Source organism: Coregonus lavaretus (assembly GCF_964263955.1).
Source record: "Coregonus lavaretus genome assembly, chromosome: 3".
Taxonomy (NCBI): Eukaryota; Metazoa; Chordata; class Actinopteri; order Salmoniformes; family Salmonidae; genus Coregonus; species Coregonus lavaretus.
In genome coordinates this window covers 26,825,996-26,898,084 of record NC_139990.1, presented here as the reverse complement: position 1 = coordinate 26,898,084, position 72,089 = coordinate 26,825,996, and the positions used below count along the sequence as shown (strand labels likewise).

Below are 72,089 nucleotides of genomic sequence, written 5' to 3'. Positions count from 1 at the left end.
ATTTTCAACATGTCCCTGACTGAGTCTGTAATACCAACATGTTTCAAGCAGACCACCATAGTCCCCGTGCCCAAGAACTCTAAGATAACCTGCCTAAATGACTACCGACCCGTGGCACTGACGTCTGTAGCCATGAAGTGCTTTGAAAGACTGGTCATGGCTCACATCAACAGCATAAACCCAGAAACCCTAGACCCACTCCAATTTGCATACCGCCCCAACAGATCCACAGATGATGCAATCTCTATCGCACTCCACACTGCCCTTTCCCACCTGGACAAGAGGAACACCTACGTGAGAATGCTATTCATTGACTACAGCTCAGCATTCAACACCATAGTGCCCTCAAAGCTCATCACTAAGCTAAGGATCCTGGGACTAAACACCTCCCTCTGCAACTGGATCCTGGACTTCCTGACGGGCCGCCCCTGTCGTAGAAACATTTGACTAGATAATCAACTCAAAAAATATCTCTCAAGACATCAGAGCCTGTGAATTTAAGAATTTAGACTTTATTAAAGAACAAAGCCGAGCCTTTCTCCAGGGAGAAAAGACTGTCTCTCTCTGGCTTAGAGATCTCTTATATACACACAAATGAACAAACATGCGTACATTCCTAACTTATTTTAGTTCTGCACCACCCTTCTTTTTCAACGTCCAGCTGTCACACAATGTCCACTCCAAAAGGTCATGAATGCTTTTTTCTATATGAAGCCTCTCATTCTATCATTCTATTGGCTGCGTGGCTTAAGCCCCTTCTTAAAAAAAACTACAGTAATGCATACCATGTGTCTATAACAAGCCCATGGGCCACAGTTTGGAAGGCCCTGCGACAGAGCACATACATTCATTCAAACCTAATCATGTCTATTACCAATATCATCACCTTACCTTTGACATCTCCCTACATGTGCCATAATGATACATAAAATACTACCATATATCCCCCCTATGGGACATTCCAATATTGTCCCAAATAATACAAAGATTAATCACTCATATCACAAGTATTATAACAATCAAAATAATCAATATCCATATCTAATCAAGTAATTGCCATGTCAACATCACTAAATATTAATATTAATAAGTTATTCAGATCAGTCCACTTATAATTTATAATCATAATCAAATTAATTACCCAAAACAACTTTAGAATGACAATTCTTAATTAGTCACCTTTGTTCCATCATTCAAAGTAAAACTCTCACCTTGGCACATATCGATACTGGCCGAATGTACATTTATATTATAATAATTCTAGCATTAACTCCCTCATAACAAGAATTACATCAGATCAGTACCCTAATGCATTGTTCAAATTACTATAAATTTAGTAGTGTATAATACCTCCTTAATCAACATACTACCTCAACTAATACTCCCTTCCTCTACCGGCACTCAATCTTCTGGCGTCTTCATTATGTTCTTCATTATGTTCTTCATAGTTCATCTTGGATTACCCATAGCAATGTCCAAATTCCAATGTCACACCTGAACCACCACACCTCCACCATCATCCTGTTTTGTCCATGTGCAAACCAGTATACCCAAACTAGGAAGAACGTTGCATTTGCATATACCTCTTTCCTCACATTCTTGAAAGAAAAAACACAAAAGAGAAGGCATTTGATTGCTTTGATTTGATGCTGGATTCAGGGCAGAGGTGGGTCAGACAGGAACCTCTTCAACGCCTTTGTTGTTCCTCTTCAGCCGAGTAGAGGATTTTTGGTTTTTATTGAGGTTTACACCGTTCTGAGCCAATTGATCTCTGCAATGCATTACGACACCATCCGTAGTAACCTCAGGAAAGGACAGATCATAACAATTCAGTTGAGTTAATTTCCAATCCAAAACATCCCTATTAACATTGTCTACATGACAAATCATTATGTTTCACATTCTCCCTTGAATTCTTCCAAATTATATAACCCAATTGTTTTATTGTAACATTCCTATATTTTTGCTCATACTCTATTTGACATTACTCTGGTGTTTCCCTTTCCTTGTTCCTATTCTAACAATTGCTTACACTTCTCTCTTCTAATAACACTCTCCCCTGAAAATCTAACACCAAATACTACATCAAATTGTTTATCTAAGTATTGGACTGTTTTCCTTATGTCTATGATTCACCTGTCTCTTTCTTTCATTACCTTAAGGTCACACTACCCCATGTGACTTCCCCATACTCTTTGTGCTGGTTTCTCACACACCAATACTATTTAACCCTTGTATTTTAATAGTGATCCCTTCCTGTATTTTTAGTTATGGTTCCTGCCTGTGCAAGAATCTACATTCTACTCCTGTCTATATCCCTTCTATGTCTTGTTCTTCTGCTCTTTATTGTTATTATCAGTACTCCAGGGCACAGAAAATACTCAGATTATCCTACTCAGTTGGGCATAGTTATCTTCACCCATGAAAAGAAAATCTTAAGAACATTGTTAGGTTAGGTGAGACACAGTATGCTACTCATGTCCTCTCATCCGTCAAGAGAAGCCTTGAGATTATGAAGCACACCTGCTTCCAGCTTGTTGTAGTCCACTTATTTCATAGACAGACCACCTCTACACCATGCCTCCTATCACAAAAACAAAAATGATTTAACCTAACCCATAACACATTATTACTACTGCTCACATCCTTAATACACCTTGCATACTTCCCCACAAAACCATAATAAACCATTAAAACCCATTAAAACCTCTGTAATCCCAACTTCCCCCCTTGGACACATACATCACATCGTGATTCATGTGTACAAAAAACAAAACAAAACAATGTTGCCTATCAAACCTAACATAATAACTAACCTTAAAATGACAACCCTTGAGCATATCTTTACTTAACTGTATTCCATAACACTATTCAAGGAATACTTCTCCTTCAGGACTAACTCTCTTACTACATCCTTGTCCTGTTTAGACTAATTTATATATAGGATTTTTCCAATTTGTAAACTTCTTCACAATTACCCTTATTTTATCTAACCCCTTAATTCAGCATGCCTCTAGAATTCACAGTGCGGGTGATCAGGTCACACTATAAAGTCAGGACAGATTTCAGAGGTCATTGAAATCATTCAATGAATTGTTTCATCCTATAGTATACTACTTCTAACAACCATCAAAACCTTTCATAAATGTTGTAATTCCTTAGTACAGCTCTTTTCAAAATAAATCACACATATTTACTTATCCCTCAGTAAATAACCCAAATTACATGTGTATGCCCCTTTAAGATATTTCACTTCCATCCCATCAAAAAACAAAACAAATAGAAATAAAAATCCTATACAACTAACATTTCATACTAAGTAGTTTGTTTGTGGTTATTTGAACACCATATAGTAAAACAATAAACAAACAAAAATGGCCAGGCCTTATTTATTTTTGTAACTCCCTATGACAACCTAAAAATAAAACTACTTAATTTTACTATCTAGTTCCACCCTAGCCTACAGACTTTTTAAACCTCCCACTAAAGAAATCCCCATGTTCCTGGAAGAGAAAGTATACATGTCGTTAACATATAATCAACAATCCAAAGATAGTAATTACACAAAAAACATCATACATATATCCCCAGTCCTATCTCATCAACAATCATTAACCCCAGCATCCATTTAAAATTGTTTGATACGTCGCCCTACTTTACCCCTAACCTAATAATATAGGAGACTCCCATCAATCCTTAAAAGAAAACTCCCACTTAGAAGACACTAGATAATAACCCATTTTATTAAGTTAACTACACCTTCCACTATTGTCATTTGTTTAATCTAGCAAAACCTTATTCAATGACTACCACGTACTCTCCTCTCCATACCCGTTAACATTTTAGCAGATGCTCTTTTTCCAAACGACACTCAATTCGTGAACTCATACATTTCTATACTTATACTAGCCCCCCTTGGGAATCAAACACCCAACCCTGGCGTTGCAAGCACCGTGCTCTACCAACTGAACTACAGCGGACCACAGATGAGCGTATAGTGCCTTTTTCTGATAATGTTATAATTGTAGCCTATTGCATTACTTTAGTTCAAAACATAAGTTTGTTTAGTCAACAAATCTAGAACCCACTATAAATGGGTGCTTATTCACTCAGCATAATAGCCAAAGCTCCTTGCATCCCCTAGTTCACGTAATGAAAATACATTATCATTCTAAAATTCACCAAATATTCGCATACACCACTGGTGACGCAAACCATAGAATAAAGTAATAACAATTAGAATTTTGTCAAATAGATGTTTTCCATCCAACTATTCAAACTTTCTTTAAATAACTCTTTCAGCTCGATACAGTCAAACAAGTATGACTCTCTTTTAACAGGAAACTAATTCATGGCATTAGTACAATCTATTCACATCCCAACAATAACTAATAATATATGTATATTAATATTATTAAAATACCTTACTTTCATACCAGTCTACCTAAACAATTAAAATGATGGCCATAACTTTATCGCAATTGACATTACGCTTATTTAGACTATAGTCACTCCTCACTCCTTCCCGTTGAATAAGTGAGTCCTTCAGTCCGAAAAGACGCAGGCTACTAGATCTTCCAATCTTATCCTGACTGTTCCTTCAATCTAAACAACCCACAACTATAGCTAAACTATACTTAGAAACCCTAGACTCTGTTCCGCGATGCAGAATCTATGCTTTATCGAAATGACAAGTTAATCCTCTTTTATTCCAATGATAATGGTCAGTAATTTTAGTATCTGGCACATACTACACTTTATCAGAAAATAGCTTTGAAGGACACAGATCTCACACGCTCAACGTAATCAACTTAGCAGTCAACAAGTCAAACCCCACATTCATTGATTTGGAAACAGATCTAACAACCTAACCAAATGAATTATATATCTGCTTCTGAAATAATAGATAGTTTATTACAATGCTTAATTCTACCACATGTCCTATGTACTCTCTCCCATTTCCACGTCTGTCTACGTGTTTGAGCAAGTCAACACCTATATTTTTATCCAATCCCTCGTATTTACCACACTCACATAAACTTCATTATATTCCAATTTATTCATATCTATGGCCTATATTTTTTAACTTCCTTTTTATTCTATTCTAGTTTTCTTCCTATTTATTTATTCTTATATTAGTATTTGTTTTTATTGTTAGACTATTTGTGCTTCTTTGATTATTGTTTGGTTAGAACTTATTTATTATTCATGGGCATTTGACAGTCTCCTTATATCATAATAATATTTCCTGATGTCCACTTTTGTGTGGACACCTCATAAATCTTTCTCTTCCTAGTGTTTTTCCTTAGCTTTAAATCACTCAGCTATATTCTTTATGCAATAATAAAATGACTTATCCTGATGTCCACTTTTCCTTTGTGTGGACAACCTATAAATCCTTCCCCTCCTAGTACAGAGATTTTCACACTAAATTTCACTCTCACTCTTTCACTCTTCCTCTCCTGGTGTGAGACCGGGTGCGTCCTTCCTACCAGGTTACACTCAAGTAACGGTCCAGGAAAGGTGCGCAAACCTTTCTCCACCCAACACAGAGATTTTCACACGACCTCAAACACAGCTTCTCTCCTCAACGCAGAAATTGAGCTGTTATCTGCAGGATTTTCTTAATATTCTCATTCATATAGATGAGCAGCCACCTGTGCCAAATTGAATCAGACAGTTGAATGACTCACAGCCACCAAAGTAAACCACTCACTCACATAAGATGAGCAGACCTAGTCTTGGTTTACACTTTATCAAAAAGTTTGAGCCCCTGTGATTATTTAACCCGTTCACCTACTCAGGATGACCCAACTTTTTTTTACCTGTCCCACCCTACCTAATTTTGGCATCACCACACACAGGATGATGACCTGCCCGTTCAGTCCTCTGGAATTTTAGCTTTCCAAAGCGTTTATCCACAGGATTTATATTTATTAGCCCCCTAGGTCTTACGCTTTCTCAACACCTAATTTTGGCATCACCACACACAGGATGATTCCCTACTTACCTATGCAGACCTCCAACAAAGAATTTCTCATCAGAGCGGTATCCGTAAGTAGTCACTTGTCTGTTCAGTCCAATGGAATGCTAATTATAGCTCTCCAAAGCGGTATCCACAAGATTTCTATTTATAGCCCCCTAGGTATTACACTTCCTCAACACCTAATTTTGGCATCACCACACACAGGATGATGACCTGCCCGTTCAGTCCTCTTTTTTTCTGTTACACTTCCTCAACACAGAAAAAGAAGCGGTATTACCCAGGATTTCTGCCTACCTAAGCAGTCCTCAAGACGATTCACGTCTAAAGCGGTATCTGCAGGACTTAACATGTTATTATCTGATTGCTCAACCAGCCGTACAACCACCCGTGTCGAAATGACCCAGACAGAGCAATCAGCAAGATGAATCAACTGAATCAAATGAATCAAATGAATCAAATGAATCAAATCAATTGAACAGACGGTTCAGACAAACAACAGCGACATGTATTCTTAAATTCAAAAGCTCCTAGTGTCTAACTTTCTGGTTCTTAACTTTGGAGAGACCTACTTGGTATTTCTTTGGATGTTGCCGAGCCCCGGATCGGACCACACAAACGTTTATACTATATTAGTAAGAACTTGGCTTACCTTTTAAAAGCGGCCGCTTTTGTTTGTATGGTCCGTCCAAGCCGTTTCACAACTGCAACTGTATACCGTCACTGATCCCTATCAGGTCCCATCTGGGGTGCCAAATATGTCGTAGAAACATTTGACTAGATAATCAACTCAAAAAATATCTCTCAAGACATCAGAGCCTGTGAATTTAAGAATTTAGACTTTATTAAAGAACAAAGCCGAGCCTTTCTCCAGGGAGAAAAGACTGTCTCTCTCTGGCTTAGAGATCTCTTATATACACACAAATGAACAAACATGCGTACATTCCTAACTTATTTTAGTTCTGCACCACCCTTCTTTTTCAACGTCCAGCTGTCACACAATGTCCACTCCAAAAGGTCATGAATGCTTTTTTCTATATGAAGCCTCTCATTCTATCATTCTATTGGCTGCGTGGCTTAAGCCCCTTCTTAAAAAAAACTACAGTAATGCATACCATGTGTCTATAACAAGCCCATGGGCCACAGTTTGGAAGGCCCTGCGACAGAGCACATACATTCATTCAAACCTAATCATGTCTATTACCAATATCATCACCTTACCTTTGACATCTCCCTACATGTGCCATAATGATACATAAAATACTACCATACCCCCAGGTGGTAAGGGTAGGTAACAACACATCTGCCACACTGATCCTCAACACGGGGGCCCCTCAGGGGTGCGTGCTCAGTCCCCTCCTGTACTCTCTGTTCACCCATGACTGCATGGCCAGGCACGACTCCAACACCATCATTAAGTTTGCCGACGACACAACAGTGGTAGGCCTGATCACCGACAACGATGAGACAGCCTATAGGGAGGAGGTCAGAGATCTGGCCGTGTGGTGCCAGGACAACAACCTCTCCCTCAACGTGACCAAGACAAAGGAGATGATTGTGGACTACAGGAAAAAAAAGAGGACTGAGCACGCCCCCATTCTCATCGACGGGGCTGTAGTGGAACAGGTTGAGAGCTTCAAGTTCCTTGGTGTCCACATCACCAACGAACTATCATGGTCCAAACACACCAAGACAGTCGTGAAGAGGGCACGACAAAGCCTATTCCCCCTCAGGAGACTAAAAAGATTTGGCATGGGTCCTCAGATCCTCAAAAAATTCTACAGCTGCACCATCGAGAGCATCCTGACTGGTTGCATCACCGCCTGGTATGGCAACTGCTTGGCCTCTGACCGCAAGGCACTACAGAGGGTAGTGCGTACGGCCCAGTACATCACAGGGGCAAAGCTCCCTGCCATCCAGGACCTCTATACCAGGCGGTGTCAGAGGAAGGCCCTCAAAATTGTCAAAGACTCCAGTCACCCTAGTCATAGACTGTTCTCTCTGCTACCGCACGGCAAGCGGTACCGGAGTGCCAAGTCTAGGTCCAAAAGACTTCTCAACAGCTTCTACCCCCAAGCCATAAGACTCCTGAACAGCTAATCATGGCTACCCGGACTATTTGCACTGCCCCCCCACCCCATACTTTTTACGCTGCTGCTACTCTGTTAAGTATTTATGCATAGTCACTTTAACTCTACCCACATGTACATATTACCTCAACTACCTCAACTAGCCGGTGCCCCCGCACATTGACTATGCAACGGTACCCCCCTGTATATATAGCCTCCCTACTGTCACTTTATTCTATTGTATATATAGCCTCCCTACTGTCACTTTATTTTTACTTCTGCTCTTTTTTTCTCAACACTTTTTTGTTGTTGTTTTATTCTTACTTTTTTGTTTAAAATAAATGCACTGTTGGTTAAGGGCTGTAAGTAAGCATTTCACTGTAATGTCTGCACCTGTTGTATTCGGCGCATGTGACCAATAAAATTTGATTTGATTTGATTAAAGCATCAAAGAGGAGGTGTGGGGGTGCTTTGCTTTTGACACTGTCTGACATTTATTTAGAATTCAAGGCACACTTAACCAGCATGGCTACCACAGCATTCTGCAGCTATACGCCATCCCATCTGGTTTAGGCTTAGTGGGACTATAATTTGTTTTTCAACAGGACAATGACCCAACACACCTCCAGGCTGTGTAAGGGCTATTTTACCAAGAAGGAGAGTGATGGAGTGCTGCATCAGATGACCTGGCCTCCACAATCCCCTGACCTCAACCTAATTGAGGTGGTTTGGGATGAGTCGGACAGCAGAGTGAAGGAAAAGCAGTCAACAAGTGCTCAGCATATGTGGGAACTCCTTCAAGACTGTTGGAAAAGCATTCCAGGTGAAGCTGGTTGAGAGAATGCCAAGAGTGTGCAAAGCTGTCATCAAGGCAAAGGGTGGCTATTTGAATAATCTCAAATATAAAATATATTTTGATTTGTTTAACACTTTTTTGGTTACTACATGATTCCACGTGTTATTTCATAGGTTTGATGTCTTCACTATTATTCTACAATGTAGAAAATAGTAAAACTAAAGAAAAACCTTTGAATGAGTAGGTGTGTCCAAACTTTTGACTGGTACTGTATATACCTACTCTACTTCTGGGACCAACATCTATAGCAGCATTTTTGCCAGTTGATTTGATTTCTAGACTACATACTCTCACCTGATTGGCCACCAGGTGTCATTGTACTATGTGGCTTGTTCACATTCTCTCATCATTCCTGAGAAGTCCTGAATGTAGTATATTACATAAGAAGATTGAATGAGCCTCAGCCACTCCCTCCCAGCCTCTGTCTCCTCAAAGTGTGTAGTTAATTTACATTTTATGTAAAATTATTAGCAATAAAAGTTATGGTATTTTGATAAACTGAGGATAATATTGACTGAAAAGAACTATACTCTTGGCACTTTTTTTTTTATTGCCCTATCCACCAGTTGCGGTCAGTGCCGTTTAAGATGAGAGAGGACAAAAAAAAATCATGAGCATGGCCTTATTTCTATTACAGCATATTTGATGACTGTCATTCATATTCCATTCACCCAGTTCAATGTAACAGCGATAGGTTTAGGCTACTACATGATACTTGAATCTTCCCTATACCCATCATGAGGTTACTACAACCTAGCCTATGAATGAAATTGTCGTGGAAATTCGTACACAGGGACACTCGAAGTCAATCTTAAATGAATCATTGTTTATTGTCAGTGCGCTGGAGAGGTTCCAACCAACTCAATGCACCAAGTACACATGTCGTTCAGGAGCTCCACCGTTGCAGTCCTGTTAGTTCCCTTATATACTGGTTACAGACACCTTACATAGGCATAGTTCATAGGGTTGTCTGGCACCGTCTCCTATCTTAACTTAAAGAACATATTCTGGGCGTTCTGGCAGATGGTCCTAAGGAAGGGGTCATGACGCCCGCCCCCCCCCCCCCCCCCCCCCCCCCTCCATATCTTTACCAGGCACAGGCAGAAACCAAGGATTGTTTATGAAACCAAAGACAAGATTAACATTTTTAATACTGTTTCTTCACACAGTAAAATTTTCTTCATAAAAGTTGACAACGTAGATGCACACAGGTCAAGATAATAATTTTAGGTGACATATGGACAGACAGTGACACATTCAATACCGCTTTGCACCCTCTTTCCTGCATCTAACTGATATAGGGTGTAATCAGTAGTTCAACAGTTGCAAACAAGAGTTTCTATTGGACAAATTCAGGTATGTTTATCCCCGTTTTGTTCCGTTTAAGATTTTTTTTCAACAGAATCAGAAGATTGAATACACCCCTGATCACGCGTAAACACAGTTCACTTTCATAACAGCCATGCTGCATTCCTTCTCGTATCTATGCGCTCTCCTCCTCTCACCTTTTCCCTTCGTCGCTTATGGACTTCAATGCACAACACATCAGCTGTATGTGACCAGGCGTATCATAACTGCTACACACAGCCTACATCGTTGTCACCATATTAGCTAAAGTAATGTCATAGTCAACATAGCTAATAGAACCTGCTACAATCATGCAGTAACATTACAGTGTACAGTCAGTAAGTAGTTTAGCTCTGTCATGTGAATTTCTATCTCTAATTCAACCTAAGCTTGAATCATTACCAGAGGTTGTAAGGCTCTGGTTTTAATCATCAATGATTCAAGGTCCACAACCAACAAGTATTATCTGTATATTTATTCATGGAGAGAGCTCTGGCGCCAAAACCCATACACTCCTGTTTTATACCCCTTAACACACACAGGCACTTTGCTCCGCCCACCTTTAGGAGGCTTTCTTAAACAGTTTCCACCTTCTCCTTCACCCTGGAATGTTTAGTCCCGCCCCCCTCTGTTAGTGGATTGACACTACATTATAACACAGTTTACACATTTATACTGTATTTGGGGTGAAATCCTTTAGTCATTATTCTTAAAATCCAAATTAATCTAACAAGCTCTTACACCAACGGCCCCGGTAAAGCCAAAAGCTTACCTTGACTTAGAAGAGTTCCAGTGTTGCATCCCTCTGTTTAAGCAGGGTGTTTGAGTAGTCTAAACTAGCTAGCTGCATTTGCTAGCTAAGTAAGTGAAACTTAAAGTGAAAAACAATAACAAAATCTCTATCTCTCTCTCTTGCTTCTCCTTCATTTTGGAATAAATTAATTTGTTCAAAACTGTTCAACTATTGTCTTTCTCTCTCTTTGAGTCAACTACTCACCACATTATATGCACTGCAGTGCTAGCTAGCTATCTTGTGCTTTCAGTACTAGATTCATTCTCTGATCCTTTGATTGGGTGGACAACATGTCAGTTCATGCTGCAAGAGCTCTGATAGCTTGGAGGACGTCCTCCAGAAGTTGTCATAATTACTTTTTAAGTCTATGGAAGGGGGTGAGAACCTCCTAGGTTTTGTATTGAAGTCAATGTACCCAGAGGAGGACGGAAGCTAGGTGTCCTCCGGCTATACCATGGTGCTGCCCTACAGAGTGCTGTTGAGGCTACTGTAGACCTTAATTGCAAAATAGAATGTTTTAATCAATTCTTTGGTGACTTGATTATATTTAGTTCAGTTTTATCTAAAAAGGATAACTTTTGTAATGTTTTAACATTTTTATTTTTTATGAAAATCATTGAGGAGGATGGTCCCTTCTTCCTCTGAGGAGCCTCCACTGCTATCCACAACAAGGTGGTGGTTGGTGGGAGGAGCTATAGGAGGATGGGCTCATTGTAATGGCTGGAATGGAATAAATGGAACAGTGTCGAACACATCGAACATATGGAAACCACATGTTGGACTATGTTCCGTTTATTCCATTCCAGCCAGTACAATGACCCTGTCATCCTATAGCTCCTCCCACCAGCCTCTGCCACAACCTGTTTGAGACATTCTAATCTAAAGGATACCACTATTTTCTTCCACTAACCCATCATAGCATGGGTTGAAAACAGTGTATACAGGCCTATGTGTGCCTATGGTTGAACATTGATTTGCATGTGTGTTGCTAAATATATGTAATTTAAACAGAAACTACAAAATTAAGTTGTTAGAACAATAAAAATAAAAATAAAATAAATGATGCAACTGACCATGAGGGTTGCAGGAAAGACTGCTGAATGCTGGTCAAATGAAACTGAATGAGGTGAAGGTGAGGAATTGCAATGAGGAATGGGTCAATTACAGAAGGAAAGTGCTCATTATCTAAATACAGGCACAACCTTTATTACATTATCAGGATGATGAAAGGGCACAACCTTTATTACATTATCAGGATGATGAAAGGGCACATAACCTGGTGCAATACCATCAAATTCAATTGACATTGATGCTGCAACAAATTGTTTGTGCCATGTTACTCCAACCCACATTTCAAAAGTATAGCCAAAGTCTTGTAGGCCTTCTTTTATATTGAGAATAATGGGGCACTGTGTAAGGGAGCATGTTTATTTTGATCTCAAATAATTGAAAACGAATGCTTTCTAGGCCTATGGTATGAATAATTACCAAGAGCTTTGCTCTTTATTTTGGAACATAGCCTACAAGTTAACAATGTAACTATTTATGAACAAAATGTGTTTAATTCTGCTTGTTCTTGCTGACTGAATAACCCTGAGCCATGGACTACTCTGTTATTATTCTCACACTGGGTCACGAGATTTCTGACAGCCATGTGATGTGATACCCAATACAGTTATTCAGTTTCAGTCCCACTGGCTAGTACAAATTCTGCTTGAGAACAATATACGGGAGTCAATTTATTCAGCATATATCTATCAACCTTATTGTCGAACTGGCCTATGTTACAACTTAATCCATTTAAACAAATATTAGATGGAGGAATAGGTCGCACGAAAGCGCATCCATCATCAGCTGATCGCTCTCAAGGTCGGCTCGCTGAGCATCATGGGGAGGAAACTGAATACACTGGTTCTACCCGGGGACCGCTACATTCCCTACAACTAAAAAATTCGTTGGTTCACTATCCTCACCATAATAGGAGACCCACGCCTTTGCCCATGACCGCATAGCTGTCACGAGATGTGATGCAAAAAAGCGAGTTGGGTTACGCAGAGAGCATCTCGTTTTTCATAGGTTGATGGAAACTGGGCTATCGTCAAAAGGAAATGTGCGGGTTGTCGAGCATCGACTCCACAAGCCTGAGCTATAGGAAACGAATAACGAATACATTTTCATGAGCCTGTTTTTATAGTACCACATTGGTGCCAGTGGAATCGTTGAGGGTGAGAGAGGAATAGCACGTCTGATCACGACAGGTGAATTGCGGTAAATTGCTTGATTTATACTATTATATAACATATGTAGGGCATTGCTGACAAATCGTCCGCATAAAGGATTGATAGTAGGTAGGTCAAAAGTAGTGTTTTTAGGCCCATTAAGAAGTCACCCAACATTGTGTGGGAATGGCTCGATTTGACCGCCAAGTTAATTTTTTTGCATTTCATAGAGTAGTGATTTTTAAGCGAAGTATATTGCATTTGCTGCCATCGGATTCACTATAGCCTTGTATGCATTGTAACAATGTAGCCTAACAACTGAACATAAAATAAACAAATTGAATGGAATCGTAAACGAATGAAGACATTGCTATCTATGAACATGTTAAAAGAAGGCTAGATAAAACAATGTTATTGTAGGGCTACTTGAGTTTAATTCGTAAAAGCAGCAGGGCAACGTTGTATTTCTACTTGTGATCAGTTTCAGCACCAAGGACAGCGACTTATCAGTTCCTTATTTTTGAGGCTGCAGCTTTGAAGACTGGGCGGTTCCGCAAGCCTTTTCCACCTGAAGATCTTTTCTCTTGTCCTCCTGTCCTGTTTGTCAACTTCTCATCAAGAGCTGCTTTTTGTTAGTGAATATCTCACTGAAGATGGTGGAGGAGGTAAGTGCTGCTCCCTAATTTAATAATGTGGACAGAGTAGTGATCTATGCTGCTGTTATTATATGCTGACCATGCACTACTCAGGCATACTATACTTTGACCATACAATGTGTGGCCCCTCAAAAGGTCCCTTAACATTTGCATGGGTACAATCCATCAAATGATTTCCAATTCTGTTGCATGCAGTCAGAATGTCATGTGACTGTTCAAAACCCACTTCATGGTTGTGGGTGTTGTACCATCCATGCTGTATATCAGTGAGTCATCCTCATGTTCTATGCTGAGCTTCCATGAGCGACCCAGTGATAGAATTGGACAGTTTACTGTTCTATGAATTATAGGGTCCAGAAATAGCTTTTAGGTAATGACAGTTATCATGCCATAGGCTATGGCATACAATTCTGATCATTAATCTCTGATATTGACATAATGAAATAACCCAAGGCCATTTGGATCTCAATCTATGTTGTGGTATTGAATATATAGCCAAAGCTAATCAACTCATCAATACAATTTGGCCTCAGCGTCCTGCATTACATGAATGGGTTTGATTGGTTCTCGTAGATGAAGGAGATAAGAGTGACCAGTTCAGTGAATGTCTCAAAGAATTAGACCAGAATCTCTATCGCTATTATACTGAGAGAGAGAGAGAGAGAGAGAGAGAGAGAGAGAGAGAGAGAGAGAGAGAGAGAGAGAGAAGAGAGAGAGAGAATCTCCAAAGTACGCTTTGGAAATATGTACATTCTTATGTCATGCCAATAAAGGAAATTGGATTTAATTTAATTTAATTGCGAGAGAGAGAGAGGTATTTTCCCTCCCACAAGGCATTGGTGCAAGGAGCAGCAATGCCATGTTTTATCGCTGTGTGTTTTGGTCTATTTTAGCAAGTGCCACCTCCAGGCAGTTGTTATGACAACGAGGATGAGACAGATTCTCTTGGATGGAGGGGGCTATGGAGGAAGCAATGTGTGCATTGTTAGAAACAGGGAGGGGAAAAAGAAAGGGAAAGAGATGCAGTCTGGGAGGGGGCTATGGAAGAAGTAGTGTGTTATATCATTAGAAAGAGAGGGAGGGGAACAAAAAGAGGGAAAGCGAGATGGAGCCCTGAGTGTACAGTTCACTAAGGTCAGATGGATAAGTTCCACTTCTGTGACTCTGAAAAGGACTACCCTGTAGCATGCTTATTTTTATTTGAGCGTTTGCTCACTTTGCAAACAACCATATTACTAGGCTATTAGCACAGAGTTGCATTGTAAACATAACTGAGGTATGACGGTGCGTAATCGTGAAATGAACACGCAGTATTTGGCCGGGCTGAAAATTAAGCGCTCTTTTACCACAGTCTTATTTTAAAACTCACTCAACTCTTATCCTGTTTCATGACTTGGGTGTTCTTTTAAAATGACGCATTCAATATTGATCAAATTATTGAGCAAATCAAGATAATTTGATCAATTAGTACACTATTTTGAATGCATCTCATGGCTGCTTATTTCTACTGAGTCATTGTGACTTGACAGGCAGCATGGGGGGTTAGGGGAAGAGAAGAATAGAGATGGGGACTGGTGGAAGGTGAACTTCAGTATATAAACAGAGTGAGAGGGGGAGGGAAGAGAGAGGGGGGGGGAGCGGGTATGGTGGGGGCTATGGTGTATTGCGCCTGTTTGTTTACAGTGTGTTAAAATACCACAGACTGTCACAATGTATGTTTTGCGGACACACGCTTTGTCTTGTGATACATCCCTGCCTACTTCAGTTCCTGTTTTTCATTGGGATTTCCGTTAAAGATTTGTATGGGTTTTGTGAAAACAGTTCCACTATTGAATGGAGCCACCATCACTTTGGGAGACCTTCCCGTCAAAACACAGAGGTGAAAAACACAGCAAATATAAGCAATTCAAATATGTTTGGAAATCAGACATATGGTGGAAGAGAAAATGTAATTCAGACATTGTTGATGAGTAGGGGAAGAGATGGAAGGGCAATGTTTATAATGGACCAGAATTGCATCATTCAACTATAGTTAGATGTAAGGTGATGTAAAGATCAAATAAATTATACTGATGCCAAGAACATTTTTGATCTTATTATTTAATTGTATTCACAAGGCAATTTACAACCAACATTTGGGGCCTTATTAACATTTCCTACACTGGTCCCTCACATCTCTTCTCTCACAAACTGAGGCTCACACACGGTCTAAACACCACCTCAACCACAAGCTCTAAAGGTGGACCAAAGGGCACCTAAGCCGCGAGGCATGGCCAGTCCAGTATCACATAACCTCTAACAATATGCTTTCTCAGCAGTGTCTCTGCATAGTGTTCTATATTACAGGATTCAGCAGAAAAGACCCAGTGGCCTGATTTATATGGCCTTCAAGGAGTTTAATTTGAGAACTGGCTACAGCATCATTTAAGAGCACAGTCCGATGTAAATCAATCAATCAATCAATCACATTTATTTATAAAGCCCTTTCTACATCAGCAGATGTCACAAAGTGCTATACAGAAACCCAGCCTAAAACATCAAACAGCAAGCAATGCAGATGCAGCCTGCATTTTGGTATCCAGCATGTAGCCTAATGCATATGCATAAGGCTATAAAGTGGTCTGCTAATGTTATAATGTATACTTTAGCAGATTTATTCAACTTATTTAAAGACTGGTGAAATACCTTTTGTATGGAAATGTCCCCGAGTGACCCCTCTTCATAAAGGTGGAAACTCCTTAGACCCAAATAATTATAGTCCTACAGTATATCAGTAATCTGTTCAATAGCTAAAAATCTTTGAGAAATTAATATGTTCCCAACTGTATCAGTACCTAGATTAATTTAATTTAATTTCACCCTTTCAATCTGGCTTTAGACCCAACCATTCTACTACTACAGAATTAGTGAAACTCACAAATTAAATACATTCTTAATCTGACCAAGGCACACTAACTGTTGCCATCTTTATTGATTTATCAAAAGCATTTGGTTTAGTTGATCATTCTATTTTACCAGGAAAACTTAAAAACATTGGTTTCACTAACAGACACATAACTGGTTCCATGCGTATCTTAGCAATAGAAAACAATGTGTTTTCATAGGACACAAATCACAACTTCTTGTACTCAGTAGAGGTGTACCTCAAGGCTTAGTATTGGCCCCCCTTCTTTTCTCTATATTCATAAATGAATTGCCCCTAATGTGTCAGAATAAACATGTTCACTGATACGCTGATGATACAGTGCTCTCCAAGATTATTTTACCTCTTTACAAAAATGGTTTCTTGCAAATAATTTGGTTTCAAATCAAACAAAGTCCTATATCATGCTGTTTGGTACACGGCAAATAATAAACTCCACAGCTGGCAATTTCAAAATTCATGGAACAATGCTTAAAAGTGTTGGGTTTGAGGATAGATTCTGAATTATCTTTTGGAAAGCATATTGATTACATTAGAAAAACAATTATCTATAAGCTTGGGTTACCAGATCTAATAATTGATTTACTGTATCCATTAGAAAGACCTTAGTTAACCCAACTGCTGCTTCCTATCCTAGACTCTGGTGGCATAATCTATCAAAACACAACCAATACCTTACTTTGCAAATTAGATGTCATTTATAACAATCTTTGCAGATTCATTATTGGATGCCATTTATAAGACATCATTGCACAATGTATGCATCACTAAATTGTCTGTCACTCCCAAACAGAAGACAACTGCATTGGTACCAATTTATTTTTAAACGTTTCAACTTAAATTTTCCTGTATATATTAAGGAACACCTAACTTTACAAGACTCACACTACTCCTTTCGACAACAGCAGCAATTACAAATTCCAAGGGTACATCCTGAGGTTGGAGTAAGATCTTTCAGATACAAAGGCCTAACTGACAGGGATAATTTACCTATAGAAATTAGGGCATTAAAATCACACAGTGAATTTAAGAAAGTAATTTTTCAAATGTTAAGAACAAACTGTTTGTGATTTTAACTAATAAAAACATCACCATGTGAAGATATTTGTAAATATATACCTGTATGTATGTATATATTATAGGTACTTAGTTGTATTAGTATTTAGCAGTAGTTTGTATTAGTTGTAAGCCTATGAGTAGTTGTACAACAACTTTTTGATGTTGTCAATGTACATTTGTATTATTATTATTTCATTGTTATTATTATTAGACAGTAGTTGCCATATTATTCTTGCTACTAAGTATTGTTTTTTGTAAAAAAAACTAAATAATCACTTGGACACTTGAAAACAAGATGGTGCATCTCAAGAGAAATTTTATTTCTAATAAATAATTAAGTATTCAGTGGTGGTACAGGTCGAGAGAAGAATAAAGGTGGTTCAGTAAACAAGATGTGTAAACTTGTCTGAGACTTCTGGAAGTTTAGGCTTTACCTCAGTGGGCTAATGCTGTATTAAGTCATGTAGGCTGCAGATGACTTGGGTTTGACACCCGGCCAGAGACATTATAATAGCTTAACCTGTAACTGTATGATGTAATTTCCAGATGGTGCATGGACAACATTATTAATGCCTCTGAAAGAGTTTTAGTTTTACACTGTAGGGGCTGCTTGATCCGAATGTACTATGCATAAACCCCTAATAACACACACTATCCCCATTCTGTCTCTAACAGAAAAAGCAGGTGACAGGATACCTCCTGTTCTCCCTGGCCACTGCAGTCATTGGCTCGCTGCAGTTTGGCTACAACACAGGGGTCATTAATGCACCTGAACAGGTTTGTAGGTTTATTTTGTGTTTTCTTATAACAGTGAAAGCATGTGTGGGCTTTGGTTTTGTTAAACTGTACGTTATGTTTAATCGCTTTCCATTATGCTTGTGGATATTGTACTACTGATTTGTATTACACTGCACTTCATTAAGCGTTAAATCAAGAGATAATATCTTGATTTATCTAATAATTATTTATTGCTCTCTCTCCCTCTCTCCCTCTCTCTTCCTCCCCCTCACCTGTTTAGAAACTGCGGGCTTTCTTTAACAACACGTGGATGGAGAGGTATGGCGAGCCCATCACACCAGGAACGTGTACCATTGTGTGGAGCTTTTCGGTGGCCATCTTTAGTGTGGGCGGCATGGTGGGCTCCTTCAGCGTCGGAGTGATGGCAGACAGATTTGGGAGGTGAGTGGTGACCCAGTATTCACCTATTCACACCGGTGCCATTTTTCACTGACTATCGGTTGTTTTCTAATGTTAACATTTCCGAACAGGGTAGCAAGTGAAGTCTCAATGCAAAAACCAAACATGTTGACATGTAGATTAAAAACCACTGCACCTTCACACACTAACAATATTATTTTAGTCAGGATACTTAGAACAACATTTCTAGTGCATTGCCAGTCATCTGCACTGATTTTAAAAGACACAACCATTTATCAGCTACCCACACATTGTCGATGGTACAACAATCAGCTGTGAATAAAGTTTATTAAAAGTATTGGGAATGTTTTCCTTAGGAGTGAATTTAGTCACTCTCCAGTTCCGGTCCTTTCCTTGGTCTCTTTCTGTTTCTGCCTCTGCTAAGCTGTCAGAACCAATTAAGCTCCAAGGAGTCAGTGGAGTGTGATTGGAATCACTGCAACAACAAAAAATTCCTTCAACTATTCCGTTGTTTCCTTCTCCCACTACTTCCTTCTACATCTCACTCTCCCTCCCTCATTACCTCTCTCTCTGTCTATCTCTTACTCTACACATTGTCTCGTAACCCTCCCATATGTGTGTGTGTGTGTCTCGGGTATTGGGATAAAGGAAATTGTCCATGTTCCTGGTCAACATCCTGGCTGTGATCGGAGGCCTCCTCATGGGTTTCTCCACCCTCTGCTCTTCCTATGAGATGGTCATTGCCGGACGCCTCGTCATCGGCCTCTTCTGCGGCCTCTTCACTGGCCTTACACCCATGTACGTGGGGGAGCTGTCCCCCACCCCTCTAAGGGGCGCCTTCGGCACCTTACATCAGCTGGGCGTGGTGGTTGGCATCCTGGTGGCTCAGGTCAGTCCTTGACGGCAGCCATCTTGATTTCTGCCCATAAACAAAGGAATAGTCTTAACACGTACGTTACCATACCGTGTGTGCTTGTGATGCTGGTAATAAAGTCCCCATATAAGAATATTATGTTTTATGTGCGGGAATATTCTTATATGCAGTGATGTAGTGTTAACAACAATAGGTGGGTAAACGCTGATCGCTGTTAGGGGATAATAAAGTTACACTCCCTATACTTTCAATGTGTTTTCCCGCAAAGGGTGGGTAAATGTTCATGCAAAAAATAAAAGTGCGTAAACTGCGTTTACTTGCTTTTACCCTCCACTACACCACTGCTTAAATGATTAAGTCGTAGCCAGCAGACATTCAGATTTCTCATCACGCACCCTTGCCACTTAACATTGGAGTAATGTCTTTGCCTAATTATTTGCTATTTATTGTAATTATTTAATGAGTATTACATTCGTTTTTAATGAGCGACTGCATCTTTCTCTAGGAATACAATTCTTAATATTCTTCCCCTTCATTTTCTTCCACACACTGTCATGAACCTTCTCCATTAGAATTGCTTTATAGAACTGCCTCTTCCATTCCATACCATCAATGGATTAGTGTATTGTTTTTTACTATCAACCATAGTGTATATCCCATCAGTGCTTCCCATCCCATCAATGTACAGTATATCCCATTCATGTTTGCATGTAAGCTGTGGTGCTGTGAATTAAACATTCCTGGTAGTAAAGTTAATCCTACTTAAACCTCTCTGTGTTGTAGGTCTTTGGCTTGGAGTCTCTGCTGGGGTCGGACAAGCTGTGGCCTCTGCTGCTGGCTCTGACGGTCATCCCGGCCGTGCTGCAGTGTATCCTGCTGCCCTTCTGTCCCGAAAGCCCCCGCTTCCTCCTCATCAACCAGAACAAGGAGGAGCAGGCCCGCAAAGGTGGGTGCTCCAAGCCATAGAAACCATCAAATTGTTGAGGTTTGAGGGAATTTGCACATTCTAGTAATTCTATATCCATGCTCCAAACGCAGTCATTTACTCTGGACCGTCAGGAAGTTAAATGGAAACACTTCATTTAACAGTCCTATTTTAGCTTGAATGTTCCTGGAATTGCATCTATTTGCGGATAAATAATATAGTAAAATTGAGTAATTTTGTGAGTGGTACTTATATACCAACATACTGGTGTATGTCACAATAAAACATACACTCAGTGGTCAGTTTATTAGGTACACCACCCGTTCATGAAAATGGTTTGCTCCAAAAACAGTGAGTCACATGGCAGTGGCTTGCTATATAAAGCAGGCAGACAGGCATCGAGGCATTCAGTTACTGTTCGATTGAATGTTAGAATGGGCAAAACGAGTGACCTAAGCGACTTTGAGCTTGGTATGATTGTCAGTGCCAGGCACGCCGGTTCCAGTATCTCAGAAACGGCCAGCCTCCTGGGCTTTTTACGCACTACTGTGTCTCGGGTTTAGAAAGAATGGTGCGACAAACAAAAAACATCCAGCCTGTGGCAGTCCTGCGAAAACAGCTTGTTGATGAGAGGTCGAAGGAGAATGGCAAGAATCGTGCAAGCTAACAGACAGGCAAATAACGGCACAGTACAACAGTGGTGTTCAGAACGGCATCTCAGAACGCACAACTCGTCGGTCCTTGTCACGGATGGGGTATTGCAGCGGACATCCACTCCTATCAGCTAAAAACAAGAAGAAGCTGCTCCAGTGGGCACACGATCACCAACACTGGACAATTAAGGAGTGGAAAAACATTGCCTGGTCCGATGAATCCCGGTTCCTGTTGCGTCATGCTGATGGCAAAGTCAGGATTTTGAGTAAGCAGCATGAGTCCATGGCCCCATCCTGCCTGGTGTGAACGGTACAGGCTGGTGGAGGTGGTGTAATGATGTGGGGAATGTTTTCCTGGCACACTTTAGGTCCCTTGATACCAATTGAGCAATGTTTCCATGTCCCGAAGAATTCAGCCTGTTCTGGAAGCAAAGGTGGATCCGACCCGGTACTATATGGGTGTACCTAATAAGCCCTCAATGTACACTATATATACAAAAAATATGTGGACACCCCTTGAAATTACATTTACATTTACATTTACGTCATTTAGCAGATGCTCTTATCCAGAGCGACTTACAAATTGGTACATTCACCTTATAGCCAGTGGGATAACCACTTTACAATATGTTTTTTTTTTCTTTCTTTGGGGTGGGGTAAGGGGGGGTAGAAGGATTACTTTATCCTATCCCAGGTATTCCTTAAAGAGGTGGGGTTTCAAGTGTCTCCGGAAGGTGGTGAGTGACTCCGCTGTCCTGGCGTCGTGAGGGAGCTTGTTCCACCATTGGGGTGCCAGAGCAGCGAACAGTTTTGACTGGGCTGAGCGGGAACTGTGCTGCCGCAAAGGTAGGGGGGCCAGCAGGCCAGAGGTGGATGAACGCAATGCCCTCGTTTGGGTGTAGGGACTGATCAGAGCCTGAAGGTAAGGAGGTGCCGTTCCCCTCACAGCTCCGTAGGCAAGCACCATGGTCTTGTAGCAGATGCAAGCTTCAACTGGAAGCCAGTGGAGTGTGCGGAGGAGCGGGGTGACGTGAGAGAACTTGGGAAGGTTGAACACCAGAGGGGCTGCGGCATTCTGGATGAGTTGTAGGGGTTTAATGGCACAGGCAGGGAGCCCAGCCAACAGCGAGTTGCAGTAATCCAGACGGGAGATGACAAGTGCCTGGATTAGGACCTGTGCCGCTTCCTGTGTAAGGCAGGGTCGGCTATTTCAGCCACACCCATTGCTGACAGGTGTATAAAATCTAGCACACAGCCATGCAATCTCCAAAGACAAACATTGGCAGTAGAATGGCCTTACTGAAGAGCTCAGTGACTTTCAACGTGGCACCGTTATAGGATGCGACCTTTCCAACAAGTCAGTTCGTCAAATTTCTGCCCTGCTAGAGCTGCCCCGGTCAACTGTAAGTGGTGTTATTGTGAAGTACAAACATCTAGGAGCAACAACGGCTCAGCCGTGAAGTGGTAGGCCACAAGCTCACAGAATGGGACCGCCAAGTGCTGAAGCGCGTAGCGCGTAAAAATCGTCTGTCCTCCGTTGCAACACTCACTACCGAGTTCCAAACTGACTCTGGAAGCAACATCAGCAGAGCTTCGTCGGGAGCTTAATGAAGTGGGTTTCCATGGCCGAGCATCCACACACAAGCCTAAGACACCATGCGCAATGCCAAGCGTCGGCTGGATGGTGTAAAGCTCGCCGCCATTGGACTCTGGAGCAGTGGAAACGCGTTCTCTGAAGTGATGAATCACGCTTTACCATCTGGCATCCCGACGGACAAATTTGGGTTTGGTGGATGCCAGGAGAACTCTACCTGCCCGAATGCATAGTGCCAACTGTAAAGTTTGGTGGAGGAGGAATAATGGTCTGGGGCTGTTTTTCATGGTTCGGGCTAGGCCCCCTAGTTCCAGTGAAGGGAAATCTTAACGCTACAGCATATAATGACATTATAGACGATTCTACGCTTCCAACTTTGTGGCAACAGTTTGGGAAAGGCCCTTTCCTGTTTCAGCATGACAATGCCACCGTGCACAAAGCGATGTCCATACAGAAATGGTTTGTCGAGATCGGTGTAGAATAACTTGACTGGCCTGCACAGAGCCCTGACTGGAGGCTGATATAGCAGCAAAGGGGGATCAACTCCATATTAATGCCCATGATTTTGGAATAAGATGTTTGATGAGCAAGTGTCCACATACTTTTGATCATGTAGTGTCCATTAAATACCCTTGAATGGTGTGAATTGTGCATGCCAAACATAGGCCTGTGGCGTTATTGCCCTTCCTCTGACTGGGCATGAATTTAATGCATACAGTGACAGGCTTAGACAGGACAGGCGAGACGGAAGCTTGTTGAGCCAAGAAAAGAGTCCTTGACTGACGCACAGCATAGGCCAACAGCAGGTTTTGGCACCGGTCGCTACAGTATTTCACACTGTGGGGGTCACCTGAGTGCATGTCCTAATCTCCTTCACACTGTTTTGTTTCAAACTCTTTGGTGAATAAGATAATAAAAAAGGGAACATTTGTTTTGGTCAGTCTTTTATGTGATGGATACCATTATGAAAGAACTGGCAGGACCATGGAACAATGCTATGACCATGGAACCATGCTACTGAACAAACAACTACAACGCAGGCAGGTTTTAGTGTTGGTGCTACTATTTACTCAATTAGTGTTTTTAAAGGTCCAATGCAGCTGTTTTTATCTCAATATCAAATCATTTTTGTCTAACAATTAAGTGTCTTACTGTGATTGTTTTAAATTAAAATGGTCAAAATGAAACAAAGAAAGTGTCACGATCGTTGAACGGAGTAGACCAAGGCGCAGCGTTGAAGGCAAACATACTTTATTATCCAAAGTGATAACACGAACAAAACAATAAACGATAACGTGACGTGACGTCCTAGGTTAAACACAACCAACACGGAACAAACCAAAAGGAACAAGATCCCACAACACCTGTGGGAACACAGCCTGTCTAAATATGGCTCCCAATCAGAGACAACCAGCAACAGCTGACACTCGTTGCCTCTGATTGGGAACCACTCTGGCCAACATAGAAATACAATACTAGACTGTGAACATAGAACAAAAACACATAGAATCTACACACCCTGGCTCAACATATAGAGTCCCCAGAGCCAGGGTGTGACAGTACCCCCCCCCCAAAGGCGCGGACTGCGACCGCGCCTCAACATAAACCAAACAGGGGAGGGCTGGGTGGGCATTCCTCCTCGGAGGCGGTTCCGGCTCCGGGCTTGCCCACCACCCTCCAATAATCCCCCCGTAGCGCCCCTGGTCCGGTCTGGCCCCGCTGGCTGGAGCTGGACTGGATATCGTAGGAGCGGATTGCTTAAGCTCCGGTGTGGAGCAGCTGACCGGTACCTTACCAGGCACGGGTTGTGCCGGACTGACGACGCGCACCCCTGGCTTGGTGCGTGGAGCAGGAACGGGCCGGGCCGGGCTGACGATGCGCACCCCTGGCTTGGTGCGTGGAGCAGCAACGGGCCGGACCGGGCTGACGATGCGCACCCCTGGCTTGGTGCGTGGAGCAGGAACGGGCCTTACCGGGCTGATGACTCGCACCCCTGGCTTGGTGCGTGGAGCAGGAACGGGCCTTACCGGGCTGACGACTCGCACCCCTGGCTTGGTGCGTGGAGCAGGAACGGGCCTTACCGGGCTGACGACTCGCACCCCTGGCTTGGTGCGAGTGGCAGGAACAGGCCGGGCCGGGCTGGCGACGCGCACCGTAGGCTTGGTGCGAGGGGCAGGAACAGGCCGGGCCGGGCTGGCGACGCACACCGTAGGCTTGGTGCGAGTGGCAGGAACAGGCCGGGCCGGGCTGGCGACGCGCACCGTAGGCTTGGTGCGAGTGGCAGGAACAGGCCGGGCCGGGCTGGCGACGCGCACCATAGGCTTGGTGCGAGTGGCAGGAACAGGCCGGACCGGGCTGGCGACGCGCACCGTAGGCTTGGTGCGAGGGGCAGGAACAGGCCGGGCTGGGCTGGCGATGCGCACCGTAGACTTGGTGCGAAGGGCAGGAACAGGCCGGGCCGGGCTGGCGACGCGCACCGTAGGCTTGGTGCGAGGGGCAGGAACAGGCCGGGCCGGGCTGGCGACGCACACCGTAGGCTTGGTGCGAGTGGCAGGAACAGGCCGGGCCGGGCTTGCGACGCACACCGTAGGCTTGGTGCGAGTGGCAGGAACAGGCCGGGCTGGGCTGGCGATGCGCACCGTTGGCTTGGTGCGAGTGGCAGGAACAGGCCGGGCTGGGCTGGCAACGCGCACCGGAGGCTTGGTGCGAGGAGCAGGAACAGGCCGGGCCGGGCTGTGGAGACGGATAGGAGGCCTGGAGTGAAGAGCTGCCACAACCCGTCCTGGCTGAATGCCTACCTTCACACACTCTGTGTGAGGCATCAGCACAGGACGTACAGGGCTGTGTACCCGTACTGGCATAACAGCACGTGACACTGGCGCAGGATATCCGGGACCGAGGAGAGGCACTGGAGGCCACGAGCGCTGAGCCGGCACACTCCGTCCTGGCTGCATGCCCACCTTCGCACGACACGTGCGGGGTGCTCGCACAGGACGTACCGGACTATGCCGGACCACTCGTGGCACAGTACGCAGTTCCGCATACCCCGGAACCTGCCCAGTCTCATGCTGCCATGCCTGAGTACGGGGAGTTGGCTCTGCTCTCCATCCAGGCTCCGCCAACCTGCCTTCTGGCCCCCCAAACCCGGTGGCCTCCTCTCCTAATCTCCCAATTCGCCCTGTGGCAGCCTCCTGCTGCCCAGTCGCCCATGCCGTGTGCCCCCCCCTAAAAATGTTTTGGGGTTGCCTCTCGTCCGTCCGACGACGACACTGTTGCCGCCGTTGCTCCTCTCTCGCCAGGGCCTTAACCTTAGCCCATGGCCCTTTTCCCCCGAGCATGTCCTCCCAGGACCACAATTGGCCCACCTGGGCCATCGCCAACCTCTCCAGCTCCTTACCCGGCGCTTCCTCCCATGTCCAGGCTGCCTGCTCCTGGACACGCTGCTTGGTCCTGGTATGGTGGGATCTTCTGTCACGATCGTTGAACGGAGTAGACCAAGGCGCAGCGTTGAAGGCAAACATACTTTATTATCCAAAGTGATAACACGAACAAAACAATAAACGATAACGTGACGTCCTAGGTTAAACACAACCAACACGGAACAAACCAAAAAGAACAAGATCCCACAACACCTGTGGGAACACAGCCTGTCTAAATATGGCTCCCAATCAGAGACAACCAGCAACAGCTGACACTCGTTGCCTCTGATTGGGAACCACTCTGGCCAACATAGAAATACAATACTAGACTGTGAACATAGAACAAAAACACATAGAATCTACACACCCTGGCTCAACATATAGAGTCCCCAGAGCCAGGGTGTGACAAAAAGACTCTTAGCAAAGAGCAATTTTTCAAGCAATAATTTTGCATGGACTTTCGTGGAGTGGTCTGAGTGGGGAAGGAAAAACTGAAAACTAGCTGTTATTGTCATAGAGGTTTGAAACTCCTTATTGGTCTATTAACTAATTTACCACCTGGTGATGTCACCAGGCAGGCCAAAACTCCATCCCACCAAAACAGGCTGAAATTTCAGCTGTCTTTTCAAACAGCTCTTATACTAAAAGGGCATTATCATCATTTTCACATTTTAGGGGCCTCCCGAGTGGCGCAGCTGTCTAAGGCACTGCTTCGCAGTGCTGAGGTGACACTACAGCCTCGGGTTCGATCCCAGGCTGTGTCACAGCCGACCGTGACCGGGATCCCCATAGAGCGGGGCGCAATTGGCCCAGCGCCGTCTGAGTTAGGGGAGGGATTGGCCGGGGGGGATTTCCTTGGCTCATCGCGCTCTAGTGACTCCTTGTGGTGGGCCGAGCTCCTGCAAGCTGACTCAGTCGTCAGTTGAATGCCGTTTCCTCCGACACATTGGTGCGGCTGGTTTCCGGGTTAATCTTGCAGTGTGTTAAGAACGCATGACTCGACTCGACCTTCACCTCTCCCAAACCCGTTGGGGAGTTGCAGTGATGAGACAAGATCGTAACTACCAATTTGATTTCACGAAATTGGGGAGAAAAATGGGGTTATAAAAATACATAATAATACTTTTCACAATTTCACAGTATTATTCCAATGTCATAGTGTGGAAATATAAATAAAACACAGGAAAATCACATTTCTGACTGCGCTGGGCCTTTAAAAATGTTTTGCGCCAAATTTTTTACTTCATTTCTCAAAGAAAAGGATATCTGTATGATATTTTGTACAAAACTAAGAAGGTTTTATGCACCTCATGTATTTCAATATTTTCTTTAACATATTGTCATTGGTTGACTCTCTACTTACCTAATGATTTTACAAATATATTGTCTCCTTTTAAAACTTGTATGTCCTTCACATTATGGTGTCACTTATCTGCCTCTCTCACTCCGCCATTTTCTCCCCCCTAGCCCTGGTGCGTCTGCGTGGCTCCGAGGACGTGAGTAAAGACATGCAGGAGATGAAGGAGGAGAGTTCCAAGATGGCCATGGAGAAGAAAGTGACCATCCCTGAGCTGTTCCGCACCGCAGCCTATCGGCAGCCGCTCCTCATCGCCGTCATGCTCCACCTCTCCCAGCAGCTCTCCGGAATCAATGCTGTGAGTGAACTATGACTCCCAGGTGGCCTCAGTACAAACACATTCGAATTAGTTGAAAAGTCACCAAGGATATCTCAAGAGGACAGCCTAACAATACAGGGTCGCATTCACTAGGCACGAAACTGAAGAAAAAAGGCAGAGACGGGGAGGTACTATCTGAATTTATCCAATAAAAAATGATGTGTGTCCTTAAGAAGATGACCCAGGCTTCATACAGAGAGGAACTGCAGCTGCCTATGCATAGTTGAATAGTTGAATGACAGCTGCATTCAACATGCCTTATATGCTTAATGACTGCATGTTTGGGAGATTTGTTTGGATTATTCGATGGATTACTCCATAGTGTTACAGTATGATAAAATACCACTTTGATAAGATGTGGCTTCCTATTCATAGATTATGGCCTTGTTGCAGATCAAGAACCTCATTTTATTGTTGCCCTCCCCCAACCCTATTCAGGTGTTCTACTATTCAACTGGTATCTTTGAATCAGCCGGTGTAACCCAACCCATTTACGCCACTATTGGAGCAGGAGCTGTTAACACTGTCTTTACTGTGGTATCTGTAAGTATAACATGCTGCATTTATTAGTGTTTATTGAGTTTATGTGTGTATGTAATGTATGTTTACTGTAAGGGAACTTCTTTCTCTGTTTTTGTCAGCTCTTCCTGGTCGAGAGGGTGGGACGAAGGACTTTGCATCTCATCGGATTGGCCGGAATGGCTGTCAGTGCCCTGCTCATGACTATTGCCCTCCTGTTGGTGGGTGTCAGTTTCTATTGGTTGTCATTCAACATAACAGATATGTCATTAATTACAGTAATTCCTTTTCATTGCTATTATTGATGATAATCTCCATCTCCTTTCTCTCTATCTCCCTCCCTCCCTCCCTCCCTCCCTCCCTCCCTCTTTCTTTCTTTCTTTCTTTCTTTCTTTCTTTCTTTTTCTCTCTCTCTCTCTCTCTCTCTCTCTCTCTCTCTCTCTCTCTCTCTCTCTCTCTCTCTCTCTCTCTCTCTCTCTCTCTCTCTCTCTCTCTCTCTCTCTCTCTCTCTCTCTCTCTCTCTCTCTCTCTGTCTGAGTAGAAGGGCTACTCGTCTCTGAGCTACCTAAGCATTGGGGCTGTGTTTCTGTTCGTGGCCATGTTTGAGATGGGACCTGGTCCTATCCCATGGTTCATAGTGGCGGAGCTCTTCTCTCAGGGTCCGCGGCCTGCCGCCATAGCCGTGGCTGGCTGCTGCAACTGGACCGCCAACTTCCTGGTGGGAATCAGCTTCCCCAAACTGGAGGTGCGAGAGGTTTCTCTTGGTTTCCCATTAGGGGCGAATCCTAACTTCCACTTAAGTCAAAATTTCAATTATTACATTGACTAATTAAAGTAATTACTGACTTCCACTCATTTTCTCTCTCTTTGTTTGTAATTCTGTAGGAGCTCTGTGGGCCTTACGTCTTTATCATCTTCATGATCTTACTCCTCTTCTTCTTCATCTTCACCTTCATCAAAGTCCCAGAGACCAAGGGCAAGACCTTTGACGAGATCGCCCGCGAGTTTGGCGGGGGCCCCCTGCCACCTGCCACCTCCGTGGAAGCTCCTGCCACTAGTAGCAGCATAACACTTCCTGCCTCTCCCATCAAGGAGAAGGTCCCATTGGTGGAGGCGGCAGCAGCAGAGGATAAGTCCAACTCAACTGTACAGGAGAGCTTGTAGAATCCTGTGTCGGGTCAAGGGTTAAAGGTCAGGGGTTGGCGGTCAGCTGGTTCAAAAATAGATCAAAGGTTCATTCTTTGGCAGTTCAGGTACATGGGGACGAGTGATTAAGGTGAAGGGAAATATACTGTTCGTGTACATGGAAAGCCACAACACACACATATTTTGGTGGATACAGTAGCTAAGATGAATTAGTGTTATTTTGTCACATTTTTTGTGTAATATATAGTACCAGTCAAAAGTTTGGACACACCTACTCATTCAAGGGTTTTTCTTTATTTTTACTATTTTCTACATTGTAGAATAATAGTGAAGACATCAAAACTATGAAATAACACATATGGAATCATGTAGTATCCCAGAAAGTGTTAAACAAATCAAAATATATTTTATATTTGAGATTCTTCAAATAGCCACCTTTTGCCTTGATGACAGCGTTGCACACTCTTGGCATTCTCTCAACCAGCTTCATGAGGTAGTCACCTGGAATGCATTTCAATTTACAGGTGTGCCTTCTTAAAAGTTAATTTGTGGAATTTCTTTCCTACTTAATGCATTTGAGCCAATCAGTTGTGTTGTGACAAGGTAGGGGGGTATACAGAAGATAGTCCTATTTGGTAAAAGAAAATATCAAATATCAAATATTATTATTACAAGAAAATATCAAATAAGCAAAGAAAAATGACAGTCCATCATTACTTTAAGACATGAAGGTCAGTCAATATGGAACATTTGAAGAACTTTTAAAGTTTATTCAAGTGCAGTCGCAAAAACCATCAAGTGCTATGATGAAACTGGCTCTCATGAGGACCACCACAGGAATGGAAGACCCAGAGATACCTCTGCTGCAGAGGATACGTTCATTAGAGTTACCAGCCTCAGAAATTGCAGCCCAAATAAATGCTTCACAGAGTTCAAGTCACAGACACATCTCAACAACAACTGTTCAGAGGGGACTGTGTGAATCAGGCCTTCATGGTCGAATTGCTGCAAAGAAACCACTACTAAAGGACACCAATAAGAAAAAGAGACCTGCTTGGGCCAAGAAACACGAGCAAAGGACATTCAACCGGTGGAAATGTGTCCTTTGGTCTGGAGTCCAAATTGGAGATTTTTGGTTCCAACCGCTGTGTCTTTGTGAGACGCGGTGTGGGTGAACAGATGATCTCCGTATGTGTAGTTCCCACCGTAAAGCATGGAGGAGGAGGTGTTATGGTGTGGGTGTGCTTTGCTGGTGACACTGTCTGTGATTTATTTAGAATTCAAGGCACACTTAACCAGCATGGCTACAATGGCATTCTGCAGCGATACGCCAACCCATCTGGTTTGCGTTTAATGGGACTATCATTTGTTTTTCAACAGCACAATGACCCAACACACCTCCAGGCTGTGTAAGGGCTATTTTACCAAGAAGGAGAGTGATGGAGTGCTGCATCAGATGACCTGGCCTCCACAATCCCCCAACCTCAACCCAATTGAGATGGTTTGGGATGAGTTACTACATGATTCCATGTATTATTTCATCGTTTTGATGTCTTCACTATTATTCTACAATGTAGAAAATAGTACAAATAAATAAAAACCATTTTTTGAGTAGGTGTGTCCAAACTTTTGACTGGTAGCCACGTCTTATCAAAGTGGTATAGAAGTGTTCTCTACATATAGGTCAACATTTTTATTTTTATTTTGTTGCCTTCTTTTACTGAGTGCATCATCATTTAAACAGCTTTTAGTAAGGCCAAAGTGGGCCTAGTCAAAACAACAAAACAAACAACCTCAATAGTGTTTCTGGTAAACAGTCGTTTTAACAGTGAAACAGTAGATTAGGGTAAATTACATTGGTTGGCTTTCTTGGTTTAGAAATAGCTTTTTTAAATAACCCAATAATCCCATGATTATCATACTTTTATTTCAGCAGTTGTTGTATTTGAGAACAAAATGATATGCTTTTACCCTACGCAAGAATCCACTGATAAAGAATCACATTTGGATGGTTGCATAATGAAGTAAGATGGTTGTTGTTTTCAATGAGAGAGAGAGAGAGAGAGAGAGAGAGAGAGAGAGAGAGAGAGAGAGAGTAAGAAATATGGTACTTATTTCACTTTAACTTGCTTTAGGTGCACTTTATTAACCAAATAGAAATCAATTAAAACTCCACAATTGCTAATACATTCTTCAAAAAGCGCTTTATGGTAAATTAATCAACATAAGGAAAAATTAGAGAAATATTTACCTGAGGGAGTGCTTTTACAGCTAGCCTATAAAATAAAAAAACTTTAGGATAGCGTAGAATTGTCTAAGGGGATTGCAATAGAGGTTTCAAATTAAAAAGGTTAAAACTTTATTCGAAGGATGGGTAACTTTAATGAAGATAGTTATTTTGGATATTAAATTATAATAGATTGTGATATGAGTCGCGATGTTATGAACTTGGATTCGATAAGAATCAACCACATAGAGCAAAGGACTCCAGCGGTTTTCTCTGTGGTATTGAGTGCAATTTTGAATTGTTCTGCTGTGAGAGCATTCAGTCAAACATTTTGAATATAATTGTGATGGTTGTCTATTCAATGTGTATATGGAATACCACAATGGGAATTTAGTTGTGACCAAATGTGAAGATTTGTGCAAAATGCTTTTTAATGACTCCATTTTGAGTCTATACTCTATTTTGTGACACTTTGTCTGAAGATTAACCATGTGGAACATTGTTAAAAATATTCATTTATTCAAAGATTTTATTGTATAGATATATTGTAGTATATTTGAATGTGTTACAAAAAAAGTATTTATTTTTTATTTGTGGTTGTGTAAATTAGATGTAGTAATTTTGCCCCAAGCACTTTCACAATTTATTTTGCCTAGAAAGATGACAGGGTCATGGCTTTGTTCTGTATTCATATAATATATTGTGGATATATGTATGTGTTGCACTGGTAAAATACATTCCTTTGATGGTACTATTCAGCATTTGACCTCTCCTCCAAGGAAAAAATGTTCTTCAATGGCAGCACTCCCTCATTACTGTAAACAAGACCGTGGTACTTTAGTAACTGAACCATACCCAGCTACCTTATGCACATTCACTTACTGTACAAAGTTAGGAGAGTATTTATTTGTAAATATGTATTTATATGTTGTCTGCAGTGGTTGAATGTGGGCTTGTTCTGGTTTATGGGGTGCCAATCATCCAATGAGTGAAAAGGAGAAGGAAAAAGAGAGAACAACTATTTGGATTGTTTCCTAGTAATACACTGAATAAGTAATACGTAATACACATACAGTGGGGGAAAAAAGTATTTAGTCAGCCACCAATTGTGCAAGTTCTCCCACTTAAAAAGATGAGAGAGGCCTGTAATTTTCATCATAGGTACACGTCAACTATGACAGACAAAATTAGAAAAAAAAATCCAGAAAATCACATTGTAGGATTTTTTATGAATTTATTGGCATATGATGGTGGAAAATAAGTATTTGGTCAATAACAAAAGTTTCTCAATACTTTGTTATATACCCTTTGTTGGCAATGACACAGGTCAAACGTTTTCTGTAAGTCTTCACAAGGTTTTCACACACTGTTGCTGGTATTTTGGCCCATTCCTCCATGCAGATCTCCTCTAGAGCAGTGATGTTTTGGGGCTGTCGCTGGGCAACACAGACTTTCAACTCCCTCCAAAGATTTTCTATGGGGTTGAGATCTGGAGACTGGCTAGGCCACTCCAGGACCTTGAAATGCTTCTTACGAAGCCACTCCTTCGTTGCCCGGGCGGTGTGTTTGGGATCATTGTCATGCTGAAAGACCCAGCCACGTTTCATCTTCAATGACCTTGCTGATGGAAGGAGGGTTTCACTCAAAATCTCACGATACATGGCCCCATTCATTCTTTCCTTTACACGGATCAGTCGTCCTGGTCCCTTTGCAGAAAAACAGCCCCAAAGCATGATGTTTCCAACCCCATGCTTCACAGTAGGTATGGTGTTCTTTGGATGCAACTCAGCATTCTTTGTCCTCCAAACATGACGAGTTGAGTTTTTACCAAAAAGTTATATTTTGGTTTCATCTGACCATATGACATTCTCCCAATCCTCTTCTGGATCATCCAAATGCACTTCAGACGGGCCTGGACATGTACTGGCTTAAGCAGGGGGACACGTCTCGCACTGCAGGATTTGAGTCCCTGGCGGCGTAGTGTAATACTGATGGTTGGCTTTGTTACTTTGGTCCCAGCTCTCAGCAGGTCATTCACTAGGTCCCCCCGTGTGGTTCTGGGATTTTTGCTCACCGTTCTTGTGATCATTTTGACCCCACGGGGTGAGATCTTGCATGGAGCCCCAGATCGAGGGAGATTATCAGTGGTCTTGTATGTCTTCCATTTCCTAATAATTGCTCCCACAGTTGATTTCTTCAAACCAAGCTGCTTACCTGTTGCAGATTCAGTCTTCCCAGCCTGGTGCAGGTCTACAATTTTGTTTTTGGTGTCCTTTGACAGCTCTTTGGTCTTGGCCATTGTGAAGTTTGGAGTGTGACTGTTTGAGGTTGTGGACAGGTGTCTTTTATACTGATAACAAGTTCAAACAGGTGCCATTAATACAGGTAACGAGTGGAGGACAGAGGAGCCTCTTAAAGAAGAAGTTACAGGTCTGTGAGAGCCAGAAATCTTGCTTGTTTGTAGGTGACCAAATACTTATTTTCCACCATAATTTGCAAATAAATTCATTAAAAATCCTACAATGGGATTTTCTGGATTTTTTTTTCTCAATTTGTCTGTCATAGTTGACGTGTACCTATGATGAAAATTACAGGCCTCTCTCATCTTTTTAAGTGGGAGAACTTGCACAATTGGTGGCTGACTAAATACTTTTTTGCCCCACTGTATTAACTTTGTGGTTAAAGTATTATTTATGTCACAATGTACACTGGATAATAAAAAAATCAGCTCCCTTACCACTACTCCACAACACTTTCCCTCACTCTCCCTCTCTCTTCCACTTTCCATATGCCTTCCACTTGTTCAGTATCCACCTTATGTTGTCCTCAGTGTGTGCCCACATTTTTTTATTTTTAGTTGATGATCATTGTATCCTATATTGTCACAGAGATCTATTCCATTTTATATGTCAGAAAACCATGTTGTTTTGAAATTGATTTTTACCCATGAGGTTGGTATTGCTTTTATGTTTATTTTTCCTGGCCTGTGTTTCATGGCCTTCCATTTACTTTGAGTGATTGTGTTTGTGAGTTCCTTGTTTCTGCTGCTTATTTGTGCCTCTTCTTCAACACCTTTCAGCTAATGTGTACTGTATGTGTGTGTGTGAACACATTCTTCCTACTTCCAAAGTCTTGTACTCTTATTCTCCATGAGGCACCAAACAAAGGGCATTTCAGCAAGGTCTATAGCCCAGCCATAAACAACTGAAATGAAAATGGAATAAATAATGTTTTAAAAAAATAATCAATGTTGATATTGAATTGGAAAATATGGTCGAATTCATAAATATCAAGATCATGTGGAGTGCAGAAAAGCACACTTTTGAATTCATTTAGTAATTTTCCTGTATTTAAAAAATGTATCACACAAACAGTATAAATCTGGCTTTGAAATGGCCTATGAGGCATAATGAAACATTACAACAAACTAACAACAATCATACAGCCCCATATGTTACATGCATTTGTTTCACTTGTGTTTGTATATATGAATATAATGTTGTTAAATAAAACATCACACATCTAACAAACACACAAGCTTTGAAACCTTCTGTCCAGATGCTATCCTTGGCAAATACAAAGTCAGCATCTTGCTTGGTTTAATCAATCAATCAATCAATCAATCAATGTACTGTGTCTGTGTGTGAGAGTGTAATAAATGTTTTGTTAACCTCATTTATGACATCCACCAGGTGGCATTACACCGCAATACCTGTTTGTTTGTTTGTGTGCTTCATTTGGACATAGTATTTCAACATTACTCGGATTAGCTGATGCTGAGAGTGACCATTTTGAGTGACAGGTTTAGAGCTTGAAGCTTGGGAGGAAAGTGATCAAAGTAAGTACATTTTTAAACATTGTTTTAAAATGAAAATGTAAAGGTAGCTTTACTTATAAACGCATCTTAGTTAATAGGAAGGTTAAACGGTTTCTTTCTTTTTACACACATGAAACAATGATTTCTGTTTATGGTCGCAAAATTGGGGTAATCAAGTTCATAGTAGCGGATGCACACGGCTGCAGGAGTTATTTCAAGATGCAGCTACAGTGTAACAGGGAGCATCACATACATTGTTGCAATTACTGACATATTAACCGTGTTGCTATTGCAGGTAGAGATTACATTGTAACTATGTTGTTGTTACATATTTTGGCACGCGACCTCCGTGTGCCGTCATTCCATTGCGACGGAAAAGGACAAACATCAAAAGGAGGCGTTGTCCTCCACCCAAATTTATGCAAAATATCAACCTAATTGAATGTACTGTAATATCGTCGTGCAAAAGGAATTGTTGCGTACTGTTACGCATTGAAGTCGAGAGAAACATAGGTGGCAATACACCAACGTCCACGGTGAGCAATGGATTTTCAGCATACGGTTGTCACGGGTAGCTAATTAGCTACAGTAGCTAGCTTGTGTGCTAGCACTGGCTGCAACTAGTTACTTTAGCTAGCTGGCTAACTACTGTACTAGCTAGCAGCACTCGAATTGCTTTTAATTATAGTGCAACAAGTGAGCTGCATAACATGTTGATAGCTAGCTAGCTAATAATGATTTACCTTGCAAGCGACTAATAATGCATTTATTACTAGCTGAGATTTATTGAATTGATGTTGCATGACAATCAAATGTTTGCAAACACAGTCAGGTGAAGGAGTGAAAGGAGGCATGGCATTCTTGATTGATGGATACAATATCGTGTCAACATGTAAATACAGATGTTAGTTATCCAGGATTGACAGATATATTCCACACCTTACATCTCCACAAAGCTGCAGTGTGAATAATCCTTTACCTTCCACCAGTGACTGATAGCCATGTCTTTTGACATTGTTTTCTAGTCAGCATTTGATTGAAAGCTTCTCTTATTTCATCAGTGATGGAGACAGATGGCGACCAAAACCAGGGCTCTACCAATGGAACCACTCCGTCAGGGCTGAACTCCCGCCCCTCTCAAATGAACTCCATGTCCCTGTACGAGAGACAGGCTGTGCAGGTCAGTAACTGTGGGTGTGCGTGCGTGTGTACGGGTGTGCATGCATATGAATGAGTATATTATGTATAGCCTATGCCTTTTTCTGACATGGCAATCCCAAATTGTACTCAGCGTCACACAGGATCATCTGTAATCCTTGCCTGTAGTGTAGTTATCTCATTATCACTGTGTAAGTGCTCGTATATCAACCTGCAGGCTATTGACAGTTCAATGTCATAACTCACTCTCCCTGTTTTCTATCTTGTGCAACTGAAGGCCCTTCAGGCGCTGCAGAGGCAGCCCAATGCAGCACAGTACTTCCAGCAGCTGATGCTGCAGCAACAGATCAACAGTGCCCAGCTACAAAACCTGGCTGCAGTACAACAGGTAAAGAACCATCTTTATGAACCAGCCCTACCAATAATGCATGCTCAGAATAGGGGACATGGCTGCTGTTTTGACATGGTCAGGTTGCGAGTGTTTAGGCTATAGGATGACAGTACAATATGTTGAAACATCATCATGAGGTTTGCTACATAGTCCATTTATACTGCTCTAAACTTGACTAGGATAGAGCTTCTGTCCATACAGTATGGCAATGGCTTTTGACATTAGTCCCTGTTGTCCCTGTTCTAGGCCACCCTTGCTGCCAGTCGCCAGTCCAGCCCTCCCGCCAACAGCATATCTCAGACCACAAGCACAACAGTCACATCTGTACGTTTACACATCTATGACAACTAGTAGGCCTGCTACCCAAAATCACTGAGAAGAATACAGCTTCAAAGAGGGCACTCCAGTAATATTGACTTAAAACCACAATTTGCTGTTTGAGCATGTTAATGACATTCTATATATTTAGAATCACTGGCACTTGCATTGTTTTATTGTCTCCAAAATAGTCAATAGAGTTAGCTTTGATTGTTCTCAAATTCACTTTTTTTTCTTTCCGCTTTAGATGAATGTAACCACTTCTGTGGGAGGGGCCATAACCAGCACCCGCGCTATAGGCCCAGGCTCCTCCGCGACATCCACTATAAGCCAATCAGTGCTGCTGGGTGGGAACGCGGCAGGACAGGGACAGATGTATCTGAGAGTGAGAACACATGCACCATTGCCTGATTCACACTATAAGGCCGACCCGAACAAAACTTTGCTGGCTCAGATATTTTCAGCACAGTTCCTATTCCATTACGGTGGATGCATAACCAGGTCAGCACAGTACAGCTTAGGGCTGTGGCGGTCATGACATTTTGTCAGCCGGTGATTGTCAAGTAAATAACTGTCGGTCTCACGGTAACTGACCGTTAATTAACATAAACACATTTAGCATCTCCTGGCTTCCACACATAGCCTACAAGCCACTGATGCAGACCTTTGGAACATCTACATTTAAAAAAGTCTAATAAATCCATGTAATATAGCCTACACCTTCACAATAAATCTATTATTTATTTTAGACGGGTCTAAAGAAACATGATATGAAGAAAATGTAGTCTATTTCAGAAGAACAGAATAGCATACTCAGAGTTGTTCTTATGTTAGGTCCTGATCTGGCTATGCCAAATGGCTGTGGGCTACACTAGTTCATTTAGCAGACAAGATTTGCTTAGAATTCCGTGGCATTATTTTATAGTATGAAGAATACAATTGAACAAAGCTGAATAAAATAGAAAGGATATTTTCTCCAAACGATTTGAGGGAGTGCGCACATGCGGCTATTCTGTGTTGAGCGGTTAACAAAGAAATAGGTATTCCTATACAGTGCCTATAAAGTATTCAGACCCCCTTTTTCCACATTTTGTTGCGTAACAGCCTTATTCTAAAATGGATTAAATAAATACAAATCCTCAGCAATCTACACAGAATACCCCATAATGACATAGCGAAAACAGGTTTTTAGACATATTTGCTAATGTATTACAAATAAAAAACAGAAAAACCTTATTTACATAAGTATTCAGACCCTTTGCTATGAGACTCTGGAAAGGCACACACCTGTCTATATAAGGTCCCACAGTTGACAGTGCATGTCAGAGCAAAAACCAAGCCATGAGGTCGAAGGAATTGTCCGTAGAGCTCCGAGACAGGATTGTGTCGAGGCACAGATCTGGGGAAGGGTACCAAAACATTTCTGCAGTATTGAAGGTCCCCAAGAACACAGTGGCCTCCATCATTCTTTAATGGAAGAAGTTTGGAACCACCAAGACTCTTCCTAGAGCTGGCCGCCCGGCCAAACTGAGCAATTGGGGGAGAAGGGCCTTGGTCAGGGATGTGACCAAAAACCTCATGGTCACTCTGACAGAGCTCTAGAGTTCCTCTGTGGAGATGGGAGAACCTTCCAGAAGGACAACCATCTCTGCAGCACTCCACCAATCAGGCCTTTATGGTAGAGTGGCCAGACGGAAGCCACTCCTCAGTAAAAGGCACATGACAGCCTGCTTGGAGTTTGCCAAAAGGCACCTAAAGGAAACAAGATTCTCTGGTCTGATGAAACCAAGATTTAACTCTTTGGCCTGAATGCCAAGCGTCACATCTGGAGGAAACCTGGCACCATCCCTACGGTGAAGCATGGTGGTGGCAGCATGAGGCTGTGGGGATGTTTTTCAGTGGCAGGGACTCGGAGACTAGTCAGGATCAAGGAAAAGATAAATGGAGTAAAGTACAGAGAGATCCTTGATGAAAACCTGCTCAGGACCTCTGACTGGGGCGAAGGTTCACCTTCCAACAGGACAATGACCCTAAGCACACAGCCAAGACAATGCAGTAGAGGCTTCGGGACAAGTCTCTGAATGTCCTTGAGTGGCCCAGCCAGAGCCCGGACTTGAACCCGATCTAACATCTCTGGAGAGACCTGAAAATAGCTGTGCAGCAACGCTCCCCATCCAACCTGACAGAGCTTGAGAGGATCTGCAGAGAAGAATGGGAGAAACTCCCCAAATACAGATGTGCAAAGCTTGTAGTGTCATACCCAAGAAGACTCAATGCTGTAATCGCTGCCAAAGGTGCTTCAACAAAGTACTGAGTAAACAGTCTGAATACTTATGTAAATGTAATATTTCTGTTTTTTATTTTTAATAAATTAGCAAAAATTTACAGAAACCTGTTTTTGCTTTGTCATTATGAGGTATTGTGTGTAGATTGATGAGATTTTTTATATGTTTAAATCAATTTTAAAATAAGGCTGTAATGTAACAAAATGTGAAAAAAGTAAAGGGGTCTGAATACTTTCCGAAGGCACTGTATGCTTAATTTAGAGTTATTCATGTAACTTCAGTTGTTCTACAAACGTTGCGCTATATGTTTAGATGTTTTATACATTGTAAGGCTGCATGATGCGTCTCTAATGATGATTTGAAAAAAGTTGCTTGAAAAGCATGAGCTCTGCTTTGTTTTTTGCGCAGGCTGTACACACTTCGTCAGTCTCTCGTTCACAATTTGAGAAGCACTTGATAATGCCTCAAATTTCCTGGCGGCATTCCCTTTGTGTGGCCATAATGCACCCTAAAAAAATCCATGCCTTTTGCACCCCTTCTCCCTGAGTGCTGCCTGCTCCTAAGCACTTATCACTCACTCCGCCCTCCATCATGTGATCTGGTCTTTCTCACAGGCTATAAGTGAAGACAGACACATCGGGGACGCAACTGCGCACGTCCTTATCCAATTCTGAGGTGCATATTGAAGATATTGGAAGAACTGTCCACATTTACTTTTTGTCAGCCAACAAGATGAGTAGGCCTAACGAACAGCAAAAGCACTAGCCTATGTCAATCTACTATCCCCCATAGTACAAAAGTTGACCTATTATATTCTGTGTCAGAAATAAATATTCCAAACATATTCTGGGACAGTTGTGGGATGCGATAGATCCCAAATTAATAGAACCACTAGCATCAAAAAATGTTTTACGCATTGTGGCTGACGCAACAGATGAGAACATTTAGCTTTAAATGTTGATAAACTGTTAGGCTATTTCTTCACATTATAAGCGCAGCAATGCGCACACGGCAGTAGGCTATAAGCGTGAATGTTCCATTAGCGGGAAAACGCCATTATCAAAAGTGACCACAAATGCGATTATGCATCTAATGCATTTATTATAAAGGTGAATTATTATGGTGAACATTTTCTTCCCCAAACTTGAAACTCACACGCTGCTTATGTATGCCAGTTAGGCTTTACACCCCTTGTAACGCGGATTAATGTGCTTAATTTTAAGAAGTTATTTGGCCACTTTAGTTGTGATACAAACCTTATCAAAACATATAGGCCTATGGGCTAGGCTACATGATTCAAAAAATAAAAAAGGCATTGTTTCTTGCCTTAAGCTGGGCATCATTCACAAGTGATAATATATAATTCACAAGTGATAAGCTAATATTGTCACCCATCAGACTATTCTTGATTTAATCTTGTCTTTACATATACTAAATAATATATGTGTAAAATTCGTTTTGATTTAGAATGGACCATTATCATGCACCTGTCTCGAAACAGGAGCAGGGGAAAAAATACATGAATTCTCTGCACTTAAATAGTGAATGGAGGACGCTTTTCCTGTGGTTCATTTTCATCCCAGCCAGGTAGGCTATACTCCTGTTGTAAAGATAAGCAATGTGCTTAATATTTGCTTAATATTAGGAAAGTTGAGAAATAAATATAGTAGGCCTAGCCTATAGAAAGCTGATGGGATCCTCCTCTTTTTAGTAGAGGCCATCACTCTGTTTTCTCGCGCAATTTTATAGCCTATAGAAATGTTGCGCAACATGAGCTCATGGGCTATCATGAAGTGCTTGATTAGATTTTCGATTACATTTGCATTGATTTCAGAGTGATTAGAGGGACAATAGAGTGCTGAGTACCAGGCAGTTAGCAAGTTTGGTAGGCTACTAATGACCATCAGCAGCATCAGAGTTTGGAGAAGCCTAATTACCGTGACTAAACGGTCACGTGGAATTTGACTGCCTTCATGACTGGTGACCGCCGGTGTGGCGGTAATACGGTCACCGCAACAGCCCTAGTACAGCTTAGCTTGGCTTGGTTCGGGCTTGGCTCAAGAGTGTGAGTATAGTATCTGCTTTTGTAATTTGCCTCCATGAAAGGACTCTTTGATTGACAGTCTCTTTTGTTGTACTGTAGGTGAACCGATCTCTGAGGGCTCCCCTCTCCTCCCAGCTCATCTTTATGCCTGGTAGCACGGCAACCACAGCCATGGCAACAGTCACCAAGCAGCCACAGACTCAGCAGCAGCAACAACAGGAAGTTACACCTACTTCCTCCAGCAACCAATCAGACAATGACCAGGTATGGATCAACTTTGTATTTGTGACTGAGAACATTGGAGTGAGTCCTGCTTTAGTGATGTAATCTAGAATAGATTGTTCCCAGTTCTGTTGGTGCTGTCTTGCCAGGTCCTGTGGTCATTACAGCACAAACAGATCTGGGACCAGGCAAAATCTAGAATATTTGTGCAGTAAAACTACAGTATTGTGCTCTGAAATTGGTGAAACTCTGGCTTGTACTTCTCTTGCATCCCTCTCTCTGGCCTCTTCTTTCCATCAATCCTCATACACCCATCTCCCCCTTTCTCTCTGGACCAGGTGCAGAACCTGGCTCTGCGATGTCTCTCCAGTCCCAAGGGGGTCGGGGTCAAGACTGAAACCCCAGAGAGGGGTGAAACAGGTGGGGAGTGAAATCGCAGCATACTTAGCCTTACATACTTAGCATACTTCCTTACCTGTTGGTTATTAATTTCCTTCCTCATTCTTGTCCAGCGACCTACTCCCTTATCCAGTCATCTCACCAGCAGTTCAACCAGTCCACTCCACAGTATACCACTAAACCAACCCAACAGCAACAGTCCCACATCAAGATCCCCACCTACATCCAGAGCTCCAACGCCAACCTGTCCTCTCTCAACCTCAAGACGGGCAACCACCACTCCAACGCCCCCTCCTCACCCTCCACCTCTGTCCCACTCTCACAGCTCCTCCTCTCCGGACCCAACTTTGGCCGGGGTGGGGCTATCACCACGGTAACCTCTGCCGCCACGGCGACGCACATTCTGGTGCCCACCTCCAATGCGCCCGCCCAGTCCCACATTTACCAGGTGGGTGCTGCCACCATCAAGCCCAATGTTAGTACTCAAACGCTGGTGGTTCAGCCTCTGCAGAAAAGCACTATTAACGACAAAGGAGGCCATGGGAACGGTCCCGTTCCAATCCAGCCGAAAACTCAACAAGGCCTCCGTATGCCCCTGCAACTGCCATCCCGCAACCCGCCTCCCATCCTCCCCGCACCCCCCGCCAACAATCAGACTATTGCCACCCAGCCTCCGCCGCACATCCCAGTCCAGATAGTAGGGGCCAGGCAGAGCTCCATAGGAAACCCCCAGGCTTTGGCCTTGGTCCAGGCCCGGAACACCTGTTCCCAGGATGGAGCTACCCTTCTGAGTAGCTCCAGCAGCGCCAGCCTCCTCACCATGGTGGCCTCCATCGCTTCCAGAGAGGGAGGGGGGATAAGCCGAGGGGCGGATTTAAAGAGCCTTCAATCAGCCCAAGAAGCCCTCCCATTGGCCCACATCTCTCACGTGCACGCACAAGCCAATCAGAATCAGAGCCCTGGGCTGAATCCAAATCCAAATTGCACCTTGGCCGCCAGCATCTCCTCTCAGTCCCAGGCCTCCCGTTCCTCCCTCACTTTACCCCTGCCTTTGGTTGAGGCGAGCAGCGTGTCCGCTGTAGTGGCTGCCAATGGAGAGTCTATGTGTTCTCAGCCTCCCCAGGTGAGTTGTTCATTACTGATAGCACTGATAACACTACAATTGACTGATGTTTCTAAACTACGTAGTGGTTGTTGATTCCATTTGTGAAATAATGACATTCCTCTCAGGGTAAGTCGATGAAGAGGAAATCCGAGTCAGTCGCAGCCAATGACGAAGATGGTCCCCCTCCTCCCCACCTTGTTCCAATGAGTGAACACTCCCCTGCCCTCTCCTCCTCCGCCATGGAAGCAGGTAAGGAATCAGCTATAAATGGGCCCACTTGTCTTCAATACTTTGCCTTTCTCATTCCTCTCATTTACAATTTTCTACCTTGGCCCAGCCACCAACCTGACCCGTGGATCAATACCTATGCATGATTCCAAAAACCTCACGTTTGCACAGATTTAGCCACTGTGGCCAGGCGGACTTGGTCAAATTGTTCAAAAATAAGTGATCAAATCCTTTCTCTCCCCCCACCCTTCTTTTCTCAAGGCCCTGGTCCACTTTCTCCCTCCCCCTCTCCCTCTCTTTCCCCTGCCCTCTCGGTGTCCCGTATGGGGGGTGGCCAGGGGGAGAGAGCCCCCCCTCCACAGGCTGTGGTCAAACCCCACGTCCTCACCCACCTCATAGCGGGCTTCGTCATCCAGGAGGGAGCTGAACCTTTCCCTGTACATACAGTATTCACCTTGGGATTTGTAGTTTTTGGAGTAGTTGTAGTTCTCATATACAATACAACGTTCATTCATACCCTTTGAGGATATACAGTGAGGGAAAAAAGTATTTGATCCCCTGCTGATTTTGTACGTTTGCCCACTGACAAAGAAATGATCAGTCTATAATTTTAATGGTATGTTTATTTGAACAGTGAGAGACAGAATAACAACAAAAAAATCCAGAAAAACGCATGTCAAAAATGTTATAAATTGATTTGCATTTTAATGAGGGAAATAAGTATTTGACCCCTCTGCAAAACATGACTTAGTACTTGGTGGCAAAACCCTTGTTGGCAATCACAGAGGTCAGACGTTTCTTGTAGTTGGCCACCAGGTTTGCACACATCTCAGGATGGATTTTGTTCCACTCCTCTTTGCAGATCTTCTCCAAGTCATTAAGGTTTTGAGGCTGACGTTTGGCAACTTGAACCTTCAGCTCCCTCCACAGATTTTCTATGGGATTAAGGTCTGGAGACTGGCTAGGCCACTCCAGGACCTTAATGTGCTTCTTCTTGAGCCACTCCTTTGTTGCCTTGGCCGTGTTTTTTGGGTCATTGTCATGCTGGAATACCCATCCACGACCCATTTTCAATGCCCTGGCTGAGGGAAGGAGGTTCTCAACCAAGATTTGACGGTACATGGCCCCGTCCATCGTCCCTTTGATGCGTTAAAGTTGTCCTGTCCCCTTAGAAGAAAAACACCCCCAAAGCATAATGTTTCCACCTCCATGTTTGACGGTGGGGATGGTGTTCTTGGAGTCATAGGCAGCATTCCTCCTCCTCCAAACACGGCGAGTTGAGTTGATGCCAAAGAGCTCCATTTTGGTCTCATCTGACCACAACACTTTCACCCAGTTCTCCGCTGAATCATTCAGATGTTCATTGGCAAACTTCAGACGGGCATGTATATGTGCTTTCTTGAGAAGGGGGACCTTGCGGGCGCTGCAGGATTTCAGTCCTTCACGGCGTAGTGTGTTACCAATTGTTTTCTTGGTGACTATGGTCCCAGCTGCCTTGAGATCATTGACAAGATCCTCCCGTGTAGTTCTGGGCTGATTCCTCACCGTTCTCATAATCATTGCAACTCCACGAGGTGAGATCTTGCATGGAGCCCCAGGCCGAGGGAGATTTACAGTTATTTTGTGTTTCTTCCATTTGCGAATAATCGCACCAACTGTTGTCACCTTCTCACCAAGCTGCTTGGCAATGGTCTTGTAGCCCATTCCAGCCTTGTGTAGGTCTACAATCTTGTCCCTGACATCCTTGGAGAGCTCTTTGGTCTTGGCCATGGTGGAGAGTATGGAATCTGATTGATTGATTGCTTCTGTGGACAGGTGTCTTTTATACAGGTAACAAACTGAGATAAGGAGCACTCCCTTTAAGAGCATGCTCCTAATCTCAGCTTGTTACCTGTATAAAAGACACCTGGGAGCCAGAAATCTTTCTGATTGAGAGGGGGTCAAATACTTATTTCCCTCATTAACATGCAAATCAATTTATAACATTTTTGACATGCGTTTTTCAGGATTTTTTTGTTGTTATTCTGTCTCTTACTGTTCAAATAAACCTAGCATTAAAATTATAGACTGATCATTTCTTTGTCAGTGGGCAAACTTACAAAATCAGCAGGGGATCAAATACTTTTTTCCCTCACTGTATACCACCTGATATAAATAATGACATGTACTATAGATTAAAACAATATTATCAATAATTCCCTGTAATCAGTAATGTTGAACACAACACATTTTGTTCCTGTATTTTAATTGACAGGTGAGTGGGCCAGTGAAGGAGGCAGCTGGAGAAGATTTGGCCATGGACAATCCAAACGCCAGTCAGCCTGAGACTGTGAATACAGCTACAGGTTAGGCTCAGACCATAGTCCCAAGTCACGTTTCCATCAAAGCCACTGGTTTGACTACAAACTGCAATTGATGTAGTTCTTTAAACCCCCTTTTTCCTGTTCTCTTCCCAGTGCTGAAGTGTGAGTACTGTAAAAGCTTCGCCCCAGCCAGACAGTTTAGAGGGACTAAGCGCTTCTGCTCATTGACCTGTTCCAAGAGGTACAGTCATAGTACAAATTCACTGCAGTATACTGTATGTCTACTATATGTCATTATTATAAGTCTACTATATGTCAGTATACACTGAGTGTACAAAACCTTAGGAACACCTTCCTAATATTGAGTTGCACCCCCTTTTGCCCTCAGAACAGTCTCAATTCGCCGGGGCATGGGCTCACTCTACAAGGTGTCGAAAAGTGTTCCACATGGATGATGGCCCATGTTGACTCCAATGCTTCCCACAGTTGTGTCAAGTTGGCTGAATGTCCTTTGGGTGGTGGACCATTCTTGATACACAGGAATCTGTTGAGCGTGAAAAACCCAGCAGTGTTGCAGTTCTTGACACACTCAAACCGGTGTGCTTGGCACCTACTACCATACCCCGTTCAAAGGCACTTAAATCTTTTGTCTTGCCCATTCACCCTCTGAATGGCACACATACACGATCCATGTCTCAATTGTCTCAAGGCTTAAAAATCCTTCTTTAACCTGTCTCCTCCCTTTAATCTACACTAACTGAAGTGGATTTAATAAGTGACATCAATAAGGGATCATAGCTTTCACCTGTATTCACCTGGTCAGTCTATGTCATGGCAGGTGTTCCTAATGTTTTGTACACTCAGTGTATGTCTACAATATGTCTCTCTGTTGCTCCAGGTATAATGTAAGCTGCAGCCAGCACTACCGCCTGCGACAGGGGGGTCACCTCTCCCACTCTGACGAGGACGGGGTCCTAAGGAGGAGGGTTCCCCACAGGACCAGCTCCGAGATTGCCAGTGCCAAAATAGCCGGGAGACCCTTACCAGTTAAGGTAATGGTCAGATGATCATTGATAGTTGTACACTTGTTTTTGACCTGGCATGGATGACTGAAGAGATCTCTGTCACAACTAGAAAGGGTGGAAAGTATGGCGCTTTCTAGATGGGTTAAACCACTAACCCTAATTTAAACGTTTACCTTCAATCCTCAAATAGCCTCAAAATCTGCGTATCAAACTTGCCGATAATGCCATATTTGTCAGTTCAAGCGTGGCCATCTTGTGACTACCTTGTTGCACACGCACCTCTCACACAATCCTGGTTCATTGTCTACAGTGCCGCTCCGAGTCCAGCCGTTCGGAGGACGTCTCCAGCTGCGGGGAGGAAGAGGACGACCCCATGTCCCTCTCCCCGGCCTCCTCCTCTTCCTGCCACCAGCCTCCGCCCACACTCCGATTGGAGGTCTCGAAGGCGTCCTACTTCCTGCCCGGCAGCCCCGCCCAGTGGAGTGTGGAGGAAGTGTCTCAGTTCATATCCTCTCTGCAAGGTTGGTACCACAGAGCTGAGCTCTAAACTGTAGTTCAGTTACTATAGACATCATTAGTTGATACCATCAGCTCAGAAGGATATGCGTTGTCATGCAACAACACCCAAATGCTACTCTGTGTTTTTGTGGCTTTTGAAATCTATAATTACAGTTATCTTACTTGTTTTTGTAGCTTTTTTTACTCCCTCTATTATTCTATAATGTTGAGGTAGCAGGCCATTGCTATTGGATTTTCACCCTTGTAATTCATGTATTCATGTTATTGTCTTGTTACCGTCCCTCCTTCCCTCTCTCTCTTCCCGCCCTCACTTACTCCCAACCTCCCTCTTTCTCTCCCTCTCTCCTCTCCTCCTTTTCTCCTCTCCCAGGCTGTGAGGAGCTGGCGGCCCATTTCCTGTCCCAGGAGATTGACGGACAGGCCCTGCTGCTACTCAGAGAGGAGCATCTCATGTCCACCATGAACATCAAGCTCGGTCCCGCCCTCAAGATCTGTGCCCACATCAACATCCTGAGAGACTGAGAGGAAGAATGAACGGAGGAAAGGAGAGATACTCCCAAAAGAAAAAGGAGAGAAGGAAGGGATGGAGAGAGAGAGAGAGAGGAGGTGACAATATGGCTGTTGAAATACTTTTTAACTGTGTTAAGTGGGGTCCCTGTTGATTTTATTATATTTTGTCTAAACAAACAGAATGAAAGTGGGAAAAATGAGTCTTCTACCCACAAAATGTGGACCTTAAATGTAGAGTATTATGTGAGTGAGTGAGGAAACCCTGTATATGTGTGTAATATTTGCCTATATATTTAAATATATCTTTGTTGGCTGGACTGCCTTTGTTTACGCTGTAGAGAATCATTGTGGAACTTGTGGCCTTTTTAAGTAGTTTCGGCGATCTAAAAATAGTACTAGAACGGAGTCGTCCGTAAAAAGAAAAAACCTGTTTCATATCATTCCTTATTTTTACAAGCCATTATGTATGGTAAGGTCATGTAAAGTAATGGACCATTGCCTTTGCCAACCATTACTGAGGAGTAGCAAATATATTGGCCTAAGGAAACTTGACAAATAGAGGGTGACATTTTCTGTCCGCTGAAATGAGCAAGAAACTCAATTGGTGCACAGGATTTATATAAAAAAACGTCCTTTTTAAAATGTCTATGAAGTGGCAGCAATAATCTATGCGGATCTGAAGTACAGGTATACCCGATCCAAATTATACCATCCCATAGGCTACTGCAGTTTTCCAAACGTATTTCAGATTATATGCCCTCCTGCCTATAGTTTTTTAAGTAAGGTCTTTGCAGTTTTATACATTGAAAGAGCTATTTACAGTAGTCGACAGAAAATGTCACCAAGGTCGTACTCATTGGGCATCAAACGGAATAAAACTGACTGAAACAGGGAAGGACTACCTGGGCTTATCCAATAAGAATCAGTCATTTTCCTGCTGCGTGCCCTAATGTACATGACCCTGGATTGTAGTCTTCCTCATAGCTTTCCTCATAACTTGTACCTATCCAAGGCTCTTGTTACAGTAGCAGTGACTGTGGCTATTATCAATAATCTTATGATTAGGTGCTCTGCTAATTGTGTGTTTACATTTTAAGCTTGGAGAAGGCGAGGTCAATATCATGCAAAAAAAATAAACCAACTACTAGGACACCATGCAGGAGTGGTAGTGCTTTTGTTTTGCAACTGAATTGATGTGTTGTGTAAACTGAACTTTTATTGTGTGGAATAGCTAGTTGTGCTCTTTACATGACAGTCTTTTGACTGGTTAAGACTTCTGAGTTTGTTAAGGCATATTTGTTAGGCAGGGATCCCAGCTCAACTAAGAAAATAAAGAAAGGATCACTTTGCTTTGTTGAATGACATATGCTTTAAAGGGAAAATCAAATTATGTATGATATACATGTATGATGCATTTTGCATCATCATGATGATGTGGCTGGTGACACTTTGCTTCTTGAATATCTTCGAAACTGCTGACATGCAAAATATTTTGGGACAGTATTAAAAAGTGGACAAATGGGAAAAAAAGACCAGAAGTTAGTTTGAGTGGATTTTCCCTTTAATTTACCTTCCCTGCTGGGCTAACTTTTATTATGATGAGATACTCAGCAATTTCTATTTGATTAAATGGCAGACTGATGGCACTGTGGTTGTTTAAAGGGTTAAAGTGTGAGTGACTACAGTTTACATGTAGAATTATATATCTGCTAGTGTGGGAGAGAGACCCAGGTAGGGCCTTGGAAGACACTGGCATTAGAACCTGCAGCAAGCAGGGAATGTTCATTTTGTTTTCCATTGTAACCACGTAGATATTCAGTATACACACAGTGGATAAATATATACACTGAGTATACCAAACATTAGGAACACCTTCCTAATATTGAGTTGCACCCCCTCTTTTGCCCTCAGAACAGCCTCAATTAGTTGGGGCATGGACTCTACAAGGTGCCGAAAGCGTTCCACAAGGATGCTGGCCAATGTTGACCCCAATGCTTCCCACAGTTGTGTCAAGTTGGCTGGATGTCCTTTGGGTGGTGGACCATTCTTGATATACACGGGGAAACGGTTGAGCATGAAAAACCCAGCAGCGTTGCCGTTCTTGACACAAAACGGTGTGCCTGGCACCTACTACCATACCTCGTTCAAAGGCACTTACATTTTGTGTCTTGCCCATTCACCCTCTGAATGGCATTCATACACAATCCATCTCTCAAGGCTTAAAAATCATTCTTTAACCTGTCTCCTCCCCTTCACTACACTGATTGAAGTGGATTTAACATTTTACATAAAAAGGGGATAATAGCTTTCACCTGGATTCACCTAGTCAGTCTATGTCATGGAAAGAGCAGGTTGTTTTGTATACTCAGTGTATTACTCTTTAAATACACAATATACAGCTGCGGAAAAAAGTAAGAGACCACTGCAAAATTATCAGTTTCTCTAGTTTTACTATTTATAGGTATGTGTTTGGGTAAAAATAACATTTTTGTTTTATTCTATAAACTACTGACAACATTTCTCCCAAATTCCAAATAAAAATATTGTCATTTAGAGCATGTATTTGCAGAAAATGACAACTGGTAAAAATAACAAAACATTTGTAGTGTTGTCAGACCTCGAATAATGCAAAGAAAATAAGTTCATGTTAATTTTTAAACAACACAATACTAATGTTTTAACTTAGGAAGAAATCCTATATTTGAAATCAATATTTGGTGGAATAACCCTGATTTTCAATCACAGCTTTCATGCGTCTTGGCATGCTCTCCACCAGTCTTTCACATTGATGTTGGGTGACTTTATGCCACTCCTGGCGCAAAAATTCAATTTGTTTGATGGCTTGTGACCATCCATCTTCCTCTTGATCACATTCCAGAAGTTTTCAATGGGGTTCAGGTCTGGAGATTGGGCTGGCCATGACAGGGTCTTGATCTGGTGGTCCTCCATCCACACCTTGATTGACCTGGCTGTGTGACATGGTGCATTGTCCTGCAGGAAAAACCAATCCTCAGAGTTGGGGAACAATGTCAGAGCAAAAGGAAGCAAGTTTTCTTCCAGGACAACCTTGTACGTGGCTTCATTCATGCGTCCTTCACAAAGACAAATCTGCCCGATTCCAGCCTTGCTGAAGCACCCCCAGATCATCACCGATCCTCCACCAAATTTCACAGTGGGTGCGAGACACTGTGGCTTGTAGGCCGCTCCAGGTCTCCGTCTAACCATTAGATGACCAGGTGTTGGGCAAAGCTGAAAATTGGACTCATCAGAGAAGATGACCTTACTCCAGTCCTCTACAGTCAAGTCCTTATGGTCTTTTGCAAACCTCAGCCTGACTCTTCTTTGCTTCTCATTGATGAAGGGCTTTTTTCTAGCTTTGCACGACTTCAGCCCTGCCCCTAGGAGCCTATTTCGAACTGTCCTCGCCATGCACTTCACCCCAGCTGCCGTTTGCCATTCTTTTTGTAGGTCACTTGATGTCATCTTACGGTTGTTGAGTTACATTCGAATGAGTTGGGGGTCATCCTGGTCAGTAGAGAGTCGTTTTCGCCCTCTTCCGGTCTGTAGCTTTGTTGTCTCCAATGTCTGCTGCTTGACCTTGTTCTTATGAACCGCCGTCTTTGACATTTTAAGGATGGAAGCAACCTGACGCTTACTGTATCCCTCTGCCAGTAAAGCCAGAATTGAACCCTTCTTTTCCTCACTCAAAACTTTCCTTTTCAACTCTTTTGGCATGGTCAGTAGTTATTTTTTGATTAATATTACTTTTGAGGTACTATTAGCACTGTTTTTGCCATCCAGCTGGTCCTATTGCAAGAGGATAGTGATGACCACAGCAGTGGTTTTTATATTTTTCCTCGTTAAATAAGATTTGGTTCATGTGATCACCTAATCAGTACCTAATTCAGTAGAATGAGGTGTGACTGTGTTGGAATTCATCAGACACTGGAATAGAATGGCTGTCATACATGTAGAGATGCTGATTTAAGAAATATTTGCAGTGGTCTCTTAATTTTTTCCACAGCTGTATATACACTAAACAAAAATATGAATGTGTTTACATCCCTGTTAGTGAGCATTTCTCCTTTGCCAAGATAATCCATCCACCTGACAGATGTGGCATATCAAGAAGCTGATTAAACATTATGATCATTACACAGGTGCACCTTGTGCTGGGGACAATAACAGGCCACCCTAAAATGTGCAGTTTGTCACACAACACAATGCCACAGATGTCTGAAGTTCTAAGGGCATGTGCAATTGGCGTACTGACTGCTGGAATATCCACCAGAGCTGTTGCCAGAGAATTTAATGTTAATTTCTCTACCATAAGCCACCTCCAGTGTCGTTTTAGAGAATTTGGCAGTAAGTCCAAACGGCCTCACTACCGCAGACTACGTGTAACTACGCCAGCCTAGGACCTCCACATCTGGCCTCTTCACCTGCGGGATCGTCTGAGACCAGCCACCTGGACAGCTGATGAAACTGAGGCTTATTTCTGTCTGTAATAAAGCCCTTTTATGGGGAAAAACTCATTCTGATTGGCTGGGCCTGACTCCCAAGTGGGTGGGCCTATGCCCTTCCAGGCCCATACATGGCTGTGCCCCTTGCCCAGTGATGTGAAATCCATAGATTAGGGCCTAATGAATTTATTTAAATTGACTGATTTCCTTATATGAACTGTAACTCAGTAAAATCGTTGAAATTGTTGCATGTTGTGTTTATATCTTTGTTCAGTATACTGTATATATGTCCTTATACCTGAGTGTTTCATCAGTCTCTCACATTGTATTGAGGATAGTATGGGGCCTAAAGATAAACAACATTTCGTGTTTTGACATTTGAAACGCTCTTCCAGCGGTCTTCATGATAATGTGAGAAAAGCGACACTGAATTTAGACCTTGATTTAAACGACAAGCCCAGGAGCCAATCAGAGAACTGCGTAATTGTAGGCCTCTCCATATTCCGCCTCCTGCAGGTACTTCTCAATGTCCAGTGTCTCAGGCACTCGAAGAACTGTCCTATTGTTGGCACTCTTCTCTCCTGATTGGAGCTTCCGGATCACCTCAGGCAATGCAGGGCGCTCCTGTAGAGCGAACTGGCCACAGGACTTGATTATGGAATACCTGAAAAAAGTACAGTAGCTTTTGTAACCAATTCTAACTTGTTTTGTGGTAATCATTGTGGCTATTTCTACCAATGTCAAAGATAAAACTATTAAAGTACTGTTATATTCATGTTTGCTGTGCTATATTAGGTAATTATTAATGGATTATTACTTAATGTGGTCTCTTACAGTGAGTTAGAACAATTAGCTGGTCTCTTCTGAGTCTTTCCTCTTTGGAGGTATTGAAGAAGATCATTGGCCAATACTTTAGGGAATGGTGGGTCACCTACAAAGTGGAGGATTAAATGATCGATTATTAGGGTGTATGTACATGATAAACATCACAGTTGAAGTCGGAAGTTTACATACACCTTAGCCAAATAAATTTAAACTCAGTTTTTCACAATTCCTGACATTTAATCCTAGTAAAAATTCCCTGTCTTAGGTCAGTTAGGATCAGCACTTTATTTGAAGAATGTGAAATGTCAGAATAATAGTAGAGAGAATGATTTATTTCAGCTTTTATTTATTTCATCACATTCCCAGTGGGACAGAAGTTTACATACACTCAATTAGTATTTGGTAGCGTTGCCTTTAAAATTGTTTAACTTGGGTCAAACATTTCGGGTAGCCTTCCACAAGCTTCCCACAATAAGTTGGGTGAATTTTGGCCCATTCCTCCTGACAGAGCTGGTGTAACTGAGTCAGGTTTGTAGGCCTCCTTGCTCGCACACGCTTTTTCAGTTCTGCCCACAAATGTTCTATAGGATTGAGGTCAGGGCTTTGTAATGGCCACTCCAATACCTTGACTTTGTTGTCCTTAAGCCATTTTGCCACAACTTTGGAAGTATGTTTGGGGTCATTGTCCATTTGGAAGACCCATTTGCGACCAAGCTTTAACTTCCTGACTGATGTCTTGAGATGTTGCTTCAATATATCCACATCATTTTCCTTCCTCATGATGCCATCTATTTTGTGAAGTGCACCAGTCCCTCCTGCAGCAAAGCACCCCCACAGCATGATGCTGCCACCCCCGTGTTTCACGGTTGGGATGGTGTTCTTCGGCTTGAAGCATCCCCCTTTTTCCTCCAAACATAACGATGGTCATTATGGCCAAACAGTTGTATTTTTGTTTCATCAGACCAGAGGACATTTCTCCAAAAAAGTAAGATCTTTGTCCCCATGTGCAGTTGCAAACCGTAGTCTGGCTTTTTTTATGGCGGTTTTGGAGCAGTGGCTTCTTCCTTGCTGAGCGGCCTTTCAGGTTATGTCGATATAGGACTCGTTTTACTGTGGATATAGATACTTTTGTACCTGTTTCCTCCAGCATCTTCACAAGGTCCTTTGCTGTTGTTCTGGGATTGATTTGCACTATTCACACCAAAGTACATTCATCTCTAGGAGACAGAACGCGTCTCCTTCCTGAGCGGTATGACGGCTGCGTGGTCCCATGGTGTTTATACTTGCATTGTTTGTACAGATGAACGTGGTATCTTCAGGCGTTTGGAAATTGCTCCCAAGGATGAACCAGACTTGTGGAGGTCTACAATTTGTTTTCTGTGGTCTTGGCTGATTTCTTTTGATTTTCCCATGATGTCAAGCAAAGAGGCACTGAGTTTGAAGGTAGGCCTTGAAATACATCCACAGGTACTCCTCCAATTGACTCAAATTATGTCAATTAGCCTATCAGAAGCTTCTAAAGCCATCATTTTCTGGAATTTTCCAAGCTGTTTAAAGGCACAGTCAACTTAGTGTATGTAAACTTCTGACCCACTGTAATTGTGATACAGTGAATCATAAGTGAAATAATCTGTCTGTAAACAATTGTTGTGTCATGCACAAAGTAGATGTCCTAACCGACTTGCCAAAACTATAGTTTGTTAACAAGAAATTTGTGGAGTGGTTGAAAAACGAGTTTTAATGACTCCAACCTAAGTGTATGTAAACTTCCGACTTCAACTGTACATCCATGAGATAAAAGTTTTTAATTTGTTATGGTTATAACAGTTCAGCAGACCAGTAATGATACATTATTTATTTAGAAAAGCATTTACCTAGTGTCACCATTTCATGGAGCAGGATACCAAAAGACCAGCTGCAAAAACGGAAGGATGGTTGGAGAGATCACTGTCAAAGTAGAAAGTCTCATGACTTTTTCATATTTTTGTGTAATATGATTTGTCCAATCAGATTTGCCGACTTACACGTCACTGCTTTGATTGACAAGTCTCCTTGCCAATACTTCTGGAGCCTGCCACTTCCTCATCTCAATGTTCTCCAGCTCTCCTGGAGTTCCTGCTTGTGTTTTCCTGCGGTATGCTGGACCCAATCCCCACAGTTTAGCCGTCAGGTCTCCGCCAACCAACACGCTCCGAGCTCCAACGTTGCCATGGATACAGCTCTGACCATGCAGGTATTCCTGAATACACAAATAGAGAGGATGCTGTGTTTTACAATGGCTATGGGACATTCAAGCACATAAAAGCCAAGCATTCAGATGAATCAAGTAGGTAAGGCCAGGAGTTTTTCCTAAACACATGACCTGAGCAGGTAAAACTCTTGGCCCCTACTCATAGGTTCAAATCAAATGCATTTATAAACCCTTTTTACATCAGCAGTTGTCACAGTGCTTATACAGTTCTGAATAAGAATGACGAACATATGCGCTCAACTTGAACTATCATTTTCAATTGTAGACACACTGACAGAGATGGATGGATCATTTGATGGATGGAAATGTATGCACTCACTAACTGTAAATCGCTCTGGATAAGAGCGTCTGCTAAATGAATAAAAAATTTAAAAATGTAAATGAAAGGGGAGACAGAGAGAGACCAACCAGAGCAGATGCCACTTGTCCTCCCATGGTGAAGATACGCTTCTCTGTGATATTGCATGGGGACTCCCCACCTGTGTCCTGCCAAGAAAAAGCACTGTGAGAATCCATTCACACCATCACTAATGATCATGTCCATATTCACTCTACTGTCTATATGTTCACAGAGTTACAGAGTGTTTACTCAGCCTCTTGAGATCCACGTACAACTTGAATGTTCAGGCAAACCTGACGACAATTCACAATTTACGTAAAAGTTGTGCAGGCAGATCTCTAGCTAAGACCCGTCCCTAACGCATCAGGGTCATATTCAGTATACTCCAGTCCGTAGCAAAACGTTTTGGTGAAACAATAATCTCTCATTGGACAAGTTCAAGTAGGCTACCTCTTCATTTCACTCTGTTTAAAACAGTGTTCTCCCTACTGAACATCCCCAGCTATTTGGCAATGTAGGAGTACCCATAAAGATAGATAGAGGACTCATCATGGATATAAGCCATTTTAGCATGGACATTGCCATTGAGGGCTTCCACCATCCTTCCCCCATTTTAAAATAGTCAACTGGGTGGGGATTCCTATGGGTTGTAGCCTCAATGGCGTTGCCCATGCTGTCACAGATATGAAGATGAGTCCTCTATCTATCTCTATGGGAGTATCATACCTGTCGACACCTCCATAGGAACCCCAGCAGGTCCCTGTGCTCCAGTTCCTCCATCACAGTGATGATGGGGGTATGTAGAGAGAGCACGCCCATCAGACCAGGCAGGAAGGGGTGGGGCCCCAGCTCAGACAGGAAGGAGGCAAAGCCCAGGAACGACTGGCGCTCACTTGCATCAGCTGTCTCTGGAGGAGAAAAGGTGCATGTTGAGATTGACTACATTGCAGTTGGACTGTGTAGAATCACTGATCTACAAATGACCTAACGTCCCTCATAACTACTCAATATGTTATCAAGGTTAGCGATTCTGTGCCTCGCCTTGCTCAAACTGATCCCCTCAAACACACTGAATGTGTTGTATTTTTTTTCTTCAATATCTGGCAGTCATCTACTCATGGGAAATTTTGTAATTGTTGTTATAGGTTGGCCTAGGTCTGTTGATTTGAATATCGAATCAAGATCACAAGATGTCATAGTAACACCAAGACAAGATAACATCCCCAACATTTCAGGTTTTATATTCATATAAGCCTGAAGGTCTTACAATAAACTGACTGTTAGTCTCTGGATGGGAGCGTCTATTTTATAACTCCAATGTATATCAAAGATTGTTACCTTTAAGTGTCCGTAGAACCACGCCTCGGTTGTCCATCCTTGCCCGGTAGAGGGTGACAGGGTCGTTCGGTTTGACAGAGAAGGACAGGGGCAGCGGAGTGACCAGGTTGAAAGAGCCATGCTGCGTCTCCGGTACTGCAGACATGGTGGCTGGGGCGTCACGCCGGGTCAGAGGTAACTCCTCATGCTCCAGTGGGTTCAGCTCAGGAGGAGCTGCAGGTAAACAGATGGGTATTACGCATATATTAAATTATATATATGAAATTCCTCAGACCTAGAGATGCAACTCATGCATTATAAAACAAACATCAGTCTCTGCCTATGTCAGCTTTTTAAAGTAAATAAATATACCATAAGCCAGTAGATAAATATATGCCAGGAGTTTGTCTAGTTTTGGCAAACATTTACATTAAAAGTCTAAAGTAAATCATATGGCAATCATTGTGCTTAAGCAATTGACTAAGTACAATTGAAGTCGGAGGTTTACATACACTTAGGTTGGAGTCATTAAAACTCATTTTTCAACCACCACAAATTTCTTGCATCATGATGTGGGGGTGCTTTGCTGCAGGAGGGACTGGTGCACTTCACAAAATAGATGGCATCATGAGGAAGGACAACAAAGTCAAGGTATTGGAGTGGCCATCACAAAGCCCTGACCTCAATCCTATAGAAAATGTGTGGGCAGAACTGAAAAAGCGTGTGCGAGCAAGGAGACCTACTAACCTGACTCAGTTACACCAGCTCTATCAGGAGGAATGGGCCAAAATTCACCCAACTTATTGTGGGAAGCTTGTGGAAGGCTACGCGAAACGTTTGACCCAAGTTAAACAATTTAAAGGCAATGCTACCAAATACCCACTGGGAATGTGATGAAAGAAATAAAAGCTGAAATAAATCATTCTCGCAACTATTATTCTGACATTTCACATTCTTAAAATAAAGTGGTGTTCCTAACTGACCTAAGACAGGGAAGTTTTATTAGGATTAAATGTCAGGAATTTTGAAAAACTGAGTTTAAATGTATTTGGCTAAGGTGTATGTAAACTTCCGACTTCAACTATGTGCTTTACACAGTTTGTAAATCCTTACTGTACTAATGTAGTTCTAGTACAGAGTTAGTCTCGGATATCCCAGACCTTGGAGCATCGTAACCCACTGGGCACAAACTGGTTTAATCAATTGTGACGTGGAATCTAAGTGGAAAATACATTGGATTTGAAAGAGTAATTAACGTAAACTGTTGTTTTGAGGGTGAATTTTAAACCACAGGATCATGTCATCATTGTGACCAATTTTCAACATAGACAAACCTAAAATATGTTGAATTTGTACCTTTGAAACAACGTCAGCTGTTCAACTATATCCACTATCAGAAGAAAAAAACAATAGTCTGGCAGCACCTCCTACTGGATAGTTGATCTACAACTATTCATTTGGTCTCCCATCCAGGGTTTTAACCGAGCCCAGCTTTTATATTTGTCATTGACTACTACCAATGTGCTATCGTGAGAATGATTATTGAGAGACTTTTAATAACCAAATCAGTGGCACTGTTGCTATTCGTCATTCCAATGAGTAGGTTTAACAGAGCAAATGAAATGTACAGTGCATTAGGAAAGTATTCAGACCCCTTGACTTATTCCACATTTTGTTACGTTACAGCCTTATTCTAAAATGGATTTTTTTTTATTTATCTCAATCTACATACTATACCCCATAATGACTAAGCAAAAACAGGTTTATACATTTTAGCAAATTTGTAAAATTAAAAAAACTGAAATATGACATTTACATAAGTATTCAGACCCTTTACTCAGTACTTTGTTGAAGCACCTTTTCCAGCGATTACAGCCTCGATTCTTCAAATCAAATCAAATTGTATTTGTCACATACACGTGTTTAGCAGATGTTATTGCGGGTGTAACGAAATGCTTGTGCTTCTAGCTCCGACAGTGCAGTAATATCTAACAAGTAATATCTAACAATTTCACAACATATACCCAATACAGACAAATCTAGTAAGGAATGGAATTTAATAATATATACATATATGGACAAGCAATGACAGAGCGGCATGGACTAAGATACAGTAGAATATTATAGAATAGAATACAGTATATACATATGAGACGAGTAGTGCAAGATATGTAAACATTATTAAAGTGACTTCTTGACGCTACAAGCTTGGCACACCTGTATTTGTGGAGTTTCTCCCATTCTTCTCTGCAGATCCTCTCAAGCTGTGTCAGGTTGGATGGGGAGCGTCGCTGCACTGCTATTTTCAGGTCTCTCCAGAGATGTTCGATCGGGTTCAAGTCCGGGCTCTGGCTGGCCCACTCAAGGACATTCAGAGAATTGTCGCGAAGCCACTCCTGCGTTGTCTTGGCTTTGTGCTTAGGGTCATTGTCCTGTTGGAAGGTGAACCTTTGCCCCAGTCTGAGGTCCTGAGCGCTCTGGAGCAGGTTTTCATCAAGGATCTCTCTGTACTTTGCTCCGTTCATCTTTCCCTCGATCCAAACTAGGCTCCCAGTCCCTGCCACTGAAAAACATCCCCAAAGCATGATGTTGCCACCACCATTCTTCACCGTAGTGATGGTGCCAGGTTTCCTCCAGATGTGACGCTTGGCATTCAGGCCAAAGAGTTCAATCTTGGTTTCATCAGTCCAGAGAATCTTTTTTCCTTTAGGTGCCTTTTGGCAAACTCCAAGCAGGCTGTCATGTGCCCTTTACTGAGGAGTGGCTTCCATCTGGCCACTACCATAAAGGCCTGATTGGTGGAGTGCTGCAGAGAATGTTGTCCTTCTGGAAGGTTCTCCCATCTCCACAGAGGAACTCTGGAGCTCTGTCAGAGTGACCATCGGGTTCTTGCTCACCTCCCTGACCAAGGCCCTTCTCCCCCAATTTCTCAGTTTGGCCGGGCGGCCAGCTCTGGGAAGAGTCTTGGTAGTTCCAAACTTCTTCCATTTAAGAATGATGGAGGCCACTGTGTTCTTAGGGACCTTCAATGCTGCAGACATTTTTTCGTACCCTTCCCCAAATCTGTGCCTCGACACAATCCTGTCTCGGAGCTCTACAGACAATTCCTTAGACCTCATGGCTTGGTTTTTGCTCTAACATGCACTGTCAACTGTGGGACCTTATATAGACAGGTGTGTGCCTTTCCAAATCATGTCCAATCAACTGAATTTACCACAGGTGGACTCCAATCAAGTTGTAGAAACATCTCAAGGATAATCAATGGAAACTCAATTTCGAGTCTCATCGCAAAGGGTCTGAATACTTAGGTATGTTTTTTTGTGGACAAGTTAACAAATAATAATGCTCAGCTATGAAAAGCCAAATGGCATTTACATTTTGGTCATTTAGCAGACGCTCTTATCCAGAGCGACTTACAGTTAGTGAATGCATACATGTTTTTTTGTTTTTTGTTTTTTTTATACTGGCCCCCGTGGGAAACGAACCCACATCCCTGCCGGCCAAACCCTCTCCTACCTTGGACGACGCTGGACCAATTGTGCGCCACCCATGGGTCTCCCGGTCGCGGCCGGCTGCGACAGAGCCTGGACTCGAACCAGGATCTCTAGTGGCACAGCTAGCACTGCGATGCAGTGCCTTAGACCACTGCGCCACTCGGGAGTCTGAGTTACTCCTGAGGTGCTGACATTTTGCACCCTCTACAACCACTGTGATTGTTATTTGACCCGTCTGGTCATCTATGAACATTTGAACATCTTGAAGAACAATCTGGCCTTAATGGCCATGTACTCTTATCATCTCCACCCGACACAGCTAGAAGAGGACTGGCCACCCCTCAGATCTTGGTTCCTCTCTAGGTTTCTTCCTAAGTTCCTGCCTTTCTAGGGAGTTTTTCCTAGCCACCGTGCTTCTACAGTCGTGGTCAAAAGTTTTGAGAATGACACAAGTATTGATCTTCACAAAGTTCGCTGCTTTAGTGTTATGAGATATTTTTGTCAGATGTTACCATGGTATACTGAAGTATTATTACAAGCATTCCATAAGTGTCAAAGGCTTTTATTGACAATTACATTAAGTTTATGCAAAGAGTCAATATTTGCAGTGTTGACCCTTCTTTTTCAAGACCTCTGCAATCCGCCGTGGCATGCTGTCAATTAACTTCTGGGCCACATCCTAACTGATGGCAGGCCATTCTTGCATAATCAATGCTTGGAGTTTGTCAGAATTTGTGGGGTTTTGTTTGTCCACCTGCCTCTTGAGGATCGACCACAAGTTCTCAATGGGATTAAGGTCTGGGGAGTTTCCTGGCCATGGACCCAAAATGTCGATGTTTTGTTCCCCGAGCCACTTAGTTAATACTTTTGCCTTATGGCAAGGTGCTCCATCATGCTGAAAAAGGCATTGTTCGTCACTAAACTGTTCTTGGATGGTTGGGAGAAGTTGCTCTCTGAGGATGTGTTGTTACCATTCTTTATTCATGGCTGTGTTCTTAGGCAAAATTGTAGGTTGAGAACTCCCTTGGCTGAGAAGCAACCCCACACATGAATGGTCTCAGGATGCTTTACTGTTGGCATGACACAGGACTGATGGTAGTGCTCACCTTGTCTTCTCCGGACAAGGTGTTTTCCGGATGCCCCAAACAGTCAGAAAGGGGATTCATCAGAGAAAATGACTTTACCCCAGTCCTCAGCAGTCCAATCCCTGAACCTTTTGCAGAATATCAGTCTGTCCCTGATGTTTTTCCTGGAGAGAAGTGGCTTCTTTGCTGCCCTTCTTGACACCAGGCCATCCTCCAAAAGTCTTTGCCTCACTGTGCGTGCAGATGCACTCACACCTGCCTGCTGCCATTCCTGAGCAAGCTCTGCACTGGTGGTGCCCCGATCCCGCAGCTGAATCAACTTTAGGAGACGGTCCTGGCGCTTGCTGGACTTTCTTGGCCGCCCTGGTGCCTTCTTCACAACAATTGAACCTCTCTCCTTGAAGTTCTTGATGATCCGATAAATGGTTGATTTAGGTGCAATCTTACTAGCAGCAATATCCTTGCCTGTGAAGCCCTTTTTGTGCAAAGCAATGATGACGGCATGTTTCCTTGCAGGTAACCATGGTTAACAGAGGAAGAACAATGATTTCAAGCATCACCATCCTTTTAAAGCTTCCAGTCTGTTATTCTAACTCAATCAGCATGACAGAGTGATATCCAGCCTTGTCCTTGTCAACACTCTCATCTGTGTTAACGAGAGAATCACTGACATGATGGCAGCTGGTCCTTTTGTGGAAATGTTTTTTGGGGGATTAAGTTCATTTTCGGGCGGCAGGTAGCTTAATGGGTAAGAGCGTTGTGCCAGTAACCGAAAGGTTGCTGTTTCTAATCCCCGAGCCGACTAGGTGAAAAATCTGTTGGTGCCCTTGAGCAAGGCACTTAACCCTAATTGCTCCTGTAAGTCGCTCTGGATAAGAGCGTCTGCTAAATGACTAAAATGTAAATGTAAAGAGGGACTTTGCAATTAATTGCAATTCATCTGATCACTCTTCATGACATTCTGGAGTATATGCAAATTGCCATCATCAAAACTGAGGCAGGAGACTTTGTGAAAATTAGTATTTGTGTCATTCTCAAAACTTTTGACCACGACTATACATCTGCATTGTTTGCGGTTTCGGGTTTTAGGCTGGGTTGCTGTATAAGCACTTTGTGACATCTGCTAATGTAAAAAGGGCTTTATAAATACATTTGATTGATATTTTGGATTCACATCTCCAACTAAACCAAAAATAAAAGTTAAAGAATAGGATTAAACCAGTGGCTCAGATGAAACTATCCAAGCATTAGATATCCTTTAAATGTTGATATTTGGCTGCATTGTCAACCAAACACAACTCAATATTACTTTTGTAATACACTAAATAGCCTAAAGTTAAGTTATTTTACAAACTAATGTAACAATATTTATTCAACCTTAAAATGAGTAACACATCCATGGCCACATTTAGAAGTTAGCCTACTGTAACTAAAAATGCAGGTCTGCTTGCAGGTCTGTGGAGATCTTCACAATTGCTATAATAATCTGTGAAGAATCTTGAACAGCATCGATCACTTACACTATGTAATTTTAATGTAATCTCAACTGCAATCCAGGTCATTTGGTTGTACTATTAGATGAAGCACAGTGATAAGACATTAAGTTGTTGTATAAATAAAACATATCTGACATTGTATTCCCATTTTAACTTTGTTGTGCTTTTAAATGGTTGAAAGCGCAGTGATAACACATTTAGATGACAACTAAACCAAAAATCTGACATAGTATTTCCATTGGAATTTGGTCATACTTTTAGATGGTTGAAAGCATAGTGATAACACATTGGGAATTCAACAAACTTCTGTCTTTTTGATTGGGTGAATAAAGGTTGAAATCTCCATTGATCAACGTCTCAACCAAATATTACCCACATTTCCATGTTGAAATGAGGCAGCAATGGCACAAGGTCTGGAGAGGATGTCGGCTTCTCTATGACATTTTGAAAGCGGAGGGAAAAGTGTTCAGGGGAGGGTCCTTTTCAGACAAACAACTCTCCCAACAAATCATGAGTTTGGGTAGGAGGGGCTTAAAATGTCAGCAGGAATTGTGCTCATGTTTAAATAGGGCAGTGACGTTACCGGTGACGCGCGTCCCATTTCTGACTCGTCCTCTCTGTCCCAACAACTTGTAAAGACGTATTAAGCTGGAGCGTCAATACATTGCAACCCATCTGTCTAGAGAGACTTGTACAGAGTGGGAAGATACAAGTATGCTGACTCATCAGCCAAGCTCATTGGCATTACATCAATGTGCACACCAACTTACCCTCAATGCCCTGTAGGTTCTGTCTGGCACTTCGCCTCTGTGTGTGTCTGCTCGACCTGCTGGTGCTGTGTGGTCGGGCTAGGATTACGCTGGGTCGTCTGCGGATTCCCTTTTCAGGGCAGTACCTCAGCAGGAGAATGATTAGCAGAGTGACCAGGAAGCTTGCAAGGAGCAGGATGGGCACGATGATGACTTCCTCTTTGTACACTGTGACATCTGAGAGAGAGAGAGAGATCAATATCAGAGTCATAGAGTATTACTACCATTGGGCACATGAACAAGGCACTTAACCTCTAACCTGCTACAGCTGACCCTGTGCTGCAAAAGGACAACATTTCTGAATCACAATGGGCAGCAATAGAGTGGAAAAGAACCAAAGAAGTATATAATGAAAATGGTTGAGGATGACTATGAAGAAGCTTATTTTTCAATACTATTATTTTTATCTGTCTCCCTGAAATGGTGATCTTTGTGTTCTGTAATGTCTATGTCAACATTATAGTACATGACACTTAAAAGCAAACAGGTGTGGTCTGGCATTTGTTTTGATAGTCACAAACATGAGTAGGATACACTTGAAGTAGCAAGAACAGTACATGCCAATAGGAATGTATTTCAGACACTATTAATTACTGTTTGTCAGTGGTGATTTAGTGCTCCTCATTCCCATCATCTTATTTCATAAGCTACTTACAGTATGTACACTGCCTTCATTTAAAGATCCAATGCAGCTGTTTTTATATCAATATCAAATCATTTCTGGGTAACAATGAAGTACCTTATTGTGATTGTTTTCAATAAAAAATTGTCAAAAAGCAACAAAAATAGCTTCTCAAGCAACAATTTTGCTAGGACTGTCTGGGAATGGTCTGAGTGGAGAGGGGGAAACTAGCTGTTATTGGCAGAGAGGTTTGGAACTATCTTTCTTAGTGGTCTATTAAATAATTTACCGCCTGGTGATGTGGGCAGGCAGGCCAAAACTCCATCCCACCAAAACAGGCTGAAATTTCAGGCGGTCTTTTCAAACAGCTCTTACACTAAAAGGGCATTATCAAAATGTTCACAATATTATTCTAACCTCGTAGTGTGAAAATATGTTTCAAGCACAGGAAAATCTAGTTTTTGACTGCATTGGGCCTTTAAGTGCACCGGAAATAGCATACTGAAAAAGGTGTAAGTGGTGGTGCAATATGTTTGCGCCACACCTTGTCTGGCTAAGTCTACCTACTGTGTGTCATCCAAAGTAACTGGAATGCTTAAAGCCAATTGTTAAGAACTCAGAATTCTCAGGTGATTCATTCTTCTTGTTCCTTAAAAGCTTCTGGAGAGTCTGAACTCTCTTTCCCCTAACCTGTGCTGCTCTGCGACTGACAATGTAGCTGACAATGCGGCAGACCCTGTACTGTTCCCAGCCTGTCTTGTATGCATGGTGGATCTGAGTACTGTGACAAACACAACACATTTCTGTTATCTCTGTATAACGGATCAAAAAATATTGTATTGTAGTGTTTTATTAGGGCACACAGCAGAAAACAAAAATGAGTGTTTCTTATTGGACAAATCTAGGTTGTTTCCTTTTTATTTGTTTGGTGCCTAATAAAACCAGCCCCTGTAATCTATATTTCACATGTCTGATGCTATCTACGTTGCATTTTATGTATCCAAAATGTTTTCTAGACGGTTGAAGTGGCTTTATCGTATTGGTTGCAGCTCCTTTGCTACAGCTCTGTTTGGTAAAGGCTGGGAAAGGGAACAAGTTGCCACCCTAGGGAGATTGCCATATTTATTCAATTTGACAAATTATCTTTAGATAAGATCTTGTGTAAAATTGACTGTGATGTTGATCATATGTAAGCACAAATATAATCTCAGTAAATGGACAACCAGTTTGTGACAATGTTACAGCCCACTTTTAACACTGACAGAAAGTTTGGCAAAACTCCCCATAAATATATCAGTGGACAGCTAGATGTCATATAACCTAGTTAAACATTTCATTATTTCCATAGCATTGTCTATTGCAGTGTTTCCCAACCCTGGTCCTCCAGTACCCCCAACAGCACACAGTTTTGTTGTAGCACTGGACAAACACACCTCATTGAGGGCTTGATGATTAGTTGACAAGATGAATCAGGTGTGCTTGTCCAGGGTTACAAGAAAAATTTGTACTGGTGGGGGTACTGGAGGACCAGGGTTGGGAAACACTGGTCTATCGAATCTTAAGATACCAAGTTCATGGAGTGTTTTTAGTCAATGCCTTTGGCTTGGAGACCCAACAGCTAGTGGACATAAGTTGTAGAAGGGGCAAGACAAGGCGACACAGGAGAGGTAGAGAAAAAGGATAACGAGAGAAGAGTTGCGAGAGGAACACTTACCACAGACGGTGTCCCCCGGTTGACACTGATTATCGGCATCAGAGTAGGATGACATCCTGAGGAGTGGGAGCACACACACACACACACACAGATATCATCATTAGATTACCACCGGTCAGCAGCCTCATAAAGCCCTCGGCTGTAACGACACAGCATGGAGTGTCCAACACCTTCTACTGTCACACAAGACACATGTAATGACATCTGGAGTCCATTTTCTCCATCTCAAAGCCAGTTCCACTGCATTTTTTCATTGTTTCCCTCTAATCAGGGACTGATTTAGACCTGGGACACCAGTTGTGTGCAATTCATTATCAGGTAGAACAGAAAACCAGCAGGCTCCGGACCTCTTAGGGTAAGAGTTGAGTACCTCTGATCTAGGCTAATCAATCCTACTTTAGGGGAAAGGAAAAAGACTGTACAGTTGTACACTTGTCATACAATTTCCATGCTTACACTTTTTCCCAATCGATAACGATGACAATGTGAGTATTTTGAACCCTGGTACATGTATTTGTTATTCCGTGTACATATGTTTTGACAGTGCTAGTATCACTTATGTAATCTGAGATATTTCTTTCTGAATGAATAACCTAGATTAACTCTAGATATTGGAATCCCAAGTAACTATGGTATCTGGGTAGATCTGATGCTAAGGCAATTTAAGGTACAGTAGTGTGACTATGGCTATAGTATAATCACAAGAAGAAGGTAATATTGATAGCTCCGCAGGGGGCGTCCAATATGGCACCAACTTGGCAAGGCTAGAGTGTTAACCCACGCTTGGCATTTGGGATGTGTGTCCTAATCACGTAAAACCCTGGATGGGTTGGGCATGCCGGGTGTCATGTAAAAATCTTCCCAGGGTGAAATGGTTCCCAATCGTTGTGATTGTGACGTCATGTTGTAGAAAATTTCACAGCGTGAAAATGTTCCTAGTCAATAATTGCACGCGCGTCAGTGTGGATGGCTGAACTCGTGTAAATATTTCTCTCCCACCCCCTCGCCCTTGATATAGCTAGCTAACGAGCATAATTAGCTGTAAACTGGCCGAGATGGGTTGTTCTCAGAGGTGTGCAGTTTTAACTTGTTTGTACAGTATAGCAAACAAACATGCACTGTCAATCGAAAACATCGCACCCAAGTCTTTGCAATCGCAAAAACTCTCCTCACATCAACCCTCAGCACCGTGACGCGCGAGTCCGGGTATTTATATGCAGACCTCACTCCTCAACAAGCTTCTGATTGGTCAGTCAATAATCATGGCCACCATTGATTGGCAGATGTGTGAAGCAAATGTGCGTGCCAACAGAATCGTTTTTTGAGGTCGAGGGAGGGTGTGAGAGAAACATCCGCACGAGCTCAGCCATCCACAAAGAGATGCGCGTGCAATTATTGAACTGGGAACATTTTCACGCTGGTAGAGATTTTACAGCATGACGTCACAATCAGAACACGATCAGAACGATTGGGAACTATTTCACTGGGAAGATTTTTACATGACAGTGCCGCAGCATTGGTGGTATTCAGGCCTGGGTACAGTACAGTATGTTACATTCAACTACATAATTTATAGGCCTCATTATCAAACACAGTCCGACTTTTTTTGGTCACTATTCATTCTCTGATGACAAGTTATTTTCACATGATTTGGGCATGACATTTGAAAAATGCTAAGACAGACTGGCTGGATGACTGACTAGTATTCTCCAATTGAATCGTGGATAACCTCTTCCTACCAACAGTGAAAATGGACAGAATATCATTGTTCAAATTCAGTAGGCAGGTTCAGGGCAGGTCAATGTGAGAAGTAATTATTAGGGGCTAGATAGTAGGAAGAGACTGTGCTTGTGTCTGAAATGACACCCTATGCCCTATACAGTGAGGGAAAAAAGTATTTGATCCTCTGCTGATTTTGTATGTTTGCCCACTGACAAAGAAATGATCGGTCTATAATTTTAATGGTAGGTTTATTTGAACAGTGAGAAACAGAATAACAACAAAAAAATCCAGAAAAACGCATGTAAAAAATGTTATAAATTGATTTGCATTTTAATGAGGGAAATAAGTATTTGACCCCCTCTCAATCAGAAAGATTTCTGGCTCCCAGGTGTATTTTATACAGGTAACGAGCTGAGATTAGGAGCACACTCTTAAAGGGAGTGCTCCTAATCTCAGCTTGTTACCTGTATAAAAGATACCTGTCCACAGAAGCAATCAATCAATCAGATTCCAAACTCTCCACCATGGCCAAGACCAAAGAGCTCTCCAAGGATGTCAGGGACAAGATTGTAGACCTACACAAGGCTGGAATGGGCTACAAGACCATCGCCAAGCAGCTTGGTGAGAAGGTGACAACAGTTGGTGCGATTATTCGCAAATGGAAGAAACACAAAAAACCTGTCAATCTCCCTCGGCCTGGGGCTCCATGCAAGATCTCACCTCGTGGAGTTGCAATGATCATGAGAACGGTGAGGAATCAGCCCAGAACTACACGGGACGATCTTGTCAATGATCTCAAGGCAGCTGGGACCATAGTCACCAAGAAAACAATTGGTAACACACTACGCCGCGAAGGACTGAAATCCTGCAGCGCCCGCAAGGTCCCCCTGCTCAAGAAAGCACATATACAGGGCCGTCTGAAGTTTGCCAATGAACATCTGAATGATTCAGAGGAGAACTGGGTGAAAGTGTTGTGGTCAGATGAGACCAAAATCGAGCTCTTTGGCATCAACTCAACTCACTGTGTTTGGAGGAGGAGGAATGCTGCCTATGACCCCAAGAACACCATCCCCACCGTCAAACATGGAGGTGGAAACATTATGCTTTGGGGGTGTTTTTCTGCTAAGGGGACAGGACAACTTCACCGCATCAAAGGGACGATGGATGGGGCCATGTACCGTCAAATATTGGGTGAGAACCTCCTTCCCTCAGCCAGGGCATTGAAAATGGGTCGTGGATGGGTATTCCAGCATGACAATGACCCAAAACACACGGCCAAGGCAACAAAGGAGTGGCTCAAGAAGAAGCACATTAAGGTCCTGGAGTGGCCTAGCCAGTCTCCAGACCTTAATCCCATAGAAAATCTGTGAAGGGAGCTGAAGGTTCGAGTTGCCAAACGTCAGCCTCGAAACCTTAATGACTTGTAGAAGATCTGCAAAGAGGAGTGGAACAGAATCCCTCCTGAGATGTGTGCAAACCTGGTGGCCAACTACAAGAAACGTCTGACCTCTGTGATTGCCAACAAGGGTTTTGCCACCAAGTACTAAGTCATGTTTTGCAGAGGGGTCAAATACTTATTTCCCTCACTGTATAGTGCACTACTTTTGACCAGAGCCCTATGGGCCCCACTACATAGTGTATAGGGTGACATTTCAGACGCATCCCCTGTTTTCGTTAGTCACCACAGAGATAAAGCAACAACTGGTTGTATAGAACAAGTAGAGGCCCATTGACAGTTCTCCGGACATTTGTTTCTTAAATGGAACTACATTTGAATCAACTTGAGAGGACAGCGAGTGGGCCAATTCTCTTTCCTCTTGCTTGAGGATAGATTTACTGCTGTGCAAATGTAAACGTTCAAAATGGTAAAAGTTATCAAATACTGTCACCTTAAGAACCAGTTCAATTACGCAAGTTGTGTTGTTTATACATTCATATTTAGGATTATAACACTATAATACCATTATTTACTTACAGCATGGCTGCCTAGCTTGGGGGACCTGTATTTACTCAACAATGTTATATCATTGTCTTGCCAAATTATCATACAAGACAACAAGTTGACAATGGTAGAAACAAATTGGCACCCACGCTATGTCCATCTTACCTTACTTTATTTCAGGTCACAAGTTCAACCTGTCTAAAAAAGGATAAATCAAATGAAAAGTGATAAACTCAACACTTGAAGGTCACCTGTTCCCCTCTCATCCACAGTATCGTATTTCATAATCGAGCGTGACACTCAGTACTACTATCTACCTGGATGTGGTTATATCTGGTTATATACAGGCTTAGGGTGTGTTGTTAGGAAGCACATTCTGACAGCATTTCTGCGTTTCCCTCCCTCACCTCTTTCCAAGTATGTTTGTGTCACTCAACCAGTCTAGCAGCATTGCTCTTTGACATGCACTTCTCACACACAACCCCACACACATACACACCCAGCATATAATACTAAACATGGAACTTTTAGGTTTCAATATATTTTACCTTGTATTTTAACCGACAATGTATTCTACCCTTTATTTGAACCATAAGTGTACATTTCTTCACTCATTTTATTGTGTCAACTTACGTGGCATGCTCCCTGTGTAAGGCTGAATCTCAATTATTGTGTAATGGTATTAATGTCTTCAGCATCCAAAGCTTCACGTTTGATATTAACCATCGTCTGTCACACTCCATTGTATTATAATCCCCATGTGATAATTCCAGTTTGTGCTATTTGCCGTCTCCCACTTTCCCAGCCTCTCTGTCAATCTCTTTCTTCTGTTGTTGTGCGTCTCTTTCCTCATGTCTCTCTGCTTTGTAACGATCACAGGTTAGCCCTGCCCTCTCCTGCACCTTTTCCTCCTCACCCTTATCACCTGCTCACGGTCTGTTTTTGACTTTTGGTGTGTGTGTGTCCTTTAGTGTGTAAAGTGCTACAGTGTGTGGGTTTTCAATGCCCTCACAACTATCTCAAACTATTTTAGTCTCCTCCTTATCACCTGTCTCCATCAAAGGTCGAAGGTCAAAGGTGTGGTCGATTCACAGTGTCTCAAAGTGGCCAGTCTTGGCTTGAATGCCAACACCTCCCATTTCCATTACTTTTCTCAAAGTGAAACTGCTCTATCCATCCCTGTCAACAATCACAGGCACTGAGGGCATTGGGGAAGTAACTTTGGTAGTATCAGCCTTTTGGTGCACTGTCACTGTAGCTCTTGAATGAGGCAATGAAAGTTTGCCCTGCTTTACAGTGGTATGGTACTATATACAGGGTGTGTGGCTTCGCAATGGCATGTTGGGTTTCATTTGTGTTTTGTAATCACTCAGCAGTTTTCCAACACCATTGGAAAAACATCCATGGAAACTGCTTGCTGTCCATCTGTTAACTGTTAAAGTAACTGTCCGGTGTTTCCAGATTTCTATGAAATATGACCTATAATTACTTACAATTTCAGTGAAATAGTTTTCTTTCCAAAACATGTTAAAAAGCAGCTTTTCTGTGTTGGAATGGTGTGGGCGTACCCCAACAACAGAATGGGGTGG

The 72,089-nt window shown here is 42.6% G+C and overlaps 3 protein-coding genes across 3 annotated transcripts; 2 read left to right on the top strand and 1 right to left on the bottom strand.

Annotated features, from left to right (window-relative positions):
* Positions 1 to 13,920: 13,920 nt before the first annotated feature.
* LOC311106954 (solute carrier family 2, facilitated glucose transporter member 1-like) lies at positions 13,921 to 29,887 on the top strand (the record flags this gene model as incomplete). The annotated part of the gene is made up of 10 exons (XM_084149364.1): positions 13,921 to 13,932; positions 18,581 to 18,682; positions 18,924 to 19,084; positions 19,712 to 19,952; positions 20,721 to 20,883; positions 27,996 to 28,183; positions 28,643 to 28,747; positions 28,846 to 28,944; positions 29,265 to 29,468; positions 29,609 to 29,887. 10 exons carry the CDS (start codon positions 13,921 to 13,923, stop codon positions 29,885 to 29,887), a joined length of 1,554 nt encoding a protein of 517 aa, XP_084005490.1.
* Positions 29,888 to 36,346: 6,459 nt separating this feature from the next.
* LOC311126895 (polyhomeotic-like protein 1) lies at positions 36,347 to 49,769 on the top strand. Its single transcript, XM_084158587.1, has 15 exons — positions 36,347 to 36,449; positions 36,975 to 37,093; positions 37,349 to 37,459; positions 37,709 to 37,786; positions 38,028 to 38,165; positions 42,209 to 42,373; positions 42,670 to 42,751; positions 42,844 to 43,853; positions 43,961 to 44,084; positions 44,325 to 44,500; positions 46,318 to 46,408; positions 46,520 to 46,607; positions 47,265 to 47,418; positions 47,702 to 47,912; positions 48,281 to 49,769. The coding sequence occupies exons 2-15, from the start codon at positions 36,977 to 36,979 to the stop codon at positions 48,430 to 48,432; spliced, it is 2,697 nt and encodes an 898-aa protein (XP_084014713.1). The 5' UTR covers positions 36,347 to 36,449; positions 36,975 to 36,976; the 3' UTR covers positions 48,433 to 49,769.
* A 1,456-nt stretch (positions 49,770 to 51,225) lies between these two features.
* On the bottom strand, positions 51,226 to 71,361 carry LOC311126897 (tyrosine-protein kinase STYK1-like). Its single transcript, XM_084158589.1, has 10 exons — positions 71,134 to 71,361; positions 66,837 to 66,892; positions 64,462 to 64,677; positions 57,638 to 57,850; positions 57,026 to 57,207; positions 56,368 to 56,445; positions 55,733 to 55,947; positions 55,583 to 55,623; positions 53,718 to 53,814; positions 51,226 to 53,547 (listed from the first exon to the last, which is right to left on the bottom strand). Exons 2-10 carry the CDS (start codon positions 66,889 to 66,891, stop codon positions 53,352 to 53,354), a joined length of 1,293 nt encoding a protein of 430 aa, XP_084014715.1. The 5' UTR covers position 66,892; positions 71,134 to 71,361; the 3' UTR covers positions 51,226 to 53,351.
* Between the last annotated feature and the right edge of the window lie 728 nt (positions 71,362 to 72,089).

Coding starts and splice junctions, on each gene's coding strand:
- LOC311126895 (XM_084158587.1), top strand. CDS start 36,977: ATGGAGACAGATGGCGACCAAAACCAGGGCTCTACCAATGGAACCACT. Junction 44,501..46,317: donor AGGGAGCTGAACCTTTCCCT/GTACATACAGTA, acceptor TTTAATTGACAG/GTGAGTGGGCCAGTGAAGGA. Junction 46,409..46,519: donor GACTGTGAATACAGCTACAG/GTTAGGCTCAGA, acceptor TTCTCTTCCCAG/TGCTGAAGTGTGAGTACTGT.
- LOC311126897 (XM_084158589.1), bottom strand. CDS start 66,891: ATGTCATCCTACTCTGATGCCGATAATCAGTGTCAACCGGGGGACACC. Junction 55,948..56,367: donor GACAAGTGGCATCTGCTCTG/GTTGGTCTCTCT, acceptor TTGTGTATTCAG/GAATACCTGCATGGTCAGAG. Junction 55,624..55,732: donor GTCAATCAAAGCAGTGACGT/GTAAGTCGGCAA, acceptor CCGTTTTTGCAG/CTGGTCTTTTGGTATCCTGC.